The following is a 71560-nucleotide window of genomic DNA, read 5'->3' as shown; positions in this document are numbered from 1 at the left end:
ATGAAAATGCATCTTCTCGTTCTAGAGTTTGTGGCCTTGTATATTCGTAGAGTGCAGCTTGTGAGCCTTATTGTCCTTAGTATTGGTTCACTGAATTAGTGCTTTGTGAACAAAGTCGATGAGCTAAATGAAAGTGTACCAATGGATGTGGACAGGGTTGTACTAGTCAAGGCTCGGGATGACATGGATATTGACAATGATCCCATGGAGGTCGACAACGATCTGCAGGATATTATGGAGATTCACAACGATCCCATGGAGGTCGACTAGGATCTGCATGGAGAATGATTAATTATGCAACCAATGATGTACATATGAAGGCCTTTTAACTTTTGCATAGTGTTGGCCTAATTAGTATCTACATTTTAGCTGTCGGCATGCTTGTCAGCTTGGTAGTGTCCACCTACTTATTTGGTATGAATGTATAGAACTCAAGTTAGATTCCTTTCAATCTAAGAGCACTGGCATTGTGCTTTACTTATGTTTTCTAAGTACGTGTTTTGGCCTTCGTCTTAGTGTAAATCTATGTGCTTTATTATTCACCATCGAACTCCAGTTGGCTTCCTTTCAATCTGAGTACTAGAATTGTGCTTTTCTTAGTTTTCTAAGTGCGGGATTGTGTGCCTTAGTGTTCATCACCGTATCATATGAAGGTCTCCGGGTGGTAATAGGACCTAGCCACTGGTGATGGTGCTGGTATTCACCGTCGCTTAGTTGCAAAATTTCCAATCCCGTGTTTGAACCCTCCTGCGCGGAACTGATGAAAGTTTGATTCTCACGTGCTATAAAAGTTACCAAAGAGCAAGTAACCTACTCCAACATTGCTCCCTAACCCCCCCCCCCCCTACACCCCCACCCCGCCGCCGCCCTCCCTCCCCCACACACACATAGCTTTTCTTTTTCTCATTATTGTTCTTCATCATCGCCGCTCCTGCTCATCAGCACTGCTCAGCCCTTGTGCCACGCTGATGCACATCGATGGATTGCCCACACAAATCCATCGGTGAATGAGCTGCTGCTATCATCGGCATTGCCACTCGTGCTCACTGCCGCTAGATCCAAAGGCAAGTGTAATAAGGCCTTACTTGCATCACCGTCCCTTCTCCTTGAAACTCATGTCCTTATTCATGTTTATTGATGCAATTCTACGGTAGGGTAGCCTCATCTCTTTAGCTGGTGGTGTCCTTCCATATGAAGGAAGGCCCCTAACATGAGGAACGTAGTGGATAGCCTCTCAAACGATGTGATTGCTGACATTTTCTGCTACCTCCCTGCCCGGTCCTTATGCTGCTGCAAGTATGTCTGTCGCTCCTGGAGGCACGTCATCTCTGACTCCTATCAACATAAGAAGCTTTCATAGACTATTGTCGGCTTCTTCTATGGTAGCTGGTGGAAGGACAATCACCACTTCACCAGCATCACCGGTGAACGGCTCTCCTTGTCCTTCTTGCCCTTCCCCCCTTAAAAAGTCCTAGTCTCATATTGTTGCAGCGGCCTCGTCCTTTGTTGGTGTCCTGCACCTGATGGATTATGTCGCTATGTTGTCTGCAATCCAGCGACCCAAAAATGGCATGTACTACCGTGTAGCATCTATTCCATTGGTCAGGCTCGCTTAGGTTTTATGCACATGCTTGAGTACTCTATGATAGTTGTTGTGGATATGGAGGGAAAGACATGGAGGCAATTCATAAACCAGGTGGTGCTAAAATGTCCATCCATCAAGCTCAGGGTCACCTATGTGTGTGCTATGCTGATTTTTGCAATAGGTCTTGGCTTTTAGTGTGGATACTTGAAGACTATGGTATTGATAACTGGAGTTTGAAGCATGTTGTAGACATGGAGGAACTATTTGGATGCATGAATATTAAAGTTGGTTCTCCACTTTGTGATGAGGAGTACAGAGTGATTATAGTTCACCCAGAATGGAATTTCATTTTCCTTGTTGAGAAGGATAGAACATTGATTGCATATGACATGGACCGCATAAAGGTTCATGTCATCCATGCCCATGTCATCCACTTTTGTAGATCAAGAGGGTGTTTCCATATGAACAGGCCTTACTATCTTCCTTATGTTCACATGTTCATGGAGTCATTAGCAGAGCAGTAAAGGTTCATTTGTTGTATTTTGTCGTCATGACAGTCTTTGTTCAGGTAGGGAGTTGTTTTCATTATATGTATATATAGGTCAATTTTGGCTTGTTAACTAAAGGAATGGTATGTTCAATAATATTAATTCTACTGATTTGTTCAAGTTGTGGATCATAGATGAAGAAGAGGGGTTCCATGGTGCATTGACTACTAATCTAAAGGATGCACTAATTATATTCATTTTGCCTTGCAAGCAGGAGTGCCACATAGAAGGAGCACAACTACATCATTTCGTTATGTAAGTCTATATAGATCAGTACCTTTAGTATGCTCTATGTACCGCTTGTGTTAGGACATTAGTTGAGAAATATGTTATGGTAGCATCCATTGTTATTGTAAAAAGTACTCTTGTTTGTGAACATGATTTCTGGATGCAATGATTATATATCTATATGCTTTGTGTTCATGAAGCTATTAAGGGCCCAGCAGAATTAGTAACTATTGTGAAACCAGATGAAATTCTATCATCGTCAGATGTAAGCGTCGTTCATTATTTTCTTATCACCACCACCGGTGGTGGTGCAAATGTCCAACAGCGTCGCTACACGTATGATGCGGTAGGGATCAAAAGTATATCACCGCCAAATCATTTAGTAATGCCTGACACCGACTAAACAATCATCAAAGGTGGATCATGGTGCAAGGCGACGGTGACCATGACCTTTGTACTAGCGGTTCATACGCTGAAGCGATAGTGGTGTTAACCTTTACACAGACATCTTGGTCGCCAAAGGGACAGCGAACCTACACCACAGACGGTCAGATCAAAGTACAAGGCAACAGTGCTGGTGACCACTACACAGGCGGTTGATGTGCCCACGTGACAGTTTTGATAGCCTCAACATAGGCGGATAATTTGCCAATGTGGCGGTGTTAGTGTATACCCACAGCCAGGTCATGCTCCAATGCGACAGAAATAAGGACCTTATCACAGACGGATGATAAACCAATACGGTGGTGTAGTGTACACCACAATCGGTCTCAGATGATGATGGCAATGGCAATGACTATCACTGTCGACATCTTACTGTCGAGGCCAAAATTGGACTGCGATGGGGTTATGACGCGGCTGTGAAAGGTCTGAGTGTAGTAGTGCCCAAAAGTATTGAAAAAGAAAGAATAGGACACATGAAGGTCCCAAGGTATTGAAAAAATGAGCACATGGTGGCTCATGAGAAAATAATGCTAGCCATGTCTCAAAGCAGAAAGCTAGAAGAAGTGATCATATCAAATAGGGGAGTATAGTTCCACCAAATTCCACACACTTGCATAGTTTTGATCTAAGAGTATGATACTTCTCTCTGGTGGATCTAGAATTTGACTTAACAACATATGCAAGGTAAGTGTGCCTCGAATTTGATCCCTACCCAAGCTCCATATAAGCTTTTAGAAGTAGGATGATCAAAAAAAGAAGGCAAACATTCAAAATATGCCTTGGTGAGGAACCACTTACAAATTTGAGTGACATGAGACAATCATTAAAGGAACATAAAGCTATCTTTCATTTAAAAAAACCATAGAAAAAACTCAAGTTTTTGAGCAAGGATAGAGTGAGAAGATTTGAAGCCAAGCTATTCTATTTTTCAATTACCCAAGATATCTTGGTAGATGCTTGGAAGTTCACAGGTTTAGTGAAGCTTGGAATAACTTGTATGCAGATTTCAAAATCAAGGAGATAAACCCGCTTAGTCCTTAGAACTTTACTCGAGGACAAGCAAAGGACTAATTGTGGGGGACCTTTTTGGCAGTGCTTAACTCGTAACTCTAACTGCCAACATTTTAACAAAATAAACAAATGTGAATACCAAAACTTAGAATTGGGGTTTTCAACTCACATTTTCCACAAGTTTTGGTGTCTATAAGTTTTGTAGGACACAAGTATGAAACATATGTCAAAATACGCAAATAGGCAAAGTGTAAAGCATATCTAGGCCAAGAAATGGAAGAAGGCCCAAACACCTACAGATTCTAGGGGCCATACCCATCAAAACAAGGCCTAGGTCCAACCAGCAACTACCCCCATGAAGGCAGTGCAGGGAGGCACCACCCAGGGTGCGGCCACACTCCCCCTGCCACCTCTCAGGCCTACTGTTTGCTAGAGTAGTAACAAATAGCGTAGATGTGGTGTCTAAGCTAGAAGTTACTTTCATTTGCTTCGTTCCCCGTGGTTGAAGGGTAGGCGGCGGGTGGTGATAGCCATGTCTATCCTTTGTAATCCCCCACATTCGGCTTCGGCGTAGAGCCGAAGGCTGGCAACACTTGACAGACCAAGTGTTCTCCAGTGCCCAAAGCAAGTCTATAGTGACAAGGTTATCTTCACTTAGGATCTCTGCCCTTAGAAGAACCTTACTACCCAAGTTATCCTTCTTCTTGTTTTCTTAGGTGAACTAGCTTGAGAGACCTTTCAGATCCATTTCTTTGGGAAAATACGATACCCTGAATACTTCGAATGAAGTGCAACAACGGTGTATCCGTGTGCTTGTGGATTTCTTCTGCTTACGCTAAGAAACACCAACACAACTCTTTTGAGGTAGAGATAGCAACACACCTAGAAAAACCTTAGTTTTGCACATCTATATAGATTCTTTTATTGCATAGGTTTTGACTAGGTGGAAACTAGAGGCCAAAATTTAGAAGTAGATTTTAGAAAGCCTAGTTCACACCTCCGCCCTCTTAGGCGTCACAGTCCCTTCAACTGGTATTAGAGTCGGTTGGCTCAATTTGGACCTTTGGCTTAAACGCCATTGAGCCGATGTTATTTACAGAGGGAATGATGGATGCTTCTAGGCCTCCATACTTTGATGGCACTAACTGAATTTCCCTATTGGAGTGCTAGAATGGCTTGCTACCTTGAGGCAGTAGATTTGGGTGGTTGGAGAGAAACTCGTGACGAGATGAAACCCCTAAAGAATCTCAAAAACCCCACGATGAGTGATGAAAAAGAAATTCTTCTAAATGCAATAGCTAAAAATTGCTTGTTTGAATCTTTTAGATGAAAATCTTTAACCAAGTGTTCACCCTAACAAAAGCAAATGAAATATGGTTAAAGTTGCATGAGCTCATATGTTTGTTAGAGATATATGTATTCAGGTCTAAATCTAATTGTCAATGAGCTCAATACTATAGGTTTGACAAAGTTAGGTGATGCAGACATTGTGAGCAAGATCATCTCTGTGCTACCACATGACAAATATGCATCGATCATCACCATCCTCCACAACATGGAGGACTTGAGAACAATGACCCCGACACTTGTCATTGGGAAGTTAGTGGCATTTGATATGTCATGGAAGATGGGTCAAGAAGAAGCTAGGTCAAGAAGAAGCCGCTTCGCCAAGCAAAAGCATAGCTCTCACTTGTGATGAGAACAAGAAGATAAAGGGTAAGAAGCAAACTGAAACAAGCTCAAGTTCCTCAAGTGATGATGAACATGAGGAAGAGGATGAAGATGATGATCAAAACTCCACCACCTCCTCCGATGATGAAGAAGTGATTCAGTTGATAGGAGTGAAGACAATTCTTCACAAGATGAGAACCAAGGGTGTGGCCATTACAATCGAAGTCATCATTGTCGATGGATACTAAATATTTTTGCTATCTATTAACATATCAATAAAATACAAGTAAAACCAAGGCTAAGGTAGTGTTTTGTTTCAAATGAATATGGTTCCACATGTACTTAGAGATTTTGTTTATGTAGGGGAAAATAGGCAAAACATGAAGTAAACAACATGTGGAGCACATGGGACCGAGGAGGATGGCCAGGGCCCACCTATTGGGGTCGATCAACCCTACCATGGCCACCTGACTTGGCCCACCTCCCACCACATCATCCATCCGCAACACAATCTAGAAAACACACTCAGGATGCATCTCACGCGTTTAATCAATGTCGGTTTGTATCAGTGGACACATTGATGCCAAGTGGAAGTCACACAGATCCATGGGCCATCCAATAGATCAACGCACTTCAACTTCAACCAACTCGTATAACACACTTCATATGGGTCATAGATCATCCCACTAACCAAAGATGGATGGCGAGGGCTTCTAGGTCACTTTGGGCGACCCCTAACTACTTTTAGTGACGTGGCAACATGTCCAAACAACTTCCAGCAATAGTCATAGAGAACTGAGGGAACATCTAGATCGTGGAGGAGCCAAGGCGGTGGATCCTAGCACTACTACAGAAATGATTTTGCGAGGCGGTGCTATTTTATTATCTGAGGCGGGTGGGTTGGGCGGCCGCCTCCGTTAATCGGTGGCAGGGCTACCAGCCGAGAGCCTACCTTGGTCAATACTTAACGGAGATGGGCAACATTAGACGTCCACCAACATTAATGCTATATTAACGGAGGCGGTCACCATAAGGCAACCGCCTCCGTTAATCCATTAACCAAGGTGGACAACTTAAGACATCCACCTCCGTTAATCAATTATTTTTGGAGGCGGTCGTTCTAAGCGTCCACCTCCATAAATTGATTTACGGAGACAGACGTCTTAAGATGCTCGTCTCGGATAATGATTGCAACAAAAAATAATTCATAACTTTTTCATACGAACTCAGATGAAGACAGACTTTATATCAAAATTGCAACTCTCGACAGGATCTATACCTTTGTTGTTGAAACGTTTTTGAATTGAAACTATTTAGGGTCCTAAAATATTGTTGTAAGTGCACAGATTTTGAAATTTAAAATTTAAAATTATCAAATGATCCCAAATGTTGATATGGTCTATACAAAAGCTATAGTTCTTAATAGAATCTACAACTTTGTAGTTGAAAAGTTTTTAATTTGAAGATGTTTAGAGTCCCAAATATGTGTTTAAAGATTATAGATTTTGAAATTTAAAATATAGAATTCCTAAACGATCACAAATTTCACATAGTTAATACTAACGTTCTAGTGGCCGACCTGATCTACATGTTTGATATTGACAAGTTTATGATTTAAAGTCATCTAAAGTCTCAAATACGTGCTTGAAATTCACATGTTACTGTTTACACCAAAATTTGGGAAGAAGAACACGGAAACTCGAAGCTTCCAAGATGGTGTCAATCAAGGAATCGATTACATAAGGATTGATATCAACTGATTCAGATGCGACGCTAGAATCGGCTCTCTTCGAATGACGTCAGCGGATAACGACAATGAGCTACGATTGGCATCGGGAAATACATATTGAACTCTGCAAAAAGGAAAAGATTAGGGTCCAAGTTATCTTGAGTTAGAAATGTTTTCTTCTATACCAAAGATTATAATGAGTCGTACTTGAATAAGATTCATACTTAGGCTTCAGGTATAAATATTGGACCCCGGTTATTATAAAGGGACATCCAATCAATCAAATACAATTTACCTTTTTTCGGCTCCGTGCCAACCCTTAGGAGTAGGAGTAGAGTAGATCTCGATGAGTTCTTCAACAAGCAGGGCTGCATCGGTCCGGCCGACCTCTGGCTTGTCTATAAGTACCGTCATGGCTTATACTTTGGTTTGTATGGCTACATCGATTTGGTCGACCTCCACTGCGAGCCCTAGTATAAGCGAGTTATCGACTCTTATCTAGTTCAAGTACGGCTACATCGATCTGGTCAACCTCCACTGCTCGAACTAGATTAAGGTCAAGTTATCAGCTCTACCTAAGGGTGGCGTCCTTCGGGTAGATTTATTAAGTTACCGATCTTGCTGATGTTCTTATTGTCATTAGTTTACAGCAACATCAATCTGCTCAGTCAAGATCGATTCAGATCAGCCTCATATCCTTTTAGTCCATCGTTTGCTTTGTCACAACACAATATTTCTTACTCTGAGTGATGGGTTATGTTTCATCGGCTATTCTACTTCAATCTTGATCATGCATAATACATGGTTAAGGCATGTACGATCTTGAAGGGGTTTGCTGGTTAGTTAAATCTGGTCTACGATTCGTTGTTATGGCTGTAACAATCCGACCGATCCCCACTAATAGAACTTTAGATTGGAGGATGCTAGTCGGTAGATTTGTTCTTGATCAAGCATGACCTTAACTATTTGTTATGCCTGTGTTGGCTAAATAGCCGATCGCCTATGCGTTAACGCCTATAGCGTGTTTACATGATTCTGTTAAACGTGAATAGATCTGTTTACTTTAAAGGTTTGATTTATTGTCTTTATCATGGCTACATAGATCCAATCGAACCCCACTGTTAGAGATAGCAGGTTAAGTCTGATGGGTTCATAGGTTTGTCCACGTAAAATAGTCGATTTATTCACACGTTGTAGTCCCTTTTCACCTAAATCGGCTATTTTAGCTGATTCATCTGAGCCTTCACGTATGGCATGTCTTTCGGAAGGCCTGTCGAAGTATAGATGTTTTTGCGTATTCTTCGATTTTAGTTTGTTATTATCATCATAGCTGCCATCGATCTGGCCAAACCTCACTGTTGATGATAACATATTAAATTCAGAGCATTTGTAGGTCCATTTATATTAGACAGTCGATTTGTTCGCATGCTATATCCTTTCTCATTAGATTCATCGGCTCAATGTTTTATACTGGTAATATCTACCTAGCTGATGATTTCACTTATATCTGCGGGCATTGTACTTATCAACATAAAATCAATCGCGATCCATAAGCTTTACTGTGCGTAACAGTCGATTTCTGTGCGTATCGGCTATTTAGTCGATTTTCTCATCTGGCTGCTCCCGAAGCGGCACACTTGGAACTGTTTGGGCAAAGACTGGCATGTTCCACCTTAAATTACTAATAAACTTTCTCTCCTTATCAATTACAGGTCAAATTGATTGACACGCCTCGGGAGGAATACGTAGGATCGGTTAACCCTACGTTGAAGCCAAGCGGATCTTCGGGCTCATCCTAAGCAGATCCTTCTGGCTTGCCGTGTGTCGACACATTTTCGTGCCGACAGTTACGTGTCTCAATTTTTTGAATTTTTCAAACTATCTATGATGGAGATACATTATATACCAAAGTTGTAGTACTTGACAAGATTTAAAACTTTGTAGTTAAAAGTTTTTTCATTTGAGTTCATTTAGTAGCCAAAATATCCAATATAAGATTACAAAATATTGATATAAAACAATAACATATTATATATAGAAATGAATAAGTGTGCGGTGCAGTGGTAGAGACACGGTAGTGTTAAGCGCCAAGTCGTGGGTTCGACTCTCCAAAGTCACAAGTTTTTTGGTTTTTTGGTTTTCTAGAGACCATTAACAGAGGCGGGCATGTTGAGACGCCCACCTCGGTTGATGGGATTAACGGTGACGGGCACCTTAAAACGGCCACCTCCATTAATAGATTAACCGAGGTGCGCAATGCAACTGCCTCGCCACCGTCGATCTCCATTAGCGGTAACCTTTGATTGGAGGCGGTTGCAATGCCTGTCTCCATTAATCAATTTGGCCCGCCTCCATAAAGCTTGTTGTAGTAGTGTAGGGTCGGGTGACCCAATAGTGGGTCATCCGACCTAGGGGTTCCGCTAAACTAGCTCAACCACCTCTGGCGGTTAGTCTTCTACGTTGTGGATCAATCAAGGTCGGTTGGAAGGAATGGCTTGGATGGGTTGTCACATGGATTGAAGGGCCCACCATCTCCACTCTCCCAAGTAATCTTCCATTGTAAATAGAGGCCCTCTCCTTGACTTGTAACACACACTTGAGCTATTCTTCCACATATTTGTAGTAGTGTACCTTTGGATGGTCTCCATCCAGTTGTACTATCTAGAGAATAGGGAGAGAGGTTACGAGAGAGAGCTAGGGAGGAGCCTGGCTTACCTGGATCCTCCTTGACTTTGTACCTCAGTGGGTGTAGCCAGTCTTCAAGCAATATAGGAATATTACTCTGGTATCTCTGGCTTTTCTATTTAATAATTAAATTCAATTTTTACTTTACTTACGGGATCCCTGCTTGCATTGATTGCTCTAGTTTTATAGTTGAATTAGAGTAGTAAGCGTGGGCATAGACGTGGTGTCTAGGCTAGTGTTTACCTGAGTTTGCATCCAATCCCATGAATAGTTTTGGTAACCCCAGAGGTGACACCTCTGTCAGGTCTATGTAATCCACAATGTTCGGTTTGGTGTTCTCGTAGAGTTTTTGGTAGCCTTAGCCCGCCACCCTTTTCTCATCCCCCTCAAGGGTCGGAGAGGAATTGCTGCTCCAAAGTAAAGAAGTTAAGTGCCAGTTGGCACAGCTCCCAGGTGCTTCCAGCTCCTTCTGTTGGGTTACTGTACCGCATTGTTCTACCTTGTATATCACTGTTCATGAGCCAAAATGACTCTAGCTCCGGCCAAAACACACCGAGAAAATGAAGAAGCTAGCCGGAGGAGCTACACATTTGGGGCTCCGGCGGCTCCTCTACAGTACTGCGAGAGTTGTGGAGCCGGAGCTACACGAAGCCCATCCAAACACGCCCTAAGTAAGTCTGATCCTTGATTATCAAGTCATCTAGGGAAACCTTATTAGAAATCTCTCTCTACCCACCAAAAACATTTCATCTTTTCTATCCTTGGACGTTCTCGATTCATTATTACTAGTTCACTTCAGGTTTCCCATGGTTATCGACATCTGAGTACTCGATCCCAGGTGAAAGCTACATCGGTATCCGTGTACTTATGGATTTTCTGTGTGCATTAACAAACACTAACAAGTTTTCTAGTGTCGTTGTTGGAGAACGATAGCTGTTCTAGAATCAAACCAAGTTTATTCGTTTGTCTTTCCTTTCCTTTTTACAATCACCCCTATGTTATAGAACTCATGTTGTCTCAAAACCCCTCCTCCTGGTTTCCTTTCTTTTTAAAATTTATTTATACTATTAAAAGCTATTTTTATGAATTTTGACTTCATCAGTTTTGCCTCCCATTTGAGTTGATTTTGTTGGTGGAGTTGAATGCTAGGACATATGTGAGAACCACATGATTCTTAATCTGTCACATGAGCACACTAAATCTTGTTGTCCCAATGCTCATCTTTCCTAGGGTTTTCTTTTCTCATGGAATTAAAGGTCAAATCATGATATTTTCAACTAAATCGGGATATAGGCCTTGTAATATGAGGTGAGCAGCTCTCGAGCTAGGTAGTTTTTTTATAAGGACGAGCTAGGTAGTTGGAATATAGTCTAGTGTTAGACATCGAGACACTACTCATGTTTTTTCTTATCAAAAAGTTAGTTTACCGGGGGGTATTCAAGTTTCAAAAATCCATTTGTTTATCCAAGCTTGGCCTCCAGTCCTACAGCTTGTTCGTTTGCTCGTATACGATCGTAGATTATAAGTTAAAATAGTATTTTTCTTTCACACCAAACCAGCCAGCAGTAAATAATCCACGATCGTTTACGACGAAACGAACAGACTTACCCCCGAGGACGCCTTGAGAGTAATAATGAGATCAACGGAGAGTATGACGTTGCTGTCACCCAGAAGATCCCATGGCATATCCATAATACATAATCTAATGGAGAGCAGAATCGTATATACAGTGAAGGAAGTAAACAAGACAACAACAGCCCATCTAAGATGCGCACTCGTGTTAGTTGGACCTTACCCATCACTACAGGAATTCTTTCATCTTATATTCTATCGCATTGTTCCTTCTATACCGTTCCTTTCTTTGTCACACATGATCCACACCACACCTGCCCCCCGACTGAACCCGGGGCCGTATCGATGGACGACGATGATGGGTTTGCTTCCGCGTCGGAAAGCGTCACGCCGTCCGCTTTACTTCACGTTTACTGCGGCGCTACGTGACGCGAACTGAGCCAGAGCTCGCTCACCTGGCACGTCGCCGCACTGGCAGCAGCTCCGTCGGTCTCCCTTGCCCCCTCACTCACAGGTCCGCCGGCACTCCGGCGCGCGTCCAGCTGAACCAGCTGCGGCCGGCAGTATTGCTGAGGAAGTAAAGATGCGTGGACGTGGCCGTGAAAATTTGTAAACGAAGCAAGTGCGGTGCGGCAGGCGGCACTAGCAGGCGCAGGGGAGCGACCGACCGTCGGAACTCGGAAGGTGGCTGCGATCGACCGGCCAACCGCCCCCACGCCCCCAGCACAACACACGCCTCTAGAAATTCCAAAACGAGCACGGCCCGGCACGAGGCCGCCTGCCTGCCAGTGCCAGTGCCGGTCCCTCCTCTCGGCTGGTGCTGGCCTGGATCCTCCACGCGACGGACGCCACGGCTTTAGCCCCACTCCCGCCCGCCCGCCCGCGGCTCTCTTCTCGTCTCGTCTCGTCGTCGTCCAGTGGTGGCGGTGGCGGTGGTGGTGGAGTGCAGATCCGCCCATCCGTACGTCGATTGGTTTTCGTCTTTGCCCATTGCTGTTGGCCAGTAAGCAAAAGCTCCTCGCTTGCTTTTCTTGGATGGATTCCCTTCTTCGTCTTCGCATTCAGATCCAAATCTCTCCCCTTTGCTCTCAACATTCAGGTCGGTGTGGATTTCAGAGCTGCGTGTCTGCATCATCCGTGGTTTGATTACTTCTCCGGCACTCGAGATCGAAGTCGCAGCAGGACTTGTTTGGGTTCAACTCAACTCCCGTGTCCTGCGCCCGGACCGACACTGATGAGCCCACTCAGATTTAGGATGGTTTGCGTCCGCCGTCATTGCTGAGCTTCTCCAGTAAAGACTGGATTTTGTTTCGCCGCGCCAACCTTTAACTGTAAGTGTCTCACTAACAACTTCTCTTTGGTGTACGCCGTCTGCTTCTGCAATTTTTTATGGTCTTGAAAAAGAAATTGTTCAAATGCTTATGATTAATAGCAGCTAGTGCTGTTTATCCACCAAGCAAGTAGGGATTGCCTGGGTTAGATTTGTATTGTAAACTGGCATTGCCTGCTACTATAAATGATCCACCTTTTGATGTTTTAAGGATTGTTGAACAAACTAATCTAATAGGAAATTTAACTTTAATAATTGGGCTGCTTCGGTTGATGCTGCCGTGTCGGTTGTGGAAATGCAATTGCTTAAAATTAATAAGGACCTGACACTCCTCTGAATGTGCATGTAGATATAGAGTCCACAAAAGACTTTTGGTTGGTCTTGTTCTTAGGTGGTTACAATGTTGCTTTCTCCTGATTAATTAGTATGTCACGCTATTCAGCCTTCATTGGCAACTGGGGTACCATTTGATAATCTGTTCAAGGAGCAGTTGAGCAACGCCTTCATTAGGACCAGCTCAGCCTACACTGCAATTGCAATCTTGTTAATTGTTATATATTTCCATTTTTTTCGTGACATGTTCTTATCCTCTTGCAGGTATTTCATGATATAAAAAAAATGTCATCAAACTCCAGTCTAACCGAATCGCTACATGAGAAAACAATTGTCTTTGGCCTTAAACTTTGGGTTGTGATTGGAATCGCTGTCGGAGCGTCCCTCTTGGGTATTCTTCTCATTCTTCTCATATGCCTTACCATTCAAAGTTGTATCAAGAGGTCACGCAAGCCACTCAAGGACCGTCGAATGCACCATATACCTCCAGCATACAAAGATATCAAGGAAGTGGGGATGGTGGACCAGTTTCCAGCCAATGATTTTGTTGTTCATGATGGGCTTCTACTCACTATTCAGAATGAGCCTGAGCCTGTTGAATCAGTTGATAGAGATGCAATTCAGTTGGCTCAGGAGGAAAAGTCGAAACAAAGAGAAGAGAACAATGTTTCTGGTTCTTTTCCCATTACGGATGGCTGTGAGGGAACTCAGATTGTTTCTGCCGATGAACAGTCTTCAACGCACGCTACTGTTGACTCTGCACCATTGGCGGGCTTACCTGAATTTTCTTATCTTGGTTGGGGCCATTGGTTCACCCTCAGAGATCTAGAGCTTGCAACCAACCGTTTTGCAAAGGATAATGTAATTGGTGAGGGTGGATATGGTGTTGTGTATCGTGGCAGATTATCAAATGGCACACCAGTTGCTGTCAAGAAAATCCTTAACAATTTGTGAGCTTTTTCTATAGAAGTTTTTGATTCATGCAGTGGCAGTACATGCCTTTACCCTTCTGCTTTCTTTCTTATAATACAACTGTCTGCCATGTGCAGAGGACAGGCTGAGAGAGAATTCAGAGTGGAAGTTGAGGCAATTGGCCATGTCCGCCACAAGAATTTGGTCCGCCTTTTGGGTTACTGTGTTGAGGGTACTCAAAGGTAAGAACATGAAGACACCATTTTCATTTTTCTCTAAAATATGATGTCGTATGCATTATTCTTTTTGTAATAAAGAGAAAGGGAAGTCACTAACAGGAATTACTTGACATATATATGCAACCAGGATGCTTGTGTATGAGTATGTGAATAATGGAAATCTTGAAAGTTGGCTCCATGGGGAATTGTCCCAGTACAGTTCTCTCACTTGGTTAGCTCGCATGAAAATTCTTTTGGGAACTGCAAAGGCGTGAGTAACTCCTTAACCAAATATAATCTGATTTTTTTTTATTGTTTTTGTTTCAGCAATGCCATTTTTACACCATTTTCGCAATCCAAAGATTTACAAAGTGTGAATTGACTGGATCTGTACCACTTAGTATCAAAGGCTAACAAAATGGCAAATCTGATTGTTACACATCTCAATTGTACAACTTCTTGATTGGCTACTATGTTTATACTAGTCTCTTGAAATCATCATCTATACTGTTGTGAACAAATATAAGTTTTGACCCAGATCAGCTCTGAAGCAGTCCTTGTTACTATTTCGTGGGTCATATCATTTTTTGTGAGACAGTCTTATGGTTCTTATCGTTTTCTGGTACCATTTTATAATTTCATCATGATTATATTAAACTATTATTGTTTTTATTTGAAATAACATAGCCATCCCCTGTTTGGCGATTAGATGGATCCTATTTTCTTGGCTATCTGTCACTGGTTGTAAAACATAAATTTGATATAGAGTGCTAAATCTACAGCCTTGCTTACTTACATGAGGCAATTGAACCAAAAGTTGTGCACCGTGACATCAAGTCCAGCAATATCTTGATTGATGATGAGTTTAATGCCAAAATATCAGACTTTGGTTTGGCCAAGATGCTTGGTGCTGGTAAAAGTCATATTGCTACACGAGTTATGGGTACCTTTGGGTAAGTTTTTGATACTTTTGTATATCTGAGGCACTTTCTCTTTGTATATTCATCAAATCTTGTCCATTGTAATTTTGAGAAAAAATTGTTGCTACTATTCAATAGCTTTACTCTATTTGTTTTATTCTTTCACAGCTATGTTGCACCTGAATATGCTAACAGTGGACTTCTAAATGAAAAGAGTGATGTCTATAGCTTTGGGGTTGTTCTGTTGGAAGCTATTACAGGTAGAGATCCAATCGACTATGATCGCCCTACAAATGAGGTAATACTTGTCAAATATCCTTTTCTAATCATCTCCAGCATACTTATTGGTCTGTTTATCTTCTGTGACTTAACCTTTTCTTAATTTCTGTACCAATTGTTAACTATTCATCATCAACATAAAAGCGTGGAAGGTTAGTGATAACTCTTAACAAACAAGACTGTCTACCCCAAATGCAGCATTGAGTTTTGAATCATGTTTATACACCTTAGCAAAAAAATCTCCGAAGTTGGTAGAACGTCAGCTTATCAAGTAGCTTTATGAAGTCAATGTGGATGGATCGATTCCACTTAGTATTATCCTATACCTGTTATCTTGTTTCTCCAATCTATGATTTCACTGCTGCTACATCCATAAAGCTCAGTCTACTGATAACTGATGTACTTCATCTTGATTGAATATATGACGTCAGGACCAACTTAATTAGTTCTTTTTGTACTAATTAGGTTGGTCCTGATGTCATATATTTAAAGCTGGAGGGATTAGTTCATATGGGTGAATGCATATGGAATCTTTTCTACCTGCAAAGATCCTTCAACTTTTGTACAAAAGTTGCATGTAGAATTTTCAGGTTAATAAAAATATCTTACAACTCACTGAAGAAGATGAGGTATCAGCTGATAAATTCCAAACTGTTATATTCGATAGTCCTTCCATGTTCTGATGTGTTGCTGCTCTCCTGTAGGTAAACCTAGTTGACTGGCTTAAAATGATGGTTGCCAACAGACGTTCTGAAGAAGTGGTGGACCCAAACCTGGAGAGAAGACCTTCGACAAAGGAGCTGAAACGTGCCCTTTTGACTGCTCTGAGGTGTATCGATTTGAATGCCGAGAAGAGGCCTAGCATGGACCAGGTGGTCCGGATGTTGGATTCTAACGAACCCATACCTCAAGAGGTTTGAATTTGTTTATTTAATTCCATTTAGAACTGTCACGGTCTAGGTTTATTGGGTACGGCAGAGGTGGCCAGGGCCATGGAGGCCCCTGGCACGGCTAGGGCAGCAGCAAAGGGATGTAGGAGGCTGGATAGAGAAGAGAAGAAGCTTAACTCTTTACTGTTGCTTATGAACTAGTATGATGCTTGCCTCTCTTTATGAGCCTATAGATGGGATTTATAGATGTGATCCTATCATTCCTAACTTACAGAAGATAAACTCCTAAACAAATGATGACTTAAGTTGGAAGGTAAGTCAGTGATGGCATGGTTAGCCTCCTGGTGGTGCTGTGGGGGAGTGGTGGGAGCTGCCTAATGCATAGCCGTTCTGGGTTGGACCGTTTTGAGCACATGGGCTAAAATGTATTGGCCCAAGTATACGATATTTTGAGTTTTGTTTTTATTTTGTATACTTCAAGGATGTATCCAACGCATATTGGCTGCATATCTGTATCTGATACAGGATATGGCCCCTGCCTAGAGTATCAGGCATAGTGCACCTGCTAAATCACCTTTTTTGTACTTAACATTCGGTGTGACATTGATGCTTAGCATATACCTAGTGAATGGCTGTGTTTTAATTAGTGATATACTGTTGTACAAGAGTAACACTTGTCACTGGGTCTGCAGGAAAGGAGACATCGACAAAACCGAATCCCTGAGAGTTCAGAAACTGAGCCACTGCGGGGCAAGAATAACAGTGGCAGGAGTGATGCCCCCGAGCATGAAGCGAGGCCACCACGACCTAAGAGTCGAACTTTTTCGTCCAAATGAGGGAAACAAAAAAAAGGCATATTAGGTGATATGGTATAGACACTGGAATGCTGAGATGCGCAGTGTGGGAAGCAGGAAATCTCAGTTTCGATACATAACCAATTGATGGATTTTTCATTCTTGGATGTGATGCTTGACAATACATTTTTGTGTTCCTTCACACATGTACAGTGGTGTGTGGTAGTTGAAGGGTGTATAGTACTATTAGTTTGTAAAAACTTCAAGAAGAACGCGTTCCTTCCAGAAAAGGAAAAGGGGAAAAAAAAAGATGGGCGTGTGTGGTAGTCGGTTGCAGTAACTGTTGTCTGGTTGCTATGAGCTGCAAAGTGCAAGAAGCGATGGATAATGTTTGTATTGTATCGTTTACTCGAAGAGTATAAAGGGGAGAAAGAAGAATTGGCTTCACTTTGAGCTCCATGTTGATTGTCACGTTGATGAGTATAACGGCATGTTGATGAGAGCCAACACTACTCCACCCCATTCCAGGAGCCCAGCTGGCTCTTTCTAGTGGAAGGCCATCTTAAACCTCTGATTTCCGCAGGCTTCTGGGCCTGTTGCTCAGTAGACAAGATTATTTCCGCAGGCTTCTGGGCCTGTTGCTCAGTAGACAAGATTAACTCCTTGTTATTTTGGAAAGATATTTGGAACTCTAGTCCCCTGCAAACAAGTTTTCCTCGGTTGTTCTCCTTTGCCAGAAACCCAAACTGTTTCTTGCCTCTCTCCTCTAGCCTCTGAACAGCTAGCTGAGGTTCAAGCCCTATTTCACGACTGGGAAGTGGATCCCTCCTTAGTAGATATAAGTGGGAATACCCTTTCAAAAAAAAAGTGGGAATACATTTGTGGTTCTGGCACTTTCAGTTCCAAGAAAGCATACACACAGCTAATAGGCTTTTTGCTATCATCACCTCTCTTCAAGTGGCTTTGGAACTCCTGTGTTTTTGGCAACCATAAGCTCTTCTGGCTTCTCATCAGAGAGAGATCAAATACCAGGAACTTGCTCAGAAGAAAAATAAACACTTGGGTGACCATAATTGAGTTTTGTGCAGCTCCAGATGTGAAGAGATCTTACTCCACCTGTTCTTTGAATATTGAGTCAGTTGCTCCGGGCCTTCCTCCACATTATCTGGAACTTAACTCTCCAATCACTTGATATGATCATTGAAGACAGAAATAGCTTTGGAAGCTGTATCTTCAGAGAATTGATTATAACTACCTGCTGTACTATTTGGAAGCTCCAAAATAGCATTATTTTCGACAATGATCACTCTTACTTCAAGTTTGGAAACATCATTTCAGAGAGGAGCTTGCGCTGGTTATCATCAAGGCCAAGCCTAAAGTGAAAGGGATCTTACTCTTTTTTTTTCTCGATCATGCAAAAGGTTTGCGTGTCTTTGAATTAAGATAGAGGAAAAGTTTAATACAACACGCCTTAACGGCGCCCTAGGTGGTAAGGGATCTTACTCTGGAGTGGTCTCTTGGAAAGAGAATTTCACATAGGATGTTTTCCTCCTCTTCTTTTTGTTGGGCGTAAGGTCTCGTAATTTGTAAATATTCATTCAATCTCCTTTATGGAAAAGAAATTAGGTAGGGGACTTCCCTGCCGACTTCCTTAAAAAATCACGTTGTGTCCTGTATCCATGAATTCATGAGAACCGGAACGGCCCATTCAGTCTTAATTACAGAACCTGCTTCATCTTCTATACTGAATGGTTATCATGCTTGGGAATTGTGTTCTGTTGAGAATTGGATAATGCTTTTTGCAAATGACAGGTCTAATCATCACTCGTAAACTTTAGTCAGCAGCCAACTCTCTGAAACTTTTAACGTGTGAAACAAGATTTGCCTATGTTTTGGTAACCAAAAAAACCGTGCACGACTACTCTGAAACTGTTAACGAGTGAAACAAGTTTTGCATTAACCTATTGCAGCAAGTCCAGGATGGAGGGATAGGCGTAAAGCCCATTCAGCCAACCGTTGGCGATGTACTTGTAGGCGGCCTCGGTCAAGTGAATGCCGTCCCAGTGCACATGCGCAGACGGCTGACGGCAAACGGTGGAGCCAGGTGAGCCACAGGCTGCCCCAGGGTTGTAGTTGTATGGCCCGCCTCCGCCGCAGCACGCCCGGATAGGCTCCTCGGTGAACCCTGCAAATTAAATCAAAACCAAAGTCAGTACAATGGCAATTGGCAGCCATGTTGTACTTATGCAAGATCACAATGCGAGATTGTGTCAGTATGTAGACAAGCAAGGCAAATGTGCATCAGTCGCATGACCCCTCACAACAGCAATTTAAACAACTCCTAGGGAGTAGGACCATTGACCCCTCACAAGTTTGCACACATATATGACTTTTTTCCTGGGAATATTGCTAGGGTCTTCACATACAGGTACTCTTACTATTATCAGACAGATGACAGGGTTGTATACCATCAAACTCCAGAATTTTTTTAGTGACGCTAGAACCAGTGGCGGAGACAGAAACAGGTCAATAGGAGGGCTGAATAACCAATGGCAAAAAAATCTTAGTGGCGGTAAACTAATAAATGATATAAAAGATATAATAAGGAATGCAAATGACAATATTAATTTAAAATGATCAAGCAACATATGGAAAAATTTTGTGAGTAAATTACGTCAAGGAAAAAAATTGCATTGAAAGGGTTAGAAAGTTTTCATCTTTAGATGCATCTTTACTAAAGGACTTGTCCATCCTACCCTATTCCCTATATATAGCCTCCTATACCCTGAACCAGTATGCAATGCATTAGAAACTAACAAGGACTATTTATCAATAATAAAATTGAGATGTAATGATAATCATTAATCAACACTAATAGTTTATTCCTTGGGTAGTGTCAACAAAATCAATCCATAGATCATTTTGATGATAGCTTTTTTCGATTATTTTGATGATAGCTTAGGATGAATATAAATATCTAAACCACTTTAGCCTAGTCTACAAACTAGTTGGCAGCCTAAGCCTCTGAGCAAAAGTTGTGCAATCAAGTCCTTAAATCTCAAGTTTAATATAGCAAAAATGATCTAAAGTTTAATACAGACCACATAATCCATTTTCACTCACGGTTGGAAACTGATTTCTAGAAGTGGGAGTTTCAACCGCTTCTACCCAAGTGTCTCTAGAAATGAACACTATCTAGAGGCGGCTAGAAAATCAATTTTTAGAGCCAGTCGATTGGCCTTTGGCCCATCTCTAAAAATTATTTTTCAGAAAATGAAAATCGGCCAGCATGCTATTTCTGAGATTCCCTAACTCAAGATTCCTTGCCCTGGGCAAGCCTTCTCTACCACTGTGCCATAAAATCACTTGTGAGAAGTATTATGCTATCCTTTTTTATTAAACTTCACGAATCTTGTATTAAATATTTGGGGCTATAAACAAATTTAAATTAAACAAGTTTGAGCTATAATATTTAAGATCTCGTTGAGTCCTACAACCTTGCTAGTGTGCGTCACTCCATCGTGCTTGCTTGAATTGAAACAATAAAAAATGACTTCAAAATCTGAGAACTTGAAACATATTTCTAGGACCATAAACAATTTTAAATAGAAAAGTTGTTGACTACAAAGTTGTAGATCTCTTCAAGGTCTACATTTTGATATAAAGTTCGTCTCGTACAACTTCATTTGAAAATATTATAATTTCTTTTGGTATTGCGTCTATTTTTAGAGTCGGACGGGTCATAACGGTCCACCTCAAATCGATTTCTAGAGGCAATTGATGCTTCTAGCCATCTCTTTAGAGGCAAAAATATATGACATTTCTAGGGGTAATTGGAAACACCAACTATGTCTAAAAATTGATTTTTAGAGGTGGTCATCTCTGTAATCGTTTTTAGAGATGGTTTTTTACGTAGCCACCACTGAAAAAATACTCTAAAAATCATTTATGTAGTATATATACTTCTTAGAACTTTATCTTACATATTGACTACTCCATTCCTTCTAAATTGTAAATAGTTTTAGCTTTTCTAGACATGCGTGTATCTAGATGTATATTAAAAATTATGTACTTACCAAAGTCAAAACGACCTATGATTTGAATGGGAAATAATAATTTGTACTTAGAAAATGAAGGAAAAGAAAACACTACTGCTTGCATGGACCACCTCGATCAAAAAGCTTGAAGAATCTGGTTGTGCCGATCGAATATCATACTGTTACCACATGCTTCTTGCATTTGCTGATTGTGCTGTTGGTGCTCAATGCATGGATTGGCGTACTTCAAGATTCCAAAATTTTCGAAGACTTCAAAACTCTTGGAAGCACAATAAGTGCTGTTAAATGTTGATGGTCTCATTGCTTTAGATATCACCGACACGTTTGACTTGGCTACTTAATCTATACAATTATCTTATCTACGCGCGTATAGATGAACTGTGAAGCATGGCGGGAGACATTTGCCTTTATGGTGACTTATGTTCAGAGATCACATGCATTGCTGTAGCGTAGGCCTCTAGTTGTCAACGACTACCGGCCTTCGTTTGGCCGTGCCATGTCGTAAACGATCGTAAATTTTTAGTCGGAATAATATTTTTTTCTTACACAAATCAGTCAGCGGTATTTCTTCATGAACCAGCAACGATACGAACCAGTCAACCAAATATGCTGTACATTTCTAGTTTTCTACAGTAGCGAAATGTGACAGCAACCGAGGAAATTGAAGGACTCACCGAACTTGGCGGGCCGCCGGAGGAGCCGCGCCACCGGCCGGTAGAAGTCGGCGTAGACGAGCTTGGTGGTCGGGTACTTCCGGCGCATGCGCCCGACGGCCTCCCGCAGCATCCAGTTGTGGTACTGCGCCAGGCCGTTGAGCCGCCGCAGGCACCCCGTCCGCCGATCGTACTCCGTCGTCGCGTTCCCCTTCCCCTTCCCTCCCGCGCCGTACCCGTACTTGGTCAGCGCCATCGGCATGCACCCCGCCGGCAGCGTCCCCGACACCACCATGTGTCTCGCTCCCTCTTCCACCAGCCTCTGCGAGCACGCCCGCGCAGAGAGTTCACCGTGTGACGAGTGACGTACAATTGGGGAACTGGATCGATCGCAAACGAAAAAATAGATACCTCGATGCCTCTGCAGATGGCTTTGACGACCTCCGGGACGAAGGACTTGGCCTCCGGGAGGCTCTTGCCGCCGGCGAGGATGTAGCCGTAGTCGTTGCTGCCCAGCTCGCCCACGACGAACAGCGACCTCGCCATCAGGCGGTCCTTGCACCCCGCGGCCGCGGCCGCAGTAGTGGTGTTGCAGAGCGACCGCTTCAGCCTGCGGAACCACCCGATCTGCACGCGCAGGGAGCTCCGGAACGGCGGCACGCTGGCGGCGCTGCGCCGGAGGAAGAACCCCACGTCCAGCGCCGTGCCGCCGACGATGGCGAAGTTCGCACCGCGGCTGAAGTCCAAGTCCTGGTGGGGCTGCCTCGACGACAGGAACGGTGGGAGGAGAGGGACTTGTAGCGCCTCCGCTGCATGCGCGTGCAGATCAATCGCATATGTACACTTATAAGATGGAGGACAGAAGGAGTGGTGGTGTATGTACCAATGAAGTCGATGATCAGGCGGCCATCGGAGGGGCGGCCGGTGGGGCGACGGAAGAAGGTCTCGCCGTAGGGAGACTGGTTGAAGGGGACGGAGGGGAGGCCGGCGCACTGGAGGACGAAGTTCCCAGTGTCCGCGTACGAGTTGCCGAAGCTAAAGATGGAGTCAAACCGCGGAGGCGTTGCGCCGGCGCCAGTGCCGTGGCCAAGGTATGACAGGAGGACGGTGAGTGGCAGCAGCATCAGTGGCTCCATGAGCGACAGCCAATGTAGCACAAGTGACTGGTCAATTTGCTCGCGGTGACTGGGAGGGAAGAGGGTCACAAAATCTGAGGAACTCCAACTATCGGCGGTCGTGACGACTTGACGGACTCCGAATCACAAAACCCAATTCCTAGATTTCCAAGGGCTTCATTCGCGCCAAGCACGCGCATGCAGTGCACTGCTTCGACTTGGTACATTGGAGCCCACCGGCCCACAGAGTCATCTACTTTTTCTTCTCTCATCATCGAAGAAGTGTAAAACGCTGCCTCCTGGCTATCGCCGCTTGATTCATCCAAGACAACGGCAACAACTCAATGTTTCCTGTACCACGCAGAAAGGTTCAAATTCAAGATCTTATTATCCGCAATAATTTGATCTTCCCATTTCTAAAATTCAGCATAGATCTTTCTAAATCCGATGAGTGCATTGATTTTTTTTTTTTTTTTTTGAAACGGGAAGGGTCGTAGCCCTTACTGGATATATTTTAAACGACATAAATAAAAGCTAGTATGAAAGGAAAACACTTCAGGATACAAAGAAAGGAACGAAAAAAAAAAGGAAGACAACAAGAGAGATAATAGATGCTAGAGGAGGTATGTAAACAATTCTTGAATCCGAGGGAAATATTTTTTAGTTGCATGCCATAAGAGGGATGCAAACTCTGGACTGAAAATGGCCTTGCAATCTTAAGCAGAAGTTGGCATGTTTCTGGAAAATTTGTTGTTTCTAGACAGCCAAATGCTACTCTAACACATTATTAGTATGATTACTTTCATGAAGAACACTTGGTTAAGCTGATGTCTGAATTCTGTTTGAGTAGAAAAAGGGTCTAATTGTGCAGCACTATGTAGGTTGAGAATATCCCAACAAGTCGTCGCAAATTAATGGACAGTTGTTGAATAGGTGCTCAGTAGATTCATCCGAGCCAATGTTGGATAGAACACAATGATAGCCTGCAAGATTCATGTACCTTCTCCTAAGAGGATCTCTGGTGCTTAGTCTATCTTTTTTAGATCCCAAAAGAAAACCATGTGCTTCTTCTCACATAAGCCCATCCAAAGTCATTTGAAAACTGGGTGGACCACTACATTGCTATTGTCGGTGCAAAAATGTGTCAATGTGCCGGGCACACAGCAAGCCAAAAGGATCTTCTTAGGATGAGCCCGGAGATCCGTTTGGCTTCAACGCAGGGTTAACCGATCTTGCGAATTCCTCCCGAAGCGTGCCAGTCAATTTGATCTACAATTGACAAGGAGAGAAAGTTTATCAGTAATTTAAGGTGGAACATGCTGTTCTTTGTCCAGACAGTTCCAAGTGTGCCGCTTCGGTAGCAGCCAGACGGGAAAATTGACTAAATAGCCGACACGCGAAGAAATTGGCTATTACGATTGATTTTATGTTGACAGGTACAATGCACGCGGATGTAAGCAAAACTCATCAGCTATGTGGATATTATCAGTGTGGATCATTGAGCCGATGAATCTTAATGAGAAAGAATATAGCATGTGAACAAATCGACTGTCTAGTACGAATGGATCTACAAACACTATGAATCTAATCTGTTACCATCAACAGTGAGGTTCGACCGGATCGATGGCAGCTATGATGATAATAACAAACTAAAACCTTAGAATCCATAAAACCATCTATACATCGACAAGCTTTCTGAAAAACATGCTATATGTGTGAAAGCTCGAGCGAATCGGCTGAAATAACCGATTCGGGCAAAAAGGGACTACAACATGTGAACAATCGACTATTTAACATAGACAAACCTATCAACTCATCAGACTTAACATGCTATCTCTAACAGTGGGGTTCAACCGGATCTATGCAGCCATGATAAAGAAAACAAATCAAACCTTTAAAGTAAACAGATCTATTCACGTTTAACAGAATTATGGAGACACACTGTAGGCATTAGAGCATAAGTGATCGGCTATTTAGTCGATGCAGGCATAGCAAACAGTTAATGTCACGTCTAATAAAAACAAATCTACTAACTAGCATCCTCCAATCTATAGGGCCATCAGTGGGGGTCGACCGAATCAATACAGCTGTGATAGTGAGCTATAGGCCCCATTCAGCTTACCCCATATTCGGCTTGTCTGGCTTCTTTTTTCAGCTAGAACAGTGTTTTTCTCTCACAATATTTCAGCCAATTTCAGCTAAGATTCAGCAAGCCGAACGGGGCCTATGACCAGATTCAACTAGCTAGTAAACCTCCTTAAGATCAGATATGCCCTAACCGTGTACTATGCATGATCAAGATCGAAGTAAAATAGCCGATAAAACGTAACCCGTCGCCTAAAGTAAGGACCATTGTAATGTAACAAGATAGACGATGGGTTAAAAGGATATAAGGCCGATCTAGATCGATCTCGACCGGATAGATTGACATTGTTGCAGACTAATAGCAATAAGAGCATTAGCACAATCGGTAACTTAATGAATCTACTCGAAGGACGTCACCCTTAGATAGAGCCGATAACTTGATCTTAATCTAATTCGAGCAGTGGAGGTCGACCTGATCGATGCAGCCGTACTTGAACTAGATAAGAGTTGATAACTAGCTTATACTAGAGTTCACAGTGGAGGTCGAATTTAACCGATGCAGCCGTATAAACAGAAGTATAAGCCATGACGGTACTTACAGACAAGCCGGAGGTCGGCCGGACCGATGCAGCCCTGCTTGTTGAAGAACTCGTCGAAATCTACTCTACTCCTACTCCTAAGGGTTGGCACAAAGCCGAAAAAAAGAGTAACGTGTATTGATTGATTGGATGTCCTTTACAATAGCCGGGGTCCAATATTTATGCCCGAAGCCTAAACATGAATCCTACTCAAGTACGACTCATTATAATCTTTGATACAAAAGAAAACATTCATAATTTAAGATAACTTGGACCCCAATCTTTCTCTTTTTTGTAAAGTCCGATATGTATTTCCCGACGTCAACCGTAGCTTATTGTTGTTATCTGCTCTGAATCAGCTGATATCAATCCTTATGCAATCGATTCCTTGATTGACATAATCTTGAAAGCTTCGAGTTCCCGCGTTCTTTTTCCCAAATTTTGATATAAACAGCTACTTAACTATCTATAAGCTTTTCTAGACGAGGAATCTTGATAGCCCTAAATGTAGAGTCATATGTCATAACTACAACTATATACTTTCTTTAACACGTCAGGAATTCCTAGGCTCTCATCGTTTCGGCACTGTTAGACACTGTAGCTTACGCGATATTTTTAAATTCCCTTTTTTTTTCTGGTCCCGGCCACTCTTAGCTACTGTAGCTGACGCGCCATTTTTTATTCTTTTGTATTTTTATTTTATTTATTTCCTTTTTCCAATTTTTTCCTTTGCTTTTCTTCTTACGTTTCCCCTCCGCACGCAGCGAAGCGCACGGATCTTCCTAGTTGTCATCATTTAGCTGAAGCTTAGTTACTTTTTTTTTTATGCCTTGAAGCTTAGTTACTGCTGTTTGGAGAGCAAGGTAGAAGGCTTGTTCGGATAATGGTAAATGAAACATGATATGCACATGCATTATTTGCTTAGCCTCTACCACTGTTATCCTTTTTGGAAATGAGTAAAAGCAGGGAAGGACGGTAGGGGTACCATTCTATTCCAAATGTATTCCCATAAAAGGCATGTTTTACCATTATGCAGAGTTACAAAACCACAACCTTGGATTTGTCTAAGAGTTTGGTTGTGTCCATCCACCAAAATGAGCCCCTTTTTTTTTTGTTGAACTAGGCATACTTCCATTACTATAATAACTTCCCAAAATTCGAGTAACCCATGGCACATCAACCCTATTGAAGAATTTATGAAGGTGTTTCAACAAGAGGGTTTCATTGTGGGTTTTTTAGGGCTTTGGCATGCAAACCATGGGCCATGCCGCCTTTTAGGGTTGCTTTATTTTGGGTTAGCGCCTCTCCATAAACAATTTTTCCTATATTTGTCAATTTCATCGGTGGCTGTTGAATGAAACTTGAATGTGCAGAGCGGAGAAGACTGAATTTGTTAGTTTTAATCTCCCAGATTGATTTAGAAACACCGAGATAGCTGCCAATCCAGGGGGTGAAATCAGTCCACCTTTGGCTTAGTGATTCCTAGAGGTAAGCCTAGATAGGTGAAGCGAAGGTTTCCCTTAGTGCAATTAAAAGTTCTCTAGTCTTTGATTAAAGATGTTGGCTGGAATCATCATGAATTGAATAATTAACTTTCAATCCCGTATAAGCCCCCAAAAGAATTGAGACGTGCTTTAATAGCTACTAGTTGATGGCTAGATGCTTCTAAAACAATTAGAGTGTCGTCCGCGTTTAGGATAGACCTTGATCTTTTGCCTTGTTTAGGATAGACTGTAGAAGACCTGCAACAAGAAAAATAGGAACAGTGAAACCGGGCCTGATTTTAGTATAAGGTCTGATTTTATGGAAAAAAATATGAAACTAGAATAAGGTTTCCATGAGTTATAACTAAATTTCTTGTGTTAAGCCATATTTTAGTATTTTAAATGCATATTTATTCTAGAAAAACTATATGGTTAGTTTTCTAAAAACATATTTCTACAATGTCTTTTTATAAAATCTAATTGACCTCTCTGAACTATGGCAAAAGTCCGATTTACCTCCCTCGCTGCTCATGTGGCGTCACATAGGAAGAGTGGTGTAGCGCCACATGAGCTAAAATCGCTTTTCAAAACCGCTCAGGAAGGTACGTAAATCAGACGGTTTTAAGAGTTTGCATAATGTAAAATCGGCGTGGATAATTCACGAACGCTCATCCATGGGAAAACGCGGGAACAATTTTCCAACAAGCGGCACCTACCTTTTTAAGAAAAGAATAATTTACGTACGGCACCTTAACTGGATAATGACATGTATACTCGTTCTCTTTTCCCGTGAGCAGCTGAGCGAAATGCTGCATGCGTCTACTCAATTTTAACTGTGTTAGGGCCCATGCAAAACATTTATTTCAAAATATTATAACTTCTGAATAGTTTATTCATTTTTAATTTCATCCGCACCGGTATGTTCTACACAATGAGATGAATAAAACTAGACCCCACTTACATATGTTTTAAAAAAAATTCTAGTAACAAACTAACTTATAACATATAACTTATCACATATAACTTATAACCAAAACTTAGAGACATAAAAAGTTATAAAACACAACTTTATCTAAAAAAGTTATCAAACGTAACTTGCATATATAAGTTATTCTATACAATTTAGATATACAAATTAATATCATAGCATATTAGCAGATATGTTGGTACAATGCATAAAAGGAAAATTAATAGACTACTATAAAAATTAAAAAGAGAAAAAAGGGAAGAAATAAAAAGTTCTATTTCATAACTTTTGCGTTTTCAAATTTTGGCTTAAGTTATAAGTTATATGGTATAAGTTAATGTTATAAGTTGTGGTGCTAAGTTTTATTCTGCAAAATGTTATATTGTCCAATTTATCAGTATAAGTTAAAGAAATAAGTTATGTACCATAACATATATGTATAACTTCTATTGTAAGTTATAAGTTCTATGTTATAAGTTAATATAAATAAATTGTTACTAAAAAAATCTTTGAAATATATACAAGTGAGATCTAGTTTTATTCGCCTCGTCGCGTAAAATACAAAGGTGACGAAATTGAAAATGGATACACCGTTCAAAGATAATAGTATTTTAAATAAATGGTTCGCTTTTTTAAAGTGACGGCAAGCACCTGAAGACTGTATGGGGTAGGTGCAGGCTGGCCAAAAAATCAATGAACGATCGCCCGAATGGATTTGGAATATAAAACTCCAATTTTGAAAATTGAGGAGGTAATAAAACTCCAGTTTTGAAAATTGAGGGAGGTAAGTTGGGCTCATGCAATACTTAAGGAAGGTCGGATGGGCTTTTTTCTTTTTTATGTCTCAACAAATCTATTCCAGTTTTTTTTTTTTTTTTTGAGCAAACTCCAATCTGTTTTTGTTCTTGGGCAAACTCTGGTTCGTCAGCCCATCTCCCGAGTCATAGTGCCATGGGCCTCGGCCCAGTTAACTGCTGCAGGCCACGCTGGTGACTCCATTTTTTCACCTTATCATCGGCGAGTTCGCAGACTGCTGCTTCTTCTCGATCTCAAACATGCTGATATGATAACGTGTTTTGATGTTGTAAAGAAAGAACAATAGAATGGATAAAGTGCGATTTGCATTGATCTAACCGTAATTTTTGGCATAGGGCTTCCGTTAGCGCCGAATGCTCTCGATGAAGGGCCGCCCACTCCAGCCCAACTACTGCCTCTAAAAAAACAGTCTGCGATGGTGGCCGGGGTGGCCTTATCTATTCGAGCGAGGTAGCATCATCCATTATTTACCAAGCCAGGAGGTGAGCGAAATTCTGCTAAAAATAGAGGTGGGCGAGATGCTGACCCAGCTCACCAGAGCAGCTGTTGTGGCGAATCGGAGATTCGATGGCGGTGGCGTGGGGTCAGTGAAAGCTCTAGTTTGGTTTTGGTGAATTGATGAAACCCTAAGTGCTAACCTAGCTTATCAAGTGATCATGAGATAGGTAGCACACTCCAAGTGGTGAAGCAAATGAAGATCATAACATGATGATGATCAAGTGCTTGGACTTGGAAAGAAGAAAAAGAAAAACAAAAAGCTTAAGGCAAAGGTATAAACTATATGAGCTATTTTATTTTAGTGGTCAAGACACTTAGAGAGTGTAGTGTGATCACATTTAGGATTGATAGCCGTACTATTAAGAGGGGTGAAACTCGTATCGAAATGCGGTTATCAAAGTGCCACTAGATGCTCTAACTCATTGCATATGTATTTAGGATCTAGTGGAGTGCTAACACCCTTAAAAATATTTGTGAAAATACGTTAACACATGTGCACAAGGTGATACACCTGGTGGTTGGCACATTTGATCAAGGGTGGTGAAGTTGGGAAGTTTAGGTGCAAGGGTAAGTAACTCCACCGACGGAGTGTCCGCCCGTAGAGTGCGGACAGTCCGACGGTGCCACCGGCGCCCTAAACAGAAAAGACATAGGTCATTGGAAGTGACCAGACGCTGGCCTCGGTTGGACCGACGCGTCCGGTCAGGTGTAACAGCGAAGACGCTGGCATTGGTCCAATGACCGGACGCTGGGTCACTCTACGACCGGACACTAGCAGGGTGCGTCCGGTCAGTGCTGACGTACGTTGACGTGAGGCGCACAGAGGAGACATCGTCTGACCGAACGCTGGTAGGGTCCAGTCAAGCATGACCGGATGAGTCTGGTCGGCAAAATACGTTTCTAGAACCTTACTGGAAACGACCGGACGCTGGAGGCTCAGAGTTCGGTCAGTTGTAGCGGAGCGTCCGGTCAACAGATGACCGTTGAGATCAGACGACTCCTGTTGAACGCAGTGTGACACGTGGCTGACATCGAGCGACCGGACGCTGGGTCCTGAGTCCGGTCGATCGGACCGGAGCGTCCGGTCACCCCGCGTTGTATCCAGTGAAGGGATACAACGGCTCTATTTCGTGGAGGCTTCTATTTAAGCCCCATGACCGGTTCAAGCTCACACCTTTGGCCATTTGCATTGACATAGCAACCTTGTGAGCTTAGCCAAAGCCCTCCACTCATCTCCATCATTGATTCATCATCTTTGTGAGATTGGAAGAGAATCCAAGTGCATTGCTTGAGTGTTTGCATCTAGAGGCACTTGGTGTTCGTGTTTCGCTGCGGGTTTTGCTTGTTACTCTTGGTGGTTGCCGCCACCTAGACGGTTTGGAGCAGCGAGGATCGTCGAGCGGAGGTTGGTGATTGTCTCCGGCTCCGATCGTGGTGATTGTGAGGGGTTCTTGACTTTTCCCCGGTGAAGAGCCAAAAGGTACTCTAGTGGATTGCTCGTGGCTTATGTGATCCTCATCTTGTGTTGGTTGTGTGGCACCCTATTGAGGGTTTAGCGTGTGAAGCCAATTAGCGCGTAAACCTCCAAGTGAGTGAATCGCCACAACGAGGAGTAGCTTGCCGGCAAGCAAGTGAACCTCGGTAAAAAATTATTATGTTCATCATTGATTCCGAGGTGATTGGTCTTCATTGTTAATTTGTTATTCATCCTTGTGATTGATTGGTTTCTTCATCTACACGGCGGTATAACCTTCTTGATCACTCTCTTTACTTTACCGCAAACTAGTTGACAAGCTCTTTAGTGTAGCTAGTTGTGAGAGCTTGCTTGCTTGGTTGGTGTGGCTCTTTAGTTAGTCTTTGAGAGCACACTAACATAGGGCAGTGTCATAGCTTTTGTGTAAATAGACACTATCTAAACTAGAATTGTGGTAGGTGGCTTGTATTTTGAGTAGGCTAGTGCAACACTTGCTTCGTCTCATAATTGTCTAACCATTTTATTAAGTGTTGTTGTAGAAATTTTTATTAGGCTATTCACCCTCCCTCTAGTCATTAGGACCTTTTAGTCAGCAATGTAGCCGCAGAGGCAATGGCATCCACCTCGCGCACGGCAATGCATCTCCGTGACTCCATTCCCTAGTGCCGCGATGTCATAGATCTGGCGGCCATCCTGCGCTCTTGCGGCCCGCATCTTTGACAACCACTGTGCTTATCGCGTCTAGCTGCCGCCTACTGGCGCGCAAGCAAGGTGACGGTAGCACTGAGGCCCACGCGTGTAGGAGAAAATAGTGGCTCCATAGGCCCATGTATGAGCGAGGGGAGCGGCACGTGGGACACTAGGACGGCGATGTAGACCCACGCCGCCACGCGGGAGGGAGGTGAGGGTGGCTATGGCATGGAGTTGATAATCCGTCGTGGCCTTCTCCACCGAACCTGTCGTGACCTTCTCTACTGGAGCGGCGAGCTCTACATAGGTGAACTCCACGCGCCGAGTCGCTGACGAGCCTCCATTCTGAAATAGCAAGGAAATATTGTTGTCGGTGTTTTCGGACCATCAACGAGTAAATTTGTATTTGCACGTCTGACTCGGATGGTGTGCTCAGAGGACACAAGTGTTTATACTAGTTCGGACAGAACATCCCTACGTCCAGTTCGCTGCTGCTCGTGTTACCGGCACTTAGTTTGTAGTAGGGGTTACAAACAGGTGAGAGAGGGAGAGGATCCCAAATCCTTGGTGGAAGGAGAGAACGGGTGCTGAGAGCTCGTTTGTCGCTTAGCCGTGTGCTTGTGTCGTGCTCCTATGTTCTGATCTCCCTTTTCATGGGACGTCCTGCTTCCCCTTTTATAGGCGAAGGGAAAGCGTGGGTTATAGAGGAGGAAAAGGAGAAGAACGAGAGAGAAGAAGGCTTTTAGGGTTGTCGGATCCTTCTTCTCCTTCATGCGGGTCCCGTTGATCCTGTAGATGTCAACAGGAACGGCTCCATGTCGTGGCCCTGTTCGTCACTAGCGCCATGCGCAGGCGTCATCTGTCAGTCTTGGTGTTCCACTCCATCCCGGCGAACATTGTGGTGAACTGACGCGCCTGTCAGTGTTCGTACGAGGATTAGATAGAACAACACCGGCACACCCGATACTATTCTAGATGTGAATCCCCAGGTATGGCCCATTATGGCTATGGGTTACATCGAGGCATGTCAGCCTCTTCCCTGGCGTCAGAGTTTTGACCTAGTCCCATACGCTTGGACCTCGAGTGGTTGGCGGTGGTATGGGTCCCCGTCGGACGAGACGAAACCCGCATCATCGAGGTCGGCCGAGACAGAGCCTGCGGCCTTGGGCGAGATAGAAACCGTGTCCTTAGGTCAGGCGAGACAGAGCCCGCACCCAAGAGATCGGATGAGACAGAGCCCATGGCCTCGAGGTCGGGCAACACTAAAAGAGCATCTAGCCCTTTAGTGGGTTTTGGATGATTGAATGACAACGTGATTAAAGAACTAACCCGTTTGCTAAGTGAGGACAGGTAATAGGTTATCTCACAGGTACATAATGAAAGCCAAAATGATGTGTGGTTATATAAACAATCTAGTTCAAGCACAAGACAATAATGCAAATGGAATTCATGCAAATGCTTGTTTATTGTGGGATTTCTATGTACTATATGAAAGCAAGCTCGTGAGTATTAGTTAATGAGACATGAGGGATTGCATATGGAATGGTCTCATATTTGAAGCTTGCTAAATTGAAATGAAAAAGATAACAATACATATGAATGGATGATTCAACACAAGATGTGACTTAATGGCTTGAGATGGTGAAGATAGCAAGGAAAGGCTTCGAGGTACTAAGCAAGGGTGAAGGGCAAGCGATGGCTTGGCGGCCGAAGAACCTAGCTAGGGTGAAGAAGAAAGTACTTGCATTTAGTTGAGGTACTAATCAAGCTAAGATGGTCATATTGATGTGAAGGATCAAATCTATATTGGACAAGTTGATTAAAGTGACTTGATGCATTTGGAGTTATTCATATTTGATGAATGGAATCAAGTCACGTGCTCAAGATGGCTATGCTCAAGTGACAAGATCAATATTGACATGTTGGCACCCTCACTTGATGAAGATTGAAAGACACGGTATCAATTTAAAGAAGATCAACTCAAAAGGTTTAATTTCATTTTTCTTTTGATCTTGAGTTAATAGGTATGTCGTACTATTAAGAGGGATGCAAGTTTAGGTGGTCTGAGGAAGATAGAGTGCTCAAGCATAATAATTAAATCAAAAGAGAGACACTCTAGCACTTCACGAGCACAAAGAATAATTTTCTATGACTGTTGGTGTCGGAAGTCCCGACGTAAGCTAGAACTCCTAACAGTCGAAAGTCATGACTCTTGCCAGAAGTGCTGACTCCCAGTCACTACCTGCGCGGTGACTATGGACGTCGGAAGTCCCGACGTGAGTCGGAACTCTCGACAGTCGGAAGTCCCGACCTAAGCCGGGAGTCCCGGCATCGATGGTTCTACTGACCTGCTGACTATGCACGTCGGAAGTCCTGACGTTCGTCGGAAGTTCTGACGTTGGTTGTCTCGAGTGGACTTTGACCTCACATGAACAGTGTTTTCTTCATACGTTGGAAGTCCTGAGATCTGCGTTGGAACTCCCAACGTAGATCTGAACGGTTAAATTTTGCCTTAGAGTATATATACCCCTCTCCTCCTTCCTAACTGTGGCCCACTCATTTCATTGCAACGAACACTTGGCCAAAACAGCCCCCAAGCATTCTAGGCTCGTCACTCTTCTCTCCTTTGCCTCCAACTTCAATTCCTAAAGGGTTTGAGTGATTGGAGAGTGGATTGAGTGAGAAAAACACTTTGAGCAAGCTTGAGCACTTGATTTCTTCGTCAAGCCAGTTTGATTTGCATTTGTTACTCTTGGGGATTTCCCCCTAGCCAGCGAGGCGTCACCCAAGAGCTTCTATCTTGTGGAAGAGCCTTGGGAAGTTTGTATTACCCTTGATTTCTAGTGAAGAAACTCAAGTGACCTTTGTGGTATCCTTGAGTGAGGCAAGGAGTTGGAAGAGACTCCGACCAAAGTGGTCACCTCAACAACGAGGACGTAGGAGCTCCTTTGTGGGGCTGCCAAACCTCGGGATAAATTCTTGTCTCCCGTATGCTTGTTGTTGTTGTGATTTGCTCGAAATTACTTGTATTTGGTTGTCTCCCTCTCTCTAGCTATTTCTTAGGGTTTGAGACTCGATCTACGAAGTGGTGGCTTATCAACATCAAGAGAGTGACCCAACACCTTACCTTACCACTAGGAAGTGGGTTTGTAAGTTATCGGCATCACAAAGTTCATTTTAGCACTTGTAGTTCATTTCCCGTAGGGGTCGGAAGTGCTGACAATTTGCGTTGGAAGTTCTGACCCAAACTGTCGGGACTTCTGACACATCGGAAGTTCTGACCCAAATGTTGGGACTTCTGACACGTCGGAAGTTCTGACCTAAACTGTCGAGACTTCCGACATTAACTGACTAGTGCATTTTGATTCAACTCTTTGGTTGCCGCTGTTTGGCTCCCTAGGTTTATCGAGTATCTTTTATATACTTTGTGTCTAACTTGTGAGGGGTTGTATTACTCTGTTTTAGAGTTTCCATTTTAGAAACTCCTATTACTAATCGTTTTCGCTTTCAAAGGTGTTGATTTTTTAGAAACGCCTATTCACCCCCCTCTAGGCAACATCCTAGATCCTTTCAATTGGTATCAGAGCCAGGTTCTCACCTAAAGCTTCACCGCCGTGAGAAAAGGATGTCGACGCCTATCGAGTTGGAGCCGATGCTTCTCCAAAATGATGGTTCAAACTTTTTACCTTGGTCAATTCATGTACTCAATGCTTTTAGAGATATTAGTCCTCTTATTGAGCATATTGTGTCTGCAAGCATACCTCTTCCTATAGTTGATTGGAGCAACTATAAGAATTTATCAAAAGAGGAAGAAATATGCATGCAACTCAATGCTCAAGCTATTAATATCATTTTGAGTACATTGAGTGCAGAGGTTCAAGATGAGGCAATATTCAATGGACAACCACCTCCTGAGAGTGCTCATCTCATTTGGACCAAACTCGTTGAGGTATATGGAAAATCCAATTGCGATGACGCACTTGAGGTCGAGTCAATGGAAAATATGTCCATTATGTCTTCATGCAGCGAAGAATCCTCACAAGACCTCAAGAGCGTCGAGCTAGAGCAAGAGGTGCAAGCCGAGGCGACTGCGCTGTCTGTAAGCACATACCGGACGTGTCCGGTATCCCTACCAAACGTGTCCAGTATGGCTGAGGCAGCCGGACAGCAGGTGGTCTGTGATGATGAGGCTCAAGCCTGGTGGCGGCCAAGTGATGAGTCAACCTCAGTATCTCATGATACTCATCACTTGTGTCTCATGGCCAAGAAAAGCAAGAAGGCTAGCAAGAAAGATCAAGCCAAGGAGATAGCATGAGTAGATGATCAAGAAGAGAGTGATATTGAAATTGAAGATAGCTACACTCTTGATCATCTAAGTAACAAAGACAAGCTCATTCTCATGAAGCTAGTTGAGAAGAATGATGAGCTAGAGGAAGAGAATGAGAAACAAGAGCAATCACTTCAAAATCAAGAAAAGTTTCTCATCTCCAAATTGCAAGAGCTAAAGGCCATAAATGAGAGGTATGAAAAATTATCAATTGAGCATGCTTTAGTTACTAACTCCTCTTCTAGTGTTTCACAACTAGAGAAGGAAAACTTTGAGCTCAAGGCAAAATTAGATGAACTCTCAAGCAAATATAATGTGCTACAAGCAAACTATGTTCATCTCAAGTGCTCTCATGAAGAATTAGTAGAATCAAGCATCATGCTTGAGGTGGCTCATGAGGTTGTGATTACAATGGTAAAATCATCTTAACCTCCCACTCACACACTCACTTGTACACAATCTCAATTGAATATTTCTTGTGCTAATGAGTGTGCTTCTCAAGCAAGCCAATCTTCGATTGAGCAAAAATTTATAGAAAATGTAGAGCTTAAGGAAGAAGTGGAAAGGCTAAGAAATGATGTGATTCGATTGAAGGGTAAGGAGAGAGCACAACCTTCACAAGATAACCGTGTTAACATGGTGAAGAAGCTTAAGAAGGGTTCAAACCTTGCTTCCTCCAAATCCCAACAAAAGAATCACATTTCAAGCAAGGCCAACACAACCAAGAGCAAGAAACATGGAAAAAGACTATGCTATGGTTGTGGAGTGAATGGACATGAGATTACCATGTGTCCACACAAGAGTTGGGCCGACAAGTGTGAAGTGGCCGATCAAACGGCCTCAAACAAGTTGGTCAACCAAAGGAAAAGTGATGGACAAAGCACTTATCTCATGTGCAAGAAGTTGGGGCATCCAACCAAGAAATGCCCAATGTACAAGGAGGCAAGAAAGGAAGCCCAAGTTGCAACAAGAAGATGCTATGGATGCAATGAGATGGGCCACAAGGTTGATGGATGTCCATACAAGCAAAACAAGCATAGAGCAAACAAAGGTCGCATATGCTATGCTTGTGGAAGAAAGGGGCATCTAAGCTATGATTGCCCAAATTGTAACATCCCTAAGCCGAACACATTTGTTTATGATAATATGCTTAGGAAGACCACAAATGGAATTAGCACTAGCAAGGTGATGTGTTCACCACAAACTAGTACTAAGGCCATTTAGGGTGCCTAAGCACTTGTTGACTAACCCAAAAGGACCCAACAAGAGTTGGGTACCAAAATGTGCTTAGGTTGATAATGTAGGTACTTGGTGGTGAGATGAAAGCTTCAGGGTGGTTGAGCAAGCAAATTAAAAATATTCACTCAATCTATCAATCAATTCTTATCATAATCTCATATATGGTTGACCTGAAGATAAATCAATGACCATATCGTTTACTTCATCTCTACCATTGGTAACAAGTACCTAAAGACCTTATAGGATAGCCACTTTGTGTTTAGTGCTCAATGGCTCACAAATAAGCATATTTGTGAAATAATTGGAAGTGACTAATTAGTTTTATTTAATCATTATCATATTTGTCATGTGATGCTTTTAATGGCTCTCTAGTAGAGCAATGCATTTGTTCAGATGCAGGCATACAAGAAGTACTAGAGCTAAAACGAAGAATCACAAGCAGCGCTTCAATTGTTTCTGTCCTGCGCCTACCAGACATGTCCGGTATGGCCAGGGCAGAAAGGAAAAGTGTTTATGTTCTTCACATGCCGGACGTGTTCGGTATGTCTACCAGACGTGTCTGGTATAACAGGAACCAGAGCACTAATTGGAATGCAATTGAGGTTTGATCCATATGATTTCATATATCCTTAATTTGCTCAGAAGCTTGTGATCTATCAAACCTAAGTGGGTTGTGAGTATGTCTCAACGAAATTTAAATATGGCAAATTACTTTGTGTTGGTCAAAATAGAAAATTGACTCCCAAATTCTTAAAAGAATAAAGTGCTTGTTGAAAGTCATTCAAATTACTTGTGGTACTTATTTAGGGGGAGCTCAGTTTCTATTTTGCACCATTGTGGACTAACAAATTTATCTAGTATTATTTGTAGTCCTTTGGATGAAAATTGATTTCATATATGGTATGATTATTTGACAAGTGAGGTCAACATGATGTTGTCATGCCATGTATTATCTCAGTGGTGATATTGTGGGCTCAAGGCAAAGGTATGTATTTACATACATGCATTGTAAGTGCATCTAAGGCCCTTTATATGCTAGTGTGTGCATTTGTGTGATATAGGATAGATGTTTTTCAAAATCCCTAACTAGCATGTGTAGGTGGTGTGGTTTGAAAATCATGTGGTTTTTGGGTCTTTGTGACCTAGTCATGTCATATTGTGATTATTGCTACCCTTGGTTGATTATTTGCCTGATCACATGTGACATGGTTCTCTCAAGTACATAAAAATCTCTATGTCCCTTTAAAATCTCTCTCAAGTTTTGAAAATCATAAATTTGCCAAATATTCGAAAAAGAGAAAATCAATTCTTGGCTAATACATGTCCCCTAAGTGAGAATCCTAAGCCTATTTCAATTGATGCAAATATTATGCCTAGGAAGGTTTGTTATGGTACCTTATTGGTTAGTATTGCAAAAAAACAAAATTCCGCTAGTCATACTAAGGCTATGCCTAAGTATGTTGCGTCTAACATGAGAGGACCCGAACTAGTTTGGGTACCATCAAAAAGTGGATGATCCGTTTGTAGGTACCATGGCATTGGAGACTTGATTTAATGAAATTATTATTGTTCATCTTATGTTGAGTCAAGTATTGAAACCTAGTGCAATTCTATCCCAATGCCAAGTAAAATTGAGTGAAGTCCATATGCTATCAACATACAAGTGTTATATTCAAGTTGTGGGGAATTTATTGATATATTTGAAGGCCTGCAAATAAGTGGAGTTGAAGCTTGCAAAGATGATCATAAGCTATCAAGGTATATCTCTTGTTGATCAAAGTTTATTTGGGTGCATATGAGTTAATTGAATTGGATATATATGCATATGTTGCTTGCTATGAGATGTTTGAATAGATTAAATGCTTAAGTAATCAAGTTTGAAGTTGGTTTGATTGGATATGTTCATAAGATTTCTTCTAGTAAGTGGTTTGAATGGACATATGTCTTGTGAGAGTATTCAAATAAGTTGATTTCAAGTTTGGTTCAATTTGAAGAAAAATAGCTCAATTATTGAAATCTGTCCAATATTGAAAATCTAAGCTAGCAGTGATCATAGACATGTTTGAGTAACCAAATCTATTTGTATTGGCTTGAAATTTGGTCTGCATGCTCTACACTTATGGTATTAGTTGTTGTGCAAATTTCATGAGATTTGGATAAGTGATACTTCGGATTTGGAGTAGATCTTGTCAGCTATAGTGCAGCAGTTTTCAGCACGTAGCAGTGTGGAAAGATATGAAATCTAGGTAGCAATATAGAAGTCAAAAGAAGCTAAACTTTTTACAGCTACTAGAAGACTTAGTGTGTCACATCTTCACCAAATTTCGTGGTTTTTGGATATGTACTTTGGGAGATATGATTTATTCTTTGAAGAGTACAGAATCTGCCAGGAAAGTAACAATTATTGAATTGATCAAAAGTCACTTAGATTCAAAGGTCCTCAAATTAGAATCATATCTATAAGTGATTGAGGTACCTATGTTTTGGTTTTGGTTTTAGATAGAAGCATGACAAATGATGAGTACAAGACAATTTGTTTGAAGAGTGTATCTGGTACACATTTGGTACTCAAGCTAGAGATCAAGACCAAGATCAAGATGAAGATGAAGTTTAAGTTCTAGTGATAATTGGAGATCTTTTGATAGAAACAAAATGACTTAAACAAGTAGAAAGAAAAGGACTTAAAGAAGGATTCAAAGTTATTCATCAAATTAAGTCCAACAATATGGATCAATCAAACAAAATCTTTCAAGTGGATCAAGTGATTTTCTTTCAAGTTATTTCAAGTGAGTATCAAGGATGGTTCTTTGGAGAGAGGTCACTTCGCCCTAGGCTTGGATGGCTAAAATCAAAGTGGTAATCTAAAGAGACATTTGAGGTACTTGGTTGAAGAAAATCAAGAGATTGGTCTAGAAAGCAAGCAACACCCAAAAGAGAACAAGTCATGAAATTTCAAGTGGTATCATAAAATTTCAAGTGGTATTACAAGTGGTGCATCTTTTAGTTCTCTCAAGCAAGCAATGATCAAAGAAGAAGCAAGCCAGCCACAACAAGAAGAGTGCACTTGATCATTAGTGATTCTCAATTCATATGGGTGAAGAATAGGAATTCAAAGAATTGGTATCTATTAGTCTTCACCAAGCTTATAATTGGACTTCATGGTGCTATTGGAGAAATGAATTGAAATCTATATGACTATCTTCCTCTCCAATATAGCAAAGGTATCATTGTATTGTGCATGATCATCTTTCATCCCTTACTAGTATGCGGTTAGTGCATATAGTACATGCTTATAGGATCATGCATTACAAATGAAAATTTTTAGATTCATAGACTACCACTATTGCTTGAATGATTATATAATCTAGTGGTTAGTGTATGAGTTTGTTCATGAGCTAGTAAACCCATGTACTTGATCTATTTTGAATTGCAAACAAGTGACAAGTACAACCTCTTTAAGATGACAAAGGGGGAGAGTTTAATACAAAGGGAGAGATTAGTACAAAGTTTGAACCTTAAGCATCATTTGTGCTTTGTGTGACAGCTTGTAGCCCTTTGTCCTTAGTATGTCATTGTTGGACCTTTGTGGTGATAGATGACAAAGGGGGAGAGAGACTGATTAAAGCTTCAGGATAGTTTCATTTGCTTTTCTTTGTACCTGAAGATATGTACTGCAGGCTGTCGTTTCTTGTTTTTGAGCTTTATTAATGTATCTTGGATTTGAGATAGATTGTATCATGTGAGAGATGAGACTTACTTATGCTTTATCTATGTATCTCTTGAGACATGATCTTTATTTATATTTTAGTGGCTTGTGGACTTGAGAAAATGCGTAATGAGTGCTATGTGTGAATTACATGTTTTATATTTATTTTCATAAGGACTATGCATGCTAGAATGAAAATATTTGATGTGATGCCTTTATATTTATTCTTGTGTGATATATCTTGTCATATGCATCACGGTTTCACTTTGTCACACACACATGCACCCCACGGATGCAATGATTTAGGGGGAGTCTCCTATATGTTTTAGTATGTGCAATTGACATTTGAGGTCATTTTATGAATTCTAATCATAAGCACATATTAAGGGGGAGTCTCTCATAAATCATTGAACCCAAAAGTTTAAATGTTTATATCATTTTGTAAGCTTTAATTAAGTTGTCGTCAATCACCAAAAAGGGGGAGACTGAAAGTGCATCTAGCCCTTTAGTGGGTTTTGGATGATTGAATGACAACGTGATTAAAGAACTAACCCGTTTGCTAAGTGTGGACAGGTAATAGGTTATCTCACAGGTACATAATGAAAGCCAAAATGATGTGTTGTTGTATAAACAATCTAGTTCAAGCACAAGACAACAATGCAAATAGAATTCATGCAAATGCTTGTTTATTGTGGGATTTCCATGTACTATGTGAAAGCAAGCTCGTGAGTATTAGTTAATGAGACATGAGGGATTGCATATGGAATGGTCTCATATTTGAAGCTTGCTAAATTGAAATAAAAAGATAAAAATACATATGAATGGATGATTCAACACAAGATGAGACTTAATGGCTTGAGATGGTGAAGATAGCAAGGAAAGGCTTCGAGGTACTAAGCAAGGGTGAAGGGCAAGCGATGGCTTGGCGGCCGAAGAACCTAGCTAGGGTGAAGAAGAAAGTACTTGCATTTAGTTGAGGTACTAATCAAGCTAAGATGGTCATATTGATGTGAAGGATCAAATCTATATTGGACAAGTTGATTAAAGTGACTTGATGCATTTGGAGTTATTCATATTTGATAAATGGAATCAAGTCACGTGCTCAAGATGGCTATGCTCAAGTGACAAGATCAATATTGACATGTTGGCACCCTCACTTGATGAAGATTGAAAGACACGGCATCAATTTAAAGAAGATCAACTCAAAAGGTTTAATTTCATTTTTCTTTTGATCTTGAGTTAATAGGTATGCCGTACTATTAAGAGGGATGCAAGTTTAGGTGGTCTGAGGAAGATAGAGTGCTCAAGCATAATAATTAAATCAAAAGAGAGACACTCTAGCACTTCACGAGCACAAAGAATAATTTTCTGTGACTGTCGGTGTCGGAAGTCCCGACGTAAGCCGAAACTCTTGACAGTCGGAAGTCATGACTCTTGCCGGAAGTGCTGACTCCCAGTCACTGCCTGCGCGGTGACTGTGGACGTCGGAAGTCCCGACGTGAGTCGGAACTTCCGATAGTCGGAAGTCCCGACCCAAGCCGGGAGTCCCGGCATCGATGGTTCTACTGACCTGCTGACTATGCACGTCGGAAGTCCCGACGTTCGTCGGAAGTTCCGACGTTGGCTGTCTCGAGTGGACTTTGACCTCGCATGAACAGTGTTTTCTTCATACGTCGAAAGTCCCGAGATCTGCGTCGGAACTCCCGACGTAGATCTAAACAGTTAGATTTTGCCTTAGAGTATATATACCCCTCTCCTCCTTTCTAACCGTGGCCCACTCATTTCATTGCAATGAACACTCGGCCAAAACAGCCCCTAAGCATTCTAGGCTCGTCACTCTTCTCTCCTTTGCCTCCAACTTCAATTCCTAAAGGGTTTGAGTGATTGGAGAGTGGATTGAGTGAGAAAAATACTTTGAGCAAGCTTGAGCACTTGATTTCTTCATCAAGCCGGTTTAATTTGCATTTGTTACTCTTGGGGATTTTCCCCTAGCCGGCGAGGCGTCACCCAAGAGCTTCCATCTTGTGGAAGAGCCTTAGGAAGTTTGTATTACCCTTGATTTCTAGTGAAAAAACTCAAGTGACCTTTGTGGTATCCTTGAGTGAGGCAAGGAGTTGGAAGAGACTCCGACCAAAGTGGTCACCTCAACAACGAGGACGTAGGAGCTCCTTTGTGGGGCTGCTGAACCTCGGGATAAATTCTTGTCTCCCGCATGCTTGTTGTTGTTGTGATTTGCTCAAAATTACTTGTATTTGGTTGTCTCCCTCTCTCTAGCTATTTCTTAGGGTTTGGGACTCGATCTACGAAGTGGTGGCTTATCAACATCAAGAGAGTGACCCAACACCTTACCTTACCATTAGGAAGTGGGTTTGTAAGTTATCGGCATCACAAAGTTCATTTTAGCACTTGTAGTTCATTTCCCGTAGGGGTCGGAAGTGCTGACAGTTTGCGTTGGAAGTTCTGACCTAAACTGTCGGGACTTCTGACACGTCGGAAGTTCTGACCCAAACGTTGGGACTTCTGACACGTCGGAAGTTCTGACCCAAACTGTCGGGACTTCCGACATTAACTGACTAGTGCATTTTGATTCAACTCTTTGGTTGTCGCTGTTTGGCTCCCTAGGTTTATCGAGTATCTTTTATATACTTTGTGGCTAACTTGTGAGGGGTTGTATTACTCTGTTTTGGAGTTTTCATTTTAAAAACTCCTATTACTAATCGTTTCCGCTTTCAAAGGAGTTGATTTTTCAGAAACGCCTATTCACCCCCCTCTAGGCAACATCCTAGATCCTTTCAAAGACGGAGCCTATGGCCTCGAGGTCGGGCGAGACAGAGCCCGTGGCCTTGGGCAAGATGAAACCCGCATCCTTAGAGTCGGATGAGATGGAGCCCGCGCCCAAGGGGTCGGACAAGACGAAGCCCACGGCATCGAGGTCGGACGAGACGGAGCCCGTGGCCTTGGGGTTGAACAAGACCTTTTAATATGTCTCGAGCCATCCGGGGAAGTCAGCGTGGACGCTAACTTCCTTGCTTTGGGAATCCCAAATATCGATACCCGACAATTGCGTTGAAAGCGCATGTTGCAAACGTATGTTCTAAGTATTTTAGATGTTTTAGAGGTACGTTGCAAGTGTTTTCACACGGATGTTACAAAAGTAGATCAGAATGTAGCACATGTTGCAATAGTTGTACACGTATGCTGCAAGCTTCTGTTCCTAATGTTTTATCTATGTTTTTTTCAAACGTAGGTTACAAGTGTGTTTATTTAGATGTTGCATGTGTTTCACACATACATTGCAAGTGTTTTATCTGGATGTTGCGTCTGTTTTACAATGGTTTTGAAGTGCTTTTCATGTGTTTTTTTAAGTGTTTCAAATACATGTTTCAAGTGTTTCATCTGTGTTCAGACGTATGTTGCAATTGTCGTATCTGATGTTTCAAAAATAGATCGGGTGTTGCGTCTCCTTCCTCGCTTTCTGCCGCCTTTCTCAGTGTCTCCACCTTCTCCCGATGTCGGCTGGACATCCACCGCCCCCTCCCCTATTTCTCGATGTTGGTCACGTTTGGGCGGCGTAGGCCCAACGTGGACGCACGAAACCGCGCGGGAAACGGCTGCAGGCACGTCCGTACGCCCTGTCAGTCCAGACTTCCCAGCGCTAGGAAGCCCCGTAATCTAATTTTATGTTCATAGAGGGTCCGATTAAGCAGACAGTTCGGGTTAAGCCTAATCACTAATCCACGTTCATAAAAGCTGGATTTACCTCCGTCAAGAAAAAAAAATGTTCAAGCCTTGATCCGTCGATGAGATCATCGTATTCTGGTTGATTTGGTTCCCAACACGAACGAAGCGACGACTCTCGCACGTGACATTTAACGCGGGCGCGACGCGAGAGGTGAGCCACGCAGGCTCGTCCATCCACATATCCCAGCCGCGGGCGCACACGTGACGGGTTTGTCTCGGGGCGGCGACGCGCACATGCGCCGCACTGGCCTCCCCGGCGCACGCGCAGCCGAAGGCGAGGCGGCGAAGCAGCGCACGGCGTCCGCGTCGCGCGTCCCTTCCCCCCGCGCGCTGCCAGCAACCACCCACCGGCCACCAGTGATGCGGCGTGGGCGCACAACGAGAGCAGCAGCCAGCGATGGAATGGATCCCTGCTCCCACCGCCGGTCGAATGGAATGGCGCTGCCGAGCGGCAACAGGCAATGGTTCATGTCGTGCGCGAGCGCCCGCGTGGCGATGCCTCGCGGTGCCCGGGACGGTCTGGCCTTGTCTCGGCAACGGGTCCGAGTAATGACTGCGCTGCCAATCGCCGTGGTCAAACAATTAGTGGACGGCAAAAGCGGCAATGATTGCGGCGTGTTAAGCCGAGGCCGGAGAGGCCTCCAAAAAGTGCTTTTATTTTCTGCGAGCCAGCACGGCTTCGCTTGCATCACGCCCGCTGCCCCGGCCTGGTCCCACGGCATATGTGCGTTGCTTGCTGCAGCAAACTTGTGTTGTCTCTCTCTCTCTCTCCTAGTACGCCTCGCCTCGGCAGTTTTGTTCTCTATTAGTAGATCGGTTTCGGCTGTGAGCGATAATCTTGGAGGGATAAGGGATCGCTACAGTCATCATGGATTTGTCACGCACCTCGCAAAGTTGAGTGTCCATACGATCCAGCGCCGAAAGCTTATTTGTCCTGGCATCGAGCAGCACTCGGTACCGACCCGACCCATCGCAAGTTACACGGTCATGGAAAGGCAGAGACGTGCTTAGTAGTCGTGCTTTTGAGCTTGCTTGTTTGGGTACAATTGAGTTGAGCCTTAGCGTATATACATACAGTAATGCCCGACATAGTACTACACTACAACATATGCAAGCTCGATCGCTTGCAAGTCCGCCTCCATCAATCAATCATCAAAACAGGTTGAGTTGTTTCTTCATTGATCGGGGTAGCAGTGGAAGTATTACACTGCACGGCAGCAGCAGCAGCAGCAACACCAAAACCGCTCGCTCGATTCGACAGAGGGCAGGCAGGCACACAAGTGCGGCATGACGACAAACAGAGAAACCTAAACCGATTTTCAATTTGTACTCCAGTCCGATCCGATCCCCAATATACATGAACACGAACATGAACAAATGGAATTCACGTTATATTAGCTCTTCCCTTCTCCCAACCTCTGAAATCCAATGCAGCAGCAATGCATGGATCATGAATGCAGTGCAGAGTGCAGAGGGATCAGATCAGTCAGTCGACCATGTCCTCGAGGACGACGGTGGCGAGCGGCGGGTGCGCGTAGGGGCCCTTGACCCAGGTGTTGGCGATGAAGCGGTAGGGCGCCTCCGTGAGGTGGATGCCGTCCCAGCTGACGTGCGCGTCGGGGTCCTCGCAGGTGGTGGCGCCGGGGAGCCCGCACGACGCGCTCATGTTGTAGTTGTACGGCCCGCCGCCGCCGCAGCACGCCCGCAGAGCGCCGCGCTTGTAGCCTGCACACACAGATCAGATGGCAACACATCCACCCCCACAAAATTTCAGCATTTACATGTACTCCTCTCCTACGCTGCTGCTAGTAGGAGTATTAACCAGAGGACAGACAGTAACTTGTCGTGGCAGCAGCCTTGGTGGGCATCGATCGGGCCATGGAAGGATCCATCCATGGACGAGACACGAGTGAGTGGAGCCAACCGAAGCCGGAGAGAGAGGAGCATTCGGTAGTAGTAAGCCGTACTAGCACAGGCTGTGCCAGGATCTGCTCTGTGCTGGTAGTGGTAGGTGAACCGAACTCGCACTCACGCTCACACCAATGTTGCTCTGCCAATCCCTGACGCTACTACGCCAGCGTAGGCGCCAACACCCAACCATCACTCTCGCGGCTGGCATCCGAATCCGATGATCCTCTGCCGGCCTAGGACCAGCTCGCGGCGGCGGGGTTGAGAGATCCACAAGACCACAATCCTCGAGCGCCAACCCAAGTGTACAGCCTTGTCCGCTACTAGTAGCCACCGCAGCTCGTACGATACGAGGACGATGCCTGAGCCTCCCCCGCGCCAGGCGGGAGCGAGACTTCACGAGCTTGTTTTCTTCCTCGCTACCACTACTGTTGCACGAGACAACAGATCGCGACGGGCCGACGGCCGGACTGCTACTGCTCGGTCGGCCGGTCGGTCCAGGACTGCAGTCAGTGTGTGGCTACCAGACCAGACCTCTGAACACTTGAAAATGCAAACGCAGTACGGTGGCGCAGCAAGGCACCAGCCCTGGGACTGCTCCAAAACGAACCTCCATACGGCAAGGCGCCCAGTGCTCTGCTCGTGCCAGAGACAGAGGCCCCAGAGCAGCTGAGCAGAGATTCCTATTCCTATTCCTATTCGGCTGGCTATTCCATCCTATACTGTTTGTTGCACGCAGCCATGAGAGAAATGCGACGGACGAACGAGAAGAAAAAGGTGAAGAACTGACGACTGACCGTAGAGGTGCGGGGTGCGCGCGAACTGGATGTAGGGCGTGTAGTAGTCGGCGTAGACGATGCGGGACTCCGGCCGCCGTCGCTGGAGGCGGTCGAGTGCGATGCGGAGCATGGCGTTATGGTAGAGCGCCACGCTGTTGTACTTCTTCAGACACCCCGTCCGCGGGTCGTACTCGGACCTGTCCTCCGACAGGTACATGGTGAGCGTGATGGGGATGCAGCCGGCGGGGAGGTTCCCCGGCACCACCACGTGGCGGGCGCCCTCGTCCAGGAGCCGCTCGACGCCGCTCACCAGGGAGGCCACCACGGCGGGCACCAGCGTCGTCTTCACTTTCTCCAGGGACCAGTCCGCCTTCCACGCGAAGCTGTAGTCGTTGCCGCCGAACTCGCCGAACACGAACAGGGACTTCCCGAACAGGGCGCGGCAGGAGGACGGGTCCGACGGGCAGATGGTCTGCTTCACCTCCTGGAACCACTCCAGCTGCACGTTCATGGAGGTGTTGAAGGGCGGGATGCTCCACACGTTGTTGTCCTTGAAGTACTGCAGGTCCAGCGCCGTCGCGCCCATCACCGCGAAGTTGGCGCCCTGGCTGAAGTTGGTGCCCTTGTTGGCCGACGGAGGGAGAAGCGGCAGGCCGAACGCCTCGGCTGCAATCAAGCAATTTGTTTAGTTGCTGCCAGCCACCGCTGGAATACCGGTGAAGAATCATCATCGAATCGAATCAAACAGTCGTTCCAGTAAAAATCAGCCGCCACCGTTGGAATTCCGGTAGACAGACAGACAAGACAGAACGGCGACTTACCCAGGAAGTCGATGACGAGGCGGCCGTTGGAGCACCTGGCGTACGGCGGCGGGAACTTGGGCATGTTGGGCAGCTTGCCGGAGTTGATGATGACGAAGTTGCCCGTGTCGGAGAAGGAGTCGCCGAAGCTGAAGATGGCATCGTAGTACTGCGGCAGCGGCTCGCCCGACACCGCGGCGGCTGCCAGGCACACGAGTACCAGCACCGGCAGGTACGCCGCCGAGAAGCCCCTCCTCCTCGACGCCATGGCCAGGCCACTTACTCACCAATGAGCAAGTAAAGAGAAACAAACGAACCAACAGTGTGACTGTGTGAAAGAAAGAGAGAGTAAGTAAGGCAAAAAAGCAGGCAGGGGCTGCTGCTACGCACGGCGCTGCTGAACAGGGTTTGCATTGTTATATAGCAGGGGTAGGCACATGGATTACACCAAGGTGGTGCTAATTATGCCTCTGTTTGCTTGCCGTGTTTGTTTATTATGTGTAGGCCCTTTACATATATTTTTAATTTCTCTCTCTAGTCTATACACACCGTTTGATTTGTTTGTGGCTGGCCAGTGCATGGTATGATGGATGGAAAAAGTCTACTCCACCCCTAACTATGGGGTGATCTACATAACCCCTCAACTATGAAACGGTCTGATTTACTTCCAGAACTTTCCAAAACCGTCTATTTTACCCCCAGGCGGTTTCAGCGGCGGCCGTGCTACAGTAACGTGGTTTTCCTATGGTCTCTGAAAACCGTCGTACTGTAGCAAACCCACTGCTGAAAACCGCCTGGGAGTAAAGTAGACGGTTTTGGAAAGTTCAGGAGGTAAATCAGACCGTTTCATACTTGAGGGGTTATGTAGACCACCCCATAGTTGGGGGTGGAGTAGACTTTTTCCTATGATGGATGGGCTCTGCACTGTAATACTAATAGGGACTAGCTAGGGAGAGCATGGCATGCTGGATGGAGATGGTGACGAGGAATGGAAGATTAGTTTGGGTGACTTTGATGGGCAGTAAGACTTATGGTTATCTAAATCAAAATTGGGTAGTAAGAGACTCAAAATCAGTCTTCAATAGAGTATCTATACGGAAGATCTATTTTGGGTTGCCTGAAAGACACAATCTAAATATGGACATCCTCTCTCCTGGAAACCCATTTGCAGAAATAATTCTCTTTTAGGTCTTGTTGTTGGAGAAGATGCCGAATATATATTAAACCTTTTATCTATAACGCTACCCAAACAACGAATGAATATTGTATTTTAGATATTATTGCTGGATAGCCAAACTAGCTGGAGTGTGGGTGCTCGACACGGCACACATGCCTTGCTTGCTTAGTGGGTTGTCTTCTCTGTGCAGGGCAGGGCAGGGCGTCCGGTGTCATCTCACCTGGGGACATCTATCACTGCCAGCCCGGAATGTGTTATCTGTTTGTGCCGATGGTAATCAAGTAGCCGTTGAGGTGACAGGAAAAACATATCAGGACGGGTTGGTAAAGAAAGGCTTATAAAATTCCCAGGATTAAATCCAAAAACTGTGTCAGAAAATTGCCACACACATCTTGAGAAACATGTACACAGCGCCTACATTCGTTCACCACGCGGTAGATACTACTATGCGGTAGCGAAAAAGGAAATGCGAGCAAGCGATATTTTGATGTACGATCAATTACTATGAGGTGTTCATGATCTGGTGGTTAATGTTTCCTTATTACTGCCTCATATAAAAAAATAACATATAATTTTGTCATTGTCTAAATAAAATAAAATATATATAAGAGGGTGTTTGGTTTCTCCCCTAAATTTTAGTCGCTGTCCCATCGAATGTTTGAACATATGCATGGAGTATTAAACATAGACTAATTACGAAACTAATTGCACAGCTTGCGACTAATTTACGAGACGAATCTTTTAAGCCTAATTAGTCCATGATTTGACAACGTAGTGCTACAGTAAACATATGCTAATGATGGATTAATTAAGCTTAATAAATTCGTCTCATGTAGTACTGACAGATTCTGTAATTTATTATTTTATTAGTATCCGAACACCCCATGCGACACCCTCACATGACATCTTCTAAATTTTAGTCACCGGATCCCAACATCCCTTAAATCTCTAGGTTAGATGTGACTAGGTTATTACCGCCTATGAGACAATAACAATGTGTGCGCACCAATTAGACGATTTGGTTTTGCGATGGTTAGAGCAAATAAGACCCGGCCCGGATGAGGACGTTGAAGCGTGCAGTTCCGCAGAGTGGAGAGAGTCAAAGGGAAAGAAAGGGGAGGCATCGTGCATCCATACTCGGCGCACGCCTAGCTAGTACTCGTAGAGGGGCAGCACTAAGTGAGGTAGACGACAGCATGTGCCCCAGCAGTCCAATAGCCGCGCGCGAGAAATTATAGGATGGGTGCGTGCAGCTGGAGATCCGATTCGCCCATCGCCATCAACAACAAAGCAGGCCGCAGGCCACGATCGTCGAGCATGTAACGGGGTGCTGCAGTAGTGGCACCACCGGCCGTGGCGTCGACGCCTAACCGCCTGCTGCACGCAGAATCGAAAAAAAAACCGAACGGGCACAAAATCAAGCTACCCCAGGACGCGCGCGGGCATTCGCCCATCCGTTTGTGCCCCTTTTCCCTCGCGGTCTCGGTGGTTTCCTGCGTGCGTTTCCCATCTGCTCCGGAGCAAAGGCCGTGAAAAAGGGACGGGGGGTCCATGTATGGCCAACGCGGGAGCGTGGGCACTACACACAGTGCACAGTGGTCAGTCAGGCTGCGCGCGTGCTTGCCACCGAGAGGCGAGAAGAGAGAGGAGATTCCAGTTATAGAAGCGGACAACGGAGGGGCGCGGCGGGGGAGCTGCATGCACTGCACTGCACGGCCACGCAAAGATTCCGGCCGTCCTCAGCTCAGCAGCGCTGCAACGGCTCGCTAACTGCAACTTGCTTGGCGCTGTCACTGGGACGTGGACAAGGGAATTCGGTTAGGTTACTTATTCTGTTTGCTGATGATGCGCCGCTGATCGGTCGATTGACTGAGAGGAGCGGCAGGCAGGCAGGCATGTGAGAGCCACTACTGAAGAGCGACAGTGTGATTGGGATCATAACGAACGTTATCGTTGTCAGGTACGTACGGTGAACGCTTTGTTTGAAAACTGACGAGTGAAGAGTAGAAGACTCCGGTTGGTGCCACTACTAACTGCTAGGAGGTGCTAGCTAGGAAAGTTCTCTTTGGCACGGCTCATCTAAAACGGCTTCACCGGTGAAGCTAAAGCGATGAAACCAGAAAAACTGATTTTGTTCGGCTTTCATTTTAACCCCGGCTTACAAAACGGTTTCACGCTACAGCGCCTCGATTTGCGTAAAATAGATGAAACCGAAGCCGACATAAGCCGTACCAAAGAGGCCATAAGTAGTACTCGTCCATAGCAAGTTGGATCACCTGCTAAAAGAAGCACCGGTGGTGATCAATCATATCAGTTCATTATGTTTGCCTCATCTCGTCTAAAAAAAGGAGAGAAATAGTTATAACTTGGAAGTTATAGTGGCGTACGCGTAAGTACTAAGAACCAGCTTATTAGTACAATGATCTGATTTATTTACATGATCAGTCAACTTGATCAACTGGACCCGATGCTGCGATCCCTATCGCCTCTCACTAGGATTGAATGCACCTATGATCAGTCAACTTGATTAAACTAGAACCATCAGCGCGGCTAATACACCGACTGACCGACACATCTCGTCGGTTGAGCTCGCAGTCGCAGCTTTGCTTGGCCGCCCCCGTCTCCAGACGAAGTACGGGCATTTGATTTCGAGCCCCGAGTTCTTGGTTTCCGCGTCCACCATTAAGTGGTGCCTCCCGCATTCCATGGCCGTTGTTAATTACAGAGTATCTTGCGCTAATCGAGCTTATTGTTAATGGGCGTCGCTGACGGATTGCTCCATCTCTCGCGAGGGCGGCAGGGCCGTGTGTGTGTAAAAATCAGCGGTGCCTTGCTTTGGATTCTTGTCAAAGAAATTCTTGTTTTTCCTTCCTGGATGGATCGCAGCGCAGTTCATCCTGCCATGCCACTAGTAGGGGTGGATTTGCCATCTGAAACTCATTGTTTATAGGCTGTTGACCATACTTCGTAGTCCTGCTCAAATGGATCGGAGATGCATCCGGCTCTCATATGCTGCAGACGTGGTGTGCAGTAAAATACAGCAGTAGGCTAGTAGCATGCATGTACATGTACAGGTACAGTGTGCCTCGGATATATAATAGTAGAATTCTACGTACTACTATACTGGTGAACAATCCAATTGCACACCAACGTTCTGTGCCTTCCCGTCTCACAAATGTATCTTTCTTTCCGTTCTATTAGCAGAAAAGTTAATTGGCATTCTAATTCTTGAGCTATACTATACGTAGGCCGTTCCTCATGAGGCCCGAGTCTAATTGGTGGAGGTTTGCCTTGCCTCCCTAGTAGTACTAGTAGCTGCTGCTCATCATGATGCGCGACGCGATTCCTTGGTCCTCGCTACCAAACATCCATAATGGTCTAAAGTAACACGCAAAAGGAAGGGGGTTAGTGGTGGGCACTGAGCATCACAGCAAGGCCAAAGTTGGGAGGAGGGAGGGACGACGATAAGGCACCAACCACCGTGGTCACTATCCAGTTTTTTTTTAACGTATTTTTCAAATCTAACACTTTTGGCCACGCCTATTCGCACGGCACGACGAATTAACATTGTCACGCCATGCATGGGGCGCGGCAAGGCTGCCCACGTGGCAGCGACCAGGGGCCTGACCGGTGACGGGGCTGGCTCTGCCGCGCCACCGATCAGGGCGCGGCGACGGTGACGCGCCACACATCATGGCGCGGCAGTGACGCGCCACTGCCCAGGGCGCGACAGCGCCTAATATAGGCCCGCGGTCCAGTCCCGCCGTGCCATGCCCTGCCCACCGCGCCCGCACGCGGCTGCCGCACCCACCCGCGCCCGCTGCGCCTGCCCGCCACGCCTGCCCACCGCGTCTGCCGCCTGCCGCGCCTGCCCGTCGCGCCACGCACACCGGCGCGCCACGGCCGTCGGCCGCCCGCTGCGCCCCCGCCCACACACGCTGCCGCACCATGCATGGCGGCTGCCCGCCACGCCATGGACGCCCGTCGTCCCCAACTGCCGCACGCCCCTCTCTCTATCCTGTGTCCACCCGCCGCCGACGATGAGGCCAGCGCCCGCGCCTCCCGGCGAGGTCTATCGCGCCGCAGTCGTAAGGTCGAGCGCACGCTGTTGCCGCTAGGACGAGCGCCGCCGCCGCCGGGAGGACGAGCGCCGCTGCCGCGAGGTACTCCCCTCGTGTATTTGTTGATTGAATCGACATTGTTAGTATAGTAAGTTAGTACAATAAGTAAAGTTAGTATAGTTAGTAAAGTTAGTTAGTTTAGTTAGTATAGGCAATATAGTAAGTTAGTATAGTTAGTAAAGTTAGTTAGTTTAGTTAGTACAGTTAGTGAGTCTAGTTATACATTGTATTTAATATAATTAGTTGTTGTAGTTAGTCTTGTATATATGTTAATATTAGATTAGTTAGTATAGTTGTAGTTAGAATATGTATTAATATTACTATGGACAGTACGTACGACGATTTCGATGACTTGATGAAGTTTCTTGAAATGCTTTTGTAGATGGATTGTTGTGTTAGAGTTTTTTACGAAGGAAGTGTTAGGAGAGAAGATGGTATGTTTGAGGATATGGAAGAAGAATTGAAATGGTTTGATGAACCTCCTAATTTCAATGACGTTTGTGTCCGTTTGAATGCAAAGTTTGACGGTGATTTCACACTGAAGGAGAGGTTTCATACTGGGAAGATTAGGGCACACTATGTCCTGATGTCCTTACACGCCCCTGCTCACTGGTCCCGCTACACTAGGGTGCTCCAAGGTTTCAATGTGCCCATGGCTGAGGTGGTGGTGGAGAATGGGTACAAGATGCAGGGTGTCTTGGACGGGCCGTCCATTGACGGTGTTGGAGGCAATGAGCAAGAATTGGGGGTCGAAGGGGAAGTAGCTCAGGGTAACATGGATTTGGACAGCCAGTTGACGTAGGTGCAGTTTCATTCAAGTCAAGTAGGTTGTATAAACAATGACTTCGATGTGAATGAGTTTGAACTGGAAGAGGAGGAGCAGAAAGAAAAGGACATGATCGGTGATGTAGTTAGCAGTGATTCGGACGATTCATATGATGACCAGGGAGATAGACATGATATGCCCACACCGGTTGATGCCATGCTAGTCTCTGTTCATGGTATGCTATTACCAGTACCAACTGAGGTTTTGTATGTTATCCATGCTCAGGGTAGACTAGTCATAGATTTGCCAGCAGATGATAACCCCTATGATTCAAGGGGCAGAATTAGCGAAGCGCAGCAGTATGTTCCACCACCACCTTATACATCGACTGAGCTTGAGCAACTAAGGTCGATGAACATACCTTTCAGGGGCGTTCTGAAATATAGGGATGTCAGCATGACGGATATGGCAGTTTGTGTCACCGGTCTCCAGATGTGTATGAAATCATTGTATGACCATGAGAAAGAACTCCTTATGAAGGGGATGATATTCAATACAATGTCAGAGATAAAGCTCTTCCTTCAGGACTATGTTGTGTATCACCATAGGTCGTACAACATCACTCATTAGGACCAGGAGTTGAGGTACCATGTGATATGCAGAAATAGTTGTATGTGGAGGTTAAATGCATGAAAGAGAAAGAGTGATGGCAAGTGGAGGATAAGTAAAGTTGTCGAACCCCACACTTGCCTAACAAATAGGGGGAAGGAAAATCATCAGCATCTCACTACACATTACCTTGCCCGTCGTTTATTGGGGCTCGTTGATGACAATAACAACATTTCAGTGTCTTCTTTACAACAATCCATATATGGATTTGTTAAGTATGATGTAAAGTACAGAAAGGCTTAGCGTGCTAAGCAAATTGCCCTGGCGATTCGTTGGGGTAGTTGGGAGGAAGCATACAACAGGGTGCCCCGCATCTTATGTGCAATGCATTACTATAACCCTAGCTTGAAATGGTTTGTGGACACCAGAGGGATGTATTTTCGGACCCATTGAGGCATGTCCTTTATCGTGTGTTCTGGTCGTTCACGCAAACGGAACATGCATTCTAGTTTTATCGGCCAGTCGTACTTGTTGATGGCACTTTCCTAATAGGAAAGTACAGGGGCACCTTGATGATGGTTGCTGCTGTTGATCCTGAGGACCAGATAGTACCCATGGCTTTTGCTTTGGCAGAGGGTGAAAACAATGAATTATGGTCATGGTTCATACGACTTCTATGTGTACAAGTGCTTGGCCCATCTCACACTATATGTTTGATCTCGGACCATCACCTAGGGCTTCTTAATGCTGTAGCTAAGCATATAGATGGGTTCCCGCCTCTAGTGCATAGATGGTGCATAAGACACTTTGCCGCTAATTTCTGGCAGCATCAGAGAAAGAAAGAGGTATGTGACAAGGTAAAGGCTCTATGTTGTGTACGTATAGAGCACTAGTTCAAAGAGACAAATAGAGAACTAGACAAGATGCTGAATGAAGTGGAAAATGCCTGGTTAGAGGCGCAGATGGAACAGAAGGCTCAGTGGACGTTAGCATATGACAAGGGGGGTTTTAGGTATGGCATCATGACCACTAACTCCTCAGAGTATTTCGACCGTGTATTCACCGGAGTTCGATCGTTGCCTGTGTCTGGAATTGTTGAGTTCTCCTTTCATAAGTGCAACGAATATTTTGTCAAGAGGTGGGAACTTGCACAGAGGAATATAGCTGAGTAGGGTCATTTTGGAAAGGCTAGAGCAGAACATTTGAAGGAGGCCGAGGAATTGGCCAAGCAGCATACCACCGAGCCGTATGGACCCCGCCGCCATATCTTTAGTGTATGGGGCAAGGGTGGCACAAGCTTGGGTGGCAAACATTATGGTGGATGAAACTACCGAGTTGATCTTGAAAAAGTAGAGTGTAGTTGCAACATCCCACAGATCATGCATGCCCCTTGCTCTCATATGATCACGGCTTATAGGGTTCGCGGGTATAACTATGAGGATCTGCCATATATGTCACCCTTGTATCTCTGTTCGAACAACGTTAGTATTTGGGAGAGAAGCTTTGAGCCATACCTTGATCTGACATAGTAGCCACCTTATCATGCATGGTTATGACTACGTGCCGCATCCGGATCTAATGAAGGTAGGCAAGCATAGGAGGAAGAAGAAGCGACTCAAGGAGGACATGGACGCTATGAGAGGGTATGACAAAGACATGTACGGAGGGGGAGACTTCAACGATACCCGTGGTAGGAATCTTTGCTTCGTTTACAAAGAACCCGATGCGTCAGTACAGGCAGTACTCGGACACGCTAGACGTCCTAACACAGCACCAGGTAACGACCACTTTGATACTGCTACTCGGTGTTGTTGCTTTTTGATTGTTCCAAAAAAGTAACTATAGTTACCTAACTTTCAGGTGAATTGGTGCCCGTGGTCCAGATTCGAGCTAGAGGGGTACCTGAGTCCTCACACTGAGGAAGAGTCGGACGAGTGGCTTTTTAACGTGACACTAATTTTCTTCCACATGGTCGAGATGCACTACCCTATAAGGGTGTATAGGCAGTTTGGAAGATTGCAGCCATGCCCACTGTCGCTGTACACAACCAACAAAAAGTTACACGAGTGCGACAACTAAAACATAATAATTTAGCAGTCATGTGCATACATACAACCACTAACTTACGTTAAACTTGTAGGTACGATCGAAGGAACAGGTACAAGGAGAAGAATTGGGCCATGACGCACGCCCCGTTCATCCAAGAATGGGCTAGTCGACAAAGGGTCCTGATCGTCGAGATACCGCCACATGACCAATGCAACTTCGACCGCTACCTCCAATGGTTGCATAGGAGTACCCACACACATATGCAGGCCCCCTTGTCACACCCAATTTTAAGGATAAAATAGAGTGCAAAATCTTATGTGCGCCTAGAGATCAGTCACACACATAAGCTGACAAATTATGAATAGTATCATCACAAATGTTTATTACATCACAAATAAGACAGAGTTATCACATAAATATAGCGGAAATAATAAAAGATCCCTCGCGAAAGCTCTATTTCATAGGGACGTCGACTGGTTGACCACAAGTCTAGAAGTCCTTAGGAAAATCATCATACCCAAAGCCATCTGTTACCCATCCGGGATTTTTATACAAATAATGAAAATAACAAGCGTAAGTACATGTCATACTCAACAAGTGTAACATAGGGTTCATGAGGCTCAAAAGGCTTGACACAGGTTTAACAGCATTCAACTTTTAGTTGTCATAATTTTAGCTTAAGAGTAGCAACAAGTTGTTTTAATTCCCAATGCAAAACACATGATCAAATGTAATCATGAATAATGAATAGCATAAACAGATAATTTAGTGTTCATCTATTCTATAAATGTTCTAAGGCCGCTCATGACCGTGAGCACGACTGATATACCAGTTTTATACTCTGCAGAGGTTGTACACTTTCACTGTGAGTCGTGATACCCATATGCCCGGGTTAATTACTCCCAAAACACTTCCAAGATAAGTATGCAGGGTCACTATGAAGCCTTTCAAAGTTTCGTCTAACAAGTTAGGGCCATTAGATTCACTCGGCAAACAGATATAGGAACCTCTCTATCAAATGGCACAATTCCCTCACGGCTATACACATAAGAGTAGAGGTTGTCCTATACCCGATTCATCAAGTCATTCTTACGCCAATAAAGGTAACCACTAACAAGCTAGAAAAGGTCCTTATACTGAGCTAAAGCCAGAGCCATGTAGCCCTCACAGCTGTACTGTAAGTCCCGGATGATCACTTATAGATAAGTCCTTAGGAAGAGGAATCTGAAGCATTTAGAAAGTAGCTAAATACTCCAGCCCCCTGTTTCCATGTTGCTAAAAAGTCATATTTTAATGTTTATTGCATATACCATTAGTCAAGTTACAAGATCATGGTTTAATTGAGCACTAGTAAAGCTACCCAAATGCATAACCCGTAGGTGACAAGGTAAAAGTTCAATTCTAGGAAATTCCTATCAAGTCGACACATGCAATATGAATTTAATGAATTAAAGTGATAGGAAACAAGGATGATCCCATGCTATACTTGCCTTGAGCAAAGTACTCCTCCTGGTCCTGCTCGTCAAAGCTGTACCCTTGATCTCCCACGAATTGATCACCGTCTATACTCGATAACCACAACAACATACAAGCATGCATGAGCAATCATGCAAAGCAAACAAAGCTATAGATTAGAATAGTATACCAACAGCATAAAATCAAGATTAAAAGTTTGGAAAACGAATCTACGTCTCACTACGAACACACAGACGCGAAGATCAAAAAAATCAGAGCTAAAACAGAAAAGTTATGAATTAAACAAGATTTCCTATAGTAGAATAATAGATTAAATCTACTCTCAAATTTTCAAAGCTGAAAACCTACTTAACAGTAGTATAAACATGTAGATTACTTAATTATGAACCTAACGCAACTTGAATGGATCAAATCGAAGTTAAAACGGAGATTTTATGGCTAAAACAAGTTGAGTGGCAAAACTGTAAATACCTGAAAACGTATTTTCAATCTAAACAAACCAAAATACGTTTTCAAGAATAGAAAACAAAATCTGAAATCGCGCTTTGGACTGCGGGTTGAATCTGAAATAATTGTAAGGGGCTTTTTGTAAAACCGACGGCGAAGGAGTATCCGGGATTAAGGGCTGTCGAATTAGAACTGAACGGCTGAGATTCAACCGGTGGAAGAGAGAGAGAAGAGTCACGTCGGAACAGTGCCAGCGGCAAGGCTTGCGACGACGGCGCCATTGCCGGCATCTCCGGAGCTTCGGATTTTGGCCAATAGAGCTTGGTTTGATGAAAGAAAAACACCGAGAGAGAGAGAGGAAGCGACGACGGACTCACCGGACCCAAGCGGAGCTAGCGAGGAGCAGCGGAGGCAGCGCGGCACTTCGACGGTTGGCGGCTGTCGTGGCGGCGCTAGGGCGATGCGCGGTTGTGGCTTGCGTGGGCGAAGAAAACTCACGGTAGATGGGATAGGGAGGGCAGAGCAGTTCGGGCGGATATTTATGGGGCGGGGTTACTTGAGAGGCACGGCGCCGGCTCATGGCAGAGGCGGACTCGGCGTTGGCGCGGCGAAGGTCTTCGGCCCGAATACGGCACGAGGGAGAAGACGCCTGACAGGCAGGCCAGCACTGTCAACGGGCAAAGAGGAAAAGGGGCGTGGGCGGATGTCTGGCTAGGCCAGCAAAGCTGGGCCGTGCGTTGCGGCGTGGAAAAAGGAGGCTAAGCTGTGAATGGGCAGGCCGACCAGCTGGGCCTTGGCCCAAGCGGGGAGGAGAGGAAGAGCAGCGGCCTAGGAAAGAAATGGGCCGCGTGGCAGAAGCAGGCCTACGGGTCGAAACAGAGGAAGGAGAAAGGAAATTTATTTTTTTTCTAATTTTTCCAAAGCAATTTGAAAATGAAATTTCAACTCAATTTGAAACCCGACTTCAAACCAAGCAATACAAAATATTTTGCACCAGCATGAATACACACTATTCTCTCCATATATAACACAGCCAATTAGGGACCAGTTAGGTAGTCTTGACCGGTAAGAAGTGAGCAACTTTAGTTAACCGATCCACAATCACCCATATTGAATCATAACCTCTCTGAGTGCGTGGTAACCCAACTATAAAATCCATTTCAACTTCTTCCCACTTCCACTCAGGTATCTTCATTGGTTGTAGCAATCCTGCAGGCCTTTGATGTTCAGCTTTACTCTCTGACCTATATCACACAAAGCCACATATTCAACAACATCTCTTTTGAGTCTATACCACCAATACTTCTATTTCAGATCCAAATACATCTTAGTACTCCCAGGATGAATAGAGTAAGCGGACTCATGTGCCTCATGAAGAATTGCCTCTCGTAAAGCTTTATCCTCAGGCACACATAGTCTCTTCCCAAACCACAGAGTTCCATTGTCATCCATACGGAAACCTGGTGCCTTACCAATCACTATGTTTTCCGCTATCTCTTTCAACTTTGCATCCTGTAACTGTCCCTTACGTATTTCTTGCTCCAATTTAGGCTCCAACACCAACTCCGCTGCATTAGTGACAAAGCCCAAATTTAGTCGTTCAAACTCAGCGCACAACTCTCTTGACATAGGTGTCACTTGCACCTCATTGGCATAACTCTTCCTACTAAGAGCATCGGCAACAACATTCGCCTTTCTAGGATGATGGTGTACCTCCATATCATAATCTTTGATCAACTCTAACCATCGACGCTGTCTCATATTCAGATCTGTCTGAGTGAAAATGTACTTTAGACTCTTATGATCAGTATAGATGTCACTCTTATGTCTAATGAGATAGTGCCTCCAAATCTTCAGAGCATGAACCACTGCTGCTAACTCCAAGTCATGAGTAGGATAATTTAACTCATGCTTTCTCAATTGTCGGGAAGCATAAGCCACTACTCTGCCTTCTTGCATAAGAACACATCCGAGACCTTAATGAGATGCATCACAATAGATGGAAAAACTCTTGTTCAAATCAGGCAAAATCAACAATGGGGTTGTAGTCAACCTCTTCTTCAACTCTTCAAAATTAGCCTGGCACTTCTCGGATCACACAAACTTTGCATTTTTCTCCAACAAAGCTGTCATAGGCTTGGCAAGTTTAGAGAAGCCTTCTATGAACCTTCTGTAGTATCCAGCTAATCCCAAGAAACTTCATATCTCTCCCACATCTGTTGGTGGTTTCCAATTCAATACATCTTTCACCTTGCTTGGATCTACCACGATTCCACCATTAGAGACAACATGGCCTCGGAAAGAAACTTTCTTCAACCAGAATTCACACTTGCTTCGCTTAGCATGCAATTTATGTTCTCTGAGCTTCTGGAAGACCAACCTCAGATGTCCAGCATACTCCTCTTCTGTTTTGGAGAATACCAATATATCATCGATGAATACCACCACAAACTTATCCAAAAACTCCATGAACACCTTATTCATCAAGTAGGTCAAACCAAAGGACATAACAGTGTACTCATACAAACCATACCTCATAGTAAATGTTGTCTTGGGTATGTCAGTTGCACGAATCTTCAATTGATGATAGCCAGAACGAAGGTCAATCTTAGAGAAAACACAAGCACCTCTCAACTGATCAAACAAGTCATCAATTCTAGGCAACGGATACTTATTCTTGATAGTAACCTCATTGAGTGACCGATAATCAACACACATCCTCTGAGTACCATCCTTCTTGTCAACAAATATAACCGGTGCTCCCCAAAGTAACAAACTAGGACGAATAAAACCTTTCTCCTATAACTCCTTAATTTATCTCTTAAGTTCTTCTAATTCATTAACCCCCATTCTATATGGACGCTTAGCTATAGGTGCAGTTCCAGGTAATAATTCAATAATAAACTCAATGTCACGGTCAGGTGGCATACCTAGCAAATCATCGGGGAACACATCTAGAAATTCATCCACCACTGGGTTCTCCTTGTTGCCACTATCATCAAGCTGGTTCACTGTGGCTGTCGGCTGTGCTTGTATTACAACAGCAACACTTATTCTTTCCCCATTTGGTGCGGTCACAACAACTACCTTCTTCTTACACTGAATCACTGCTTATTGTTGCATCATCCAATCCATACCCAGAATCACATCAATACCAGATGCTCTCAACACAATGGGGCTCACTTTGAACTCTACCCCCTTAAGAATAGGCTAGTCGGAAGACAATGATATAAAGCTTGCATACTTCCCCCGGTGAGTTTACTAATATGGGGTTTTGCATGGCACATAAGGGTATGCTATGGTTTCTAACAAATGCTTGTGATATGAATGTATGCGAAGCTCCAAAATAAAAAAGAATAGTGGCAGGGGTTGAGTTAACATCGAACATGCCGAGCATGACTTCTGGTTCTACAAGCGCCGTCTCGGTAGACACATGGTTCACCTTTCCTGTGTTAGGTGTTGGCTTCTGTGGTGTTCCCTTCTGATTACTCTACTGACCCAGGGGTGTTTGCTGATTCTGCTTCTTGGGGCAATGGTTAGCATAATGCCCAACTTCTCCACAATGATAGCATACGTTGGGGGTACTAGGTGCATTGGTCTTCATAGGAGTGTTGTTGGGTGTTCTCTATCGTGGTGTCTGCTGACCACTCTGCTGCTGAGGACGTTGATTACCAATCTGCTGCTGGTTCGGGTTGCGCTGAGGATACTAACCATGAGTCCACTGACTGAGTGGTCCCTGGAACCTCTACTAGAAGCCTTGTTGAGGGTTGGTACATGGACGAGTATTACTTCCAGAGGCCTATCCCTGAAGCCTCATCTTCTTGGCCTCCATCTCCTTGCGCTTATTGTCAATAACAATAGCGCGATTCACCAGCGTCTGAAAATTAGGGTATGTATTGGACATAAGCTGGAGCTGCAGACCATCATATAGACCCTTGAGAAAACGACGTTGCTTATCAGCATCATCAGCAGCCTCGTTTGGAGCATAACATGACAACTGGGCAAACTTATCACGGTACTCAGCGACGGACATGGATCCTTGCTTCAGAGCTCTAAACTCCTCCTGCTTGAGCTCTATCAGTCCCTCTGGTATGTGGTAGGATTTGAAATTCTCTCTAAACTCCTGCCAGGTGACAGGAGGAGCATTAGCAGGACGTCCATACTCGAATGACTCCCACCAGTCTTGAGCTTCTCCCTGCAACTGTCCTGAAGCGTACAACACCTTCTATTGATCGTCACACTCCACTGCACAAAGCCAATCATATGCTTCTAGTGGATCAGTGGCATGAGAGAACACTGGGGGATGGCCCTTTAAGAATTCACCACGCTTATCATGCGGTGCTCCACCAACCTGTTGGTTCTACTGGTTCTGCACCAACGCTTGCATGATCTGTGTCTGTATTGCTAAGAGTTGCTCAATAGACGGTGGCGGTGGTGGTGGTGGATGTGGGGGAACACCTCCACGATCTCGGCCTCTTCCTCTTCCAGACATCTGCTATCAAATATTCAAAATTCATAAATTTCCAAGTTAGAATACTTTCTGAAAATTTTCTGGACGAGTCTCAACATCAGCAGCTCTGTAAAACAGTCATATCTCGAGTTCCAGAAATCCAAATGAGGTGTAATTTATATGGTTGGAAAGCTTAAGAAATTATGTACAACTTTTATTCAGACCACATTCCCAGATTCTGTCGTTAGATTACTCAAAAATAGGATACAACGGAAACTGTTCCTAGATTAAAGACTGTACAGAAACTTTAACTTGAAACAGAGATATCTCACGAACCAGATCAGATATGGGGGTGATTCTAGAGGCATTGGAAATATACTTAAGTCTAGTTGTTCCCATAAAAATTTCATAATTTTTGGTCATTTAGATTTTAATTGGCATTAAGATAAAGGCAGACTGCTCCGAAAAATAGATTCCGAGAGAACAAGATGTAACAAACTCAACTATTTATTTATTGACCCAATCTTTAATATTCTTAACTATGGAACTTGCGGACATGCCCACAAAGTTCCAGCACACATTACAAAGATCCAACTCACACATAAACATAATAACAAATCAACTAAACACACCAATATTCACACCGCACTAGTAGACTTGACTAGACTCAACTTAACTCGTTCTACTATCGTTTTATTACATAAAAGGGACTCCAACATCTATGGGCGGGACTTATGGGGAAGCTCCTCATACATCTTTGGCAAGTTGAGGCACACCATTTGTTAATCTATCACATGTCGGTGTCTCTTGATGGTTTTCTGCTGTGCCTTCAATTGATCCTCCAGTCGGCGAATCTTTGCCACGGACTCATAGCCAAAGTGTACCATCACCAGGGTTGTTGGATCCATGCCCTATGGGTCCATCATCACCCATCCCAATTCTAGGTGTTGGTGAGGGAGGAATCGATATTGGTCATTCTTCATGTCCTCGAATCGGCAACCATGGAGGCCTATGCAAGCTTCAGCGGCTGCATCTTCTATATCGTCCTCCATGGTAGCACAGTGAGCATGGTGCGCATAGTTTGAATCCAGCTGATATGCGCCCTTCTGTTCGTCATTGATGGTGATGCACACCCTGGTCTTCCAATAGGTATCTTCAAGAGGGTGTTTATGTTCTTCGCAGACATATTCCACAGCTACATCCCAGTCGTTGTAGTAGGTCTGAAGCATGCTCATGAGTCGGTGATGTGAAACGGAGGACTCACATCCCGGCTTATACCACACCTTTGTTGTCCACCCTAGGGGCGGGATCGGCTCATCCTCTTCAACGACATCTTCCTCGTCATCATCGGATAAGTGGATGACCTCGACTTCTTGGGGTTCCTCCTGGACTGGCTCAGGCATAGGTACAGGTGTTGGCAGTGTTGGTGAATCAAATTCCTGTTCCTAGGGTTCTTCCTCTTTAGGCTCTATGGACAAACCATAAGGCGGGTAGTACCATCCAGTGCTGATGCGGGTAGTTTTGTTGGCATGAGGCATCTATAGGATTAGATTTAGTTAGATTAGGTTAGAAACAATAATTTTCACAATAGAATAAGGCAAAAGAAGCATAAAACTTTAGCAAATAACAAGGGTGAGATAGAAGCATGAAATGAGTGAAGCAAAAGAAGCTAAAACAACCATTGCTAACTAGGCTTGCGTCCTACAGCTAACACAGCTTCAATACCAATCTGTCACACCCAATTTTAAGGATAAAATGGAGTGCAAAATCTTATGTGCGCCCAGAGATCAGTCACACACATAAGCTGACAAATTATGAATAGTATCATCACAAATGTTTATTACATCATGAATAAGACAGAGTTATCACATAAATGTTGCGGAAATAATAAAAGATCCCTCACGGAAGCTCCATTTCGCAGGGACATCGACTAGTTGACCACAAGTCTAGAAGTCCTCAGGAAAATCATCATACCCAAAGCCATATGTTACCCATCTGGGATTTTTATCCAAATAATAAAAATAACAAGCGTAAGTACATGTCATACTCAACAAGTGTAACACGGGGTTCATGAGGCTCAAAAGGCTTGACACAGGTTTAACAATATTCAGCTTTTAGTTGTCACAATTTTAGCTTAAGAGTAGCAACAAGTTGTTTCAATTCCCAATGCAAAACACATGATCAAATGTAATCATGAATAATGAATAGCATAAACAAATAATTTAGTGTTCATCTATTCCGTAAATGTTCCAAGGCCGCTCGTGACCGTGAGCACGGTTGATATATTAGTTTTACACTCTGCAGAGGTTGTACACTTTCACTGTGAGTCGTGATACCCATATGCCCGGGTTAATTACTCTCAAAATACTTCCAAGGTGAGCAGGCAGGGGTCACAATGAAGCCTTTCAAAGGTTCATCTAACAAGTTAGGACCATTAGATTCACTCGGCAAACAGATATAGGAACTCCCCTATCAAATGGCACAATTCCCTCACGGCTATACACATAAGAGTAGAGGCTGTCCTATACCCGATTCGTTAAGCCATTCTTACGCCAATAAAGGTAACCACTAACAAGCTAGAAAAGGTCCTCATACTGAGCTAAAGCCAGAGCCATATAGCCCTCACAGTTGTACTATAAGTCCTGGATGATCACTTATAGATAAGTCCTTAGGGAGAGGAATCTAAAGCATTTAGAAAGTAGCTAAATACTCCAGCCCCTGTTTCCATGTTGCTAAAAAGTCATATTTTAATGTTTATTGCATATACCATTAGTCAAGTTACAAGATCATGGTTTAATTGAGCACTAGCAAAGCTACCCAAATGCATAACCCGTAGGTGACAAGGTAAAAGTTCAATTCTAGAAAATCCCTATCAAGGCGACACATGCAATATGAATTTAATGAATTAAAGTGAATAGGAAACAAGGATGATCCCATGCTATACTTGCCTTGAGCAAAGTACTCCTGCTGGTCCTGCTCATCAAAGTTGTACCCTTGATCACCCACGAATTGCTCACCGTTTATACTCGATAACCACAACAACATACAAGCATCCAGGAGCAATCATGCAAAGCAAACAAAGCTATAGATTAGAACAGTACACCAACAACATAAAATCAAGATGAAACTTTTGGAAAATGAATCTACGTCTCACTAAGAACACACAGACGTGAAGATCACAAAAATCAGAGCTAAAACGGAAAAGTTATGAATTAAACAAGATTTCCTATAGTAGAATAATAGATTAAATCTACTCTCGAATTTTAAAAGTTGAAAACCTACTTAACAGTAATATAAACATGTAGATTACTTAATTATGAACCTAACGCAACTTGAACGGATCAAATTGGAGTTAAAACAGAGATTTTATGGCTAAAACAAGTTGAGTGGCAAAACTGTAAATACCTGAAAACGTATTTTCAATCTAAATAAACCAAAATACGTTTTCGACAATAGAAAACAGAATATGAAATCGCACTTTGGACTGCGGGTTGAATCTAAAATAATTGTAACGGGCTTTATGAAAAATCGACGGCGAAGGGGTATCCGGGATTAAGGGTCATCGGATTAGAACTGAACGTCTGAGATTCAATCAGCGGAAGAGAGAGAAGAGTCACGCCGGAACAGGACCGGGAGAGAGAGGAAGCGACGGCAGACTCACCGGACCCAAGCGGAGCTAGCGAGGAGCAACGGAGGTGGCACGACGCTTCGGCGGTTGGCGGCTGTCGCGGCGGCGCTAGGGCGATGCGCGGCTGCGGCTTGCGTGGGCGAAGAAAACTCGCGGTAGATGGGATAAGGAGGGTGGAGCAGTTCGGGCGGATATTTATGGGGCGGGGTTACTTGAGAGGCACGACGCCGGCTCATGGCGGAGGCGGACTCGGCGTTGGCGCGGCGGAGGTCTCTAGCCTAAATACGGCGCAAGGGAGAAGACGCCTGACAGGCGGGCCAGCACTGTCAGCGGGCGGAGGGGAAAAGGGGCGTGGGCGGAAGTCTAGCTGGGCCAGCGAAGCTGGGCCGTGCGTTGCAGCGCGGAAGAAGGAGGCTAAGCTGCGAACGGGCAGGCCGACCAGCTGGGCCTCGGCCCAAGCGGGGAGGAGAGGAAGAGCGGCGGCCTAGGAAAGAAATGGGCCGAAACAGAGGAAGGAGAAAGGAATTTTTTTTAATTTTTTTTTCTAATTTTTCCTAAGCAATTTCAAAATGAAATTTCAACTCAATTTGAAACCCAACTTCAAACCAAGCAATACAAAATATTATACACCAGCATGAATGCACACTCATGGTCGTTGACCTATATTTGTTTTTAATTTAATAAAATTTATTATTTTTCCTAGGTTCAAGTTCCCACAAAATGCTTAATTAACCAATTTTCTCCTGTTTCAAAAACATGCAAATTTTTAGGGTGTTACACCCCTACACTAACAAGCCAATTGATGAGGACACAGACGAGGATGACATCGCTGATGCGTACGACGAGGCGACAAGGATGGAGACACAGCTTCAGAGAGCCCCGCTACAAAGATACGTGTTAAGAAATTTGAATTTCAATACAACTGCACGTCGGCGTTCCTATGAATTGTAGTGATACGAACTTAGCTCGCTTGTGTATGCAGGCATCACAGTTAACAAGTCTATCTAACGAAGCAGCCATGCGACTTCACGAGACCAGAGGGGAGCCGCACGACATTCTACACTTCTTCGTCGATGTAAATTCTATTCTCAGAGACATGACAATGGTTAAATGGTTCGCATGACTCATTCATCCGTGTTTTCTTTTTTTGCACAAAGTGAGGAGGAGCTGCAAGAAGCTGGCACAGAAGCTCAGCTACGTGGATACTCCGTGGGAGATGCCCTATGAGCCGGACCTGTCTAGTTCCTTACGCTAGAGCACTATGCCGACACGAGTAGGTTCCTCCGACACGATGGCTGGTGGGACCTCTTATGTTCGTACTCCCGGCAATCATGGCAAGGGTCCTACGGAGCACGACATTAAGGAGGACGAGGAGGACTACGATGAGATTGTGATGTCTCAGCTTGGTGATGCACCATTTCCTACACAGCTCGACGCACAGGTACTTGAAACAACCCTTCACCATATACATCACAATTACTTAAACATTGTAAGTAATGGTGCCTATATTGTAATTGCAGGGTCCTAGTTACACTCAGTAGTACCACCGGGTGTACCGCCAGCGAGACCGTACCGATGTTGGGTTCACCCCTAACGTGCTGCCTTCACGTCCAAAGAGACAACGACGTCCGCGGTCACCATATACTCCTAGGTCATTGGAGTTCTTTAGGATGACATGCTGCACTTGTACTCGGACACCCATATACTGATGGAACATGTAGTATATCGAGTAATATTGAACTTATGTATTGATGAACTTGTGTCGTAGTTATGACTTGCTGAACTTATTGAAATGACATTTCACAAATCCATAACGCTACAAGAGAATACGTTAGTACACGCACACATATAGAGATAACATATTTAAACAGATACACTTTCCACTTACTTCGTGTTTGTTCAGACACACAAACTCCAACGTATTCCTCGGGTTTATCACAGCTCGATCTCCGCATTCACTCAGAGGAGGTTCCTCGAGTCGTCTAACTGTGGCTAGGTGCTTCTCCTTAGCCGTCATTGGCGGGGGGTTAGGGGGGTGGAACCCACCGCTGGAAGTGCTCACATGGATGTCTCCCTCTACACAAATCATCGAAAAAGAGGTACCTAGGGTTAAACTTTTCTACACCGTCGATTCACTAAAAGAAAAAGCACCTCTCATGGTCCTACACAACAAGATTCCAACAAAATATTAGTAGCCTACTTACACAAATGAAGAAGAAAAAGATAGTGGAAACAATTACTTACATTAAAACGACTGTATATGTGGAAGCAACGCGCCGCTGTGTCTGGATGTCTCGATTGAAACACGTCAGCCGAAAAACCACAGTCACAGTTAGGGACAGGGAGGTTAGGAGGGACGGGAACATCTTTGCTAGACGCGTCGGGGTATAATTCTCAAGGACGGCCCCGTTTTCGCCAAAACTCCTCCCGATACATTTTTTGCATCTAACAAAACGGTTGTAATTTAACAAACAAAAAACAAAACATCACAAATTAATGTCAATGAAAACAATTTGCATTACAACAAAAAAAATAACCTACACTTTGTTGCAAAGTCTATCTTAGATGCAAACATGAAAACTATATAAAAACTATACTTTGGTCAGTAAAAAATAAAATTTGATACATCAACAGTGTGTCCATATATTTATTCACATATAAAAGTTGAGATGCAAACTCAAACAAGCAAAATACATGATAATCATAATTATAACTAACCAATTAACCTTAACATTGGCAATCCTAATCATAATCCTTCAATTCAACGTTCTAACGAACTCATATTTTTGTCCATACCCTACCTACTCATTCAAATCATTCAATCCACCGTGGAGGCCGAGGAGAAGCTTCAGGGAATGTAGAGAGGGAAACACCAAGGGAGGAAAATTCAGCGGCCGGCCGTGGGGGAGCCGGGAGGCAATGGCACGGCGGTGCGGGCTAGGAGGCGCGCCGACAGGGGCAGGCGGCACGGAGGCGGCTGCTGTGCCCTGGAGACTGAAACAGAGAGGGAGGAAAGGGACTGGACCGCGGGCCTATATTAGGCGCTGCCGCGCCCTGGGCGGTGGCGCGTCACTGCCGCGCCATGATGTGTGGCGTGTCACCGCCGCGCCCTGATCGGTGGCGCGGCAGAGCCGGCCATGTCACCGGTCAGGGCCCTGGTCGCTGCCACGTGGGCAGCCTTGCCGCGCCCCTATGCATGACACGACAGCGTTAATTCGCCGCACCGTGCGAATAGGCGCGGTCAAAAGTGTTAGATTAAAAAAAATTAAACAGGGTTAGTTTTAAAATTAGTTTAAAAATGCGTTAAAAATTAAAAAAAAATCACTACGCACACCCCACAGCGAACGGAGGGATCGACATCGACCAATGCGAGTGTCCGGTGTCCCCTACTCCCTCCTGCCTGCCTTTTCACTGTTCCATCCACATGAATTTCACGGCAAGTTTGTCCGACTTCCGTTGCTTCAGCAGGGCAGGGGTAGGCTTCTTCAGGTTATACGATCTTCCTGGGTGCTTCCGCTCGCCTGTGCCCACTGCTGCTGCTGCTACTCATTGCATGCACCTCTAGTCACGGGAGAAACAAAGGTGGTGACTGTCGATCGATGCTCTGGTCGCGTTCCATTCATGGATCTGGACGTGCACTGGAATCAAACGAGCCCCATTGGTCGATCCAGGAGTACTCGGAGTAGGAATAGGAGGGGGAGCATATGCCATCATGGGTGTGGTGTGGCAGCCCGCAGCCAGAGCCAGAGACGAGACGGGGCAAGGGCAACGGCAACACACACGTACGTCCCCTCCTAATTCAGGACCCAAATTGAGATGCAACAGCATGCAGGCTCCACGGAAAAACGGCCAAAAGGCGCGCCGAGCATGAAGACGAAGGACCGACGTATAGTACAGTACAGCAGTCTCGGCTAAGCCAAGCGACAGCAGAACACAAGGCAGAGAGGACTGGACGGAGTCGATTCCGAATTTTTGCCGTCAACGTGTACCAGCTAGGCTTTGGTGGCGTGGCGCCGTGCGGTCCCGAACCCCCGATACGCGATCGAACAGATCTGGAGTAGTGCAGGGCCATAAACCCAGGTAGGTGAGCACACAGAAGAGACCGTACGTAGTACCCAGTATCCTTCCCTTCGAATTACTGCACGCCACTAGTTTGATTGATGCGGAAAACGTCTGTGCAATGCAACTGCCGTGACCGTGAGCTTATTCTCGCGCTATTTTATTTTTATATATACATTGATTGGAAACACAGGTACTAGTACGTAAACAGAGCCCAGGGTTGTCATGCGCGTAGCGACAGGCAGGCTGGCGGTCCGCCGTACGTACGTGCAAGGAGCAACCTGTCCAGGGACTTCCCTGGCACTGCACTGGACAGTGAGGCATGCACGTAGCGGTACGACTTCCCTGCCGATGCTCTGGTCCCCCTTGTCACGCACGTTGCCGAGGCGAACCCGATAAATAACCCTGCACCCGGCAGCGCTCTCTCCCGTGTGCGGTGGCGTGCCTGCCTGTCTTGCTTGCTTGCTCCCATACGCATCCTGCGTGTAAGCTGACGCTGAATCCATTTGCCGAATCCATCATGACACGTCCCATTAAAATTGTGTGTTGGATACTTTTAGATCTGTCATCTGTGTGTCTAACAAACACACGTACGCACACTACATGTACATCCCAGCATGCATATAGGAGCATGCATATACGCACACATTTATTAACACTAATTAACTCCAGTACGCCATGGTAAACACCGATAATCAAAATATTAACTCA

At 44.2% G+C, this 71560-nt stretch overlaps 4 protein-coding genes across 4 annotated transcripts in view; 2 read left to right on the top strand and 2 right to left on the bottom strand.

Annotated features, from left to right (window-relative positions):
* The first annotated feature begins 12289 nt into the window (after positions 1-12289).
* LOC136516210 (probable receptor-like protein kinase At5g18500) lies at positions 12290-17602 on the top strand. The gene is made up of 9 exons (XM_066509568.1): positions 12290-12476; positions 12573-12804; positions 13401-14086; positions 14186-14290; positions 14415-14537; positions 15049-15219; positions 15355-15484; positions 16170-16379; positions 17048-17602. The coding sequence occupies exons 3-9, from the start codon at positions 13422-13424 to the stop codon at positions 17189-17191; spliced, it is 1548 nt and encodes a 515-aa protein (XP_066365665.1). The 5' UTR covers positions 12290-12476; positions 12573-12804; positions 13401-13421; the 3' UTR covers positions 17192-17602.
* A 1508-nt stretch (positions 17603-19110) lies between these two features.
* Positions 19111-22996, bottom strand: LOC136516211 (GDSL esterase/lipase At5g45910-like). Its single transcript, XM_066509569.1, has 4 exons — positions 22744-22996; positions 22272-22669; positions 21882-22182; positions 19111-19334 (listed from the first exon to the last, which is right to left on the bottom strand). Exons 1-4 carry the CDS (start codon positions 22994-22996, stop codon positions 19111-19113), a joined length of 1176 nt encoding a protein of 391 aa, XP_066365666.1.
* Positions 22997-45884: 22888 nt separating this feature from the next.
* On the bottom strand, positions 45885-48464 carry LOC136516621 (GDSL esterase/lipase At1g28580-like). Its single transcript, XM_066510068.1, has 3 exons — positions 48089-48464; positions 47286-47933; positions 45885-46305 (listed from the first exon to the last, which is right to left on the bottom strand). Exons 1-3 carry the CDS (start codon positions 48333-48335, stop codon positions 46067-46069), a joined length of 1134 nt encoding a protein of 377 aa, XP_066366165.1. The 5' UTR covers positions 48336-48464; the 3' UTR covers positions 45885-46066.
* Positions 48465-68081: 19617 nt separating this feature from the next.
* Positions 68082-71560, top strand: part of LOC136515559 (protein FAR1-RELATED SEQUENCE 5-like) — a 10517-nt gene continuing 7038 nt past the window's right edge. Inside the window, exon 1 of the mRNA XM_066509116.1 lies at positions 68082-68231. Within this exon, the coding sequence (XP_066365213.1) occupies positions 68082-68231 (150 nt within the window). The remainder of the gene's footprint in view (positions 68232-71560) is intronic.

This window comes from Miscanthus floridulus, chromosome 17 (genome assembly GCF_019320115.1).
Source record: "Miscanthus floridulus cultivar M001 chromosome 17, ASM1932011v1, whole genome shotgun sequence".
NCBI lineage: Eukaryota > Viridiplantae > Streptophyta > Magnoliopsida > Poales > Poaceae > Miscanthus > Miscanthus floridulus.
This window is presented reverse-complemented; position numbering and strand designations above follow the sequence as displayed.

What these genes read in the sequence shown, in the direction of transcription:
- LOC136516210 (XM_066509568.1), top strand. Translation starts at nt 13,422, where the DNA reads ATGTCATCAAACTCCAGTCTAACCGAATCGCTACATGAGAAAACAATT. An exon ending in TGTGTTGAGGGTACTCAAAG is followed by an intron (nt 14,291 to 14,414) that starts GTAAGAACATGA and finishes ATATGCAACCAG; the next exon opens with GATGCTTGTGTATGAGTATG. An exon ending in ATGATCGCCCTACAAATGAG is followed by an intron (nt 15,485 to 16,169) that starts GTAATACTTGTC and finishes GCTCTCCTGTAG; the next exon opens with GTAAACCTAGTTGACTGGCT.
- LOC136516621 (XM_066510068.1), bottom strand. Translation starts at nt 48,335, where the DNA reads ATGGCGTCGAGGAGGAGGGGCTTCTCGGCGGCGTACCTGCCGGTGCTG. An exon ending in CCTCGTCATCGACTTCCTGG is followed by an intron (nt 47,934 to 48,088) that starts GTAAGTCGCCGT and finishes GCTTGATTGCAG; the next exon opens with CCGAGGCGTTCGGCCTGCCG. An exon ending in GCGCACCCCGCACCTCTACG is followed by an intron (nt 46,306 to 47,285) that starts GTCAGTCGTCAG and finishes CTGTGTGTGCAG; the next exon opens with GCTACAAGCGCGGCGCTCTG.
- LOC136516211 (XM_066509569.1), bottom strand. Translation starts at nt 22,996, where the DNA reads ATGGAGCCACTGATGCTGCTGCCACTCACCGTCCTCCTGTCATACCTT. An exon ending in CCATCTGCAGAGGCATCGAG is followed by an intron (nt 22,183 to 22,271) that starts GTATCTATTTTT and finishes GCGTGCTCGCAG; the next exon opens with AGGCTGGTGGAAGAGGGAGC. An exon ending in CCGGCGGCCCGCCAAGTTCG is followed by an intron (nt 19,335 to 21,881) that starts GTGAGTCCTTCA and finishes TTTAATTTGCAG; the next exon opens with GGTTCACCGAGGAGCCTATC.